The 64360-nt window shown below is 36.4% G+C and overlaps 5 protein-coding genes and 1 non-coding gene across 9 annotated transcripts; 2 read left to right on the top strand and 4 right to left on the bottom strand.

Moving 5' to 3' along the window:
- Window positions 1-4667: 4667 nt before the first annotated feature.
- On the bottom strand, window positions 4668-5523 carry LOC110932338. The gene is made up of 2 exons (XM_022175680.2): window positions 5118-5523; window positions 4668-4920 (listed from the first exon to the last, which is right to left on the bottom strand). The coding sequence occupies exons 1-2, from the start codon at window positions 5494-5496 to the stop codon at window positions 4793-4795; spliced, it is 507 nt and encodes a 168-aa protein (XP_022031372.1). The 5' UTR covers window positions 5497-5523; the 3' UTR covers window positions 4668-4792.
- Window positions 5524-34902: 29379 nt separating this feature from the next.
- On the bottom strand, window positions 34903-44499 carry LOC110930279. Its single transcript, XM_035987632.1, has 5 exons — window positions 44396-44499; window positions 37456-37762; window positions 37217-37259; window positions 35129-35277; window positions 34903-35028 (listed from the first exon to the last, which is right to left on the bottom strand). The coding sequence occupies exons 2-4, from the start codon at window positions 37699-37701 to the stop codon at window positions 35144-35146; spliced, it is 423 nt and encodes a 140-aa protein (XP_035843525.1). The 5' UTR covers window positions 37702-37762; window positions 44396-44499; the 3' UTR covers window positions 34903-35028; window positions 35129-35143.
- A 4721-nt stretch (window positions 44500-49220) lies between these two features.
- Window positions 49221-50998, top strand: LOC110930280 (protein HAIKU1-like). The gene has a single exon (XM_022173566.2). The coding sequence runs from the start codon at window positions 49601-49603 to the stop codon at window positions 50624-50626; it is 1026 nt and encodes a 341-aa protein (XP_022029258.1). The 5' UTR covers window positions 49221-49600; the 3' UTR covers window positions 50627-50998.
- Window positions 50999-52411: 1413 nt separating this feature from the next.
- On the bottom strand, window positions 52412-55735 carry LOC110930282 (mitochondrial carnitine/acylcarnitine carrier-like protein). 3 transcript variants are annotated; one of them, XM_022173567.2, is made up of 4 exons: window positions 55417-55735; window positions 55132-55206; window positions 53842-54233; window positions 52412-53090 (listed from the first exon to the last, which is right to left on the bottom strand). In XM_022173567.2, the coding sequence occupies exons 3-4, from the start codon at window positions 54231-54233 to the stop codon at window positions 52571-52573; spliced, it is 912 nt and encodes a 303-aa protein (XP_022029259.1). In that variant the 5' UTR covers window positions 55132-55206; window positions 55417-55735; the 3' UTR covers window positions 52412-52570. The 3 variants fall into 3 exon arrangements, with proteins under 3 accessions (XP_022029259.1, XP_022029260.1, XP_022029262.1); XM_022173568.2 differs by having other exon boundaries at window positions 55132-55211; window positions 55417-55664; XM_022173570.2 differs by lacking the exon at window positions 55132-55206 and having other exon boundaries at window positions 55417-55664.
- Window positions 55736-57174: 1439 nt separating this feature from the next.
- On the bottom strand, window positions 57175-57327 carry LOC118490789. Its single transcript, XR_004890016.1, has one exon. It is a non-coding gene; the product is annotated as a U4 spliceosomal RNA (small nuclear RNA).
- A 307-nt stretch (window positions 57328-57634) lies between these two features.
- Window positions 57635-62816, top strand: LOC110930284 (acyltransferase-like protein At1g54570, chloroplastic). 2 transcript variants are annotated; one of them, XM_022173572.2, is made up of 13 exons: window positions 57635-58155; window positions 58260-58311; window positions 59066-59121; window positions 59321-59479; window positions 59576-59680; window positions 60033-60142; window positions 60247-60368; window positions 60481-60589; window positions 60737-60867; window positions 60951-61320; window positions 61664-61777; window positions 61928-61986; window positions 62378-62816. In XM_022173572.2, exons 1-13 carry the CDS (start codon window positions 57756-57758, stop codon window positions 62676-62678), a joined length of 2088 nt encoding a protein of 695 aa, XP_022029264.1. In that variant the 5' UTR covers window positions 57635-57755; the 3' UTR covers window positions 62679-62816. The 2 variants fall into 2 exon arrangements, with proteins under 2 accessions (XP_022029264.1, XP_022029263.1); XM_022173571.2 differs by having other exon boundaries at window positions 57640-58155; window positions 61901-61986.
- The last annotated feature ends 1544 nt before the right edge of the window (window positions 62817-64360 follow it).

The raw sequence follows: 64360 nt of genomic DNA, 5'->3' as shown, positions 1-64360 counted from the left end.
GACATTTTCGTCACGACAAGGGATGCAGACAAGACGACGATGCGGCTAGCACCGCATCTCGCGTATTCCTTGATCACAAGTAGGAGACGCGGTAACTTCAGATGTTACCGCACGTAGCGATGCGGCTTGCACCGCATCCTATGCACTCAAGCAAGTGGTACTGACACCACAGTGCAAGTGGCACCAATGGCAGTTACCTGTCAGAGCTACGTAAGCAATGGACTGACGTGGCGTAACCTCCATAACCGACGAGCCTGACACACCTGAAAAGGTGCAGCACGTCGTCAGTCCATCCATCATCATCCTCCTTCACTCCTCGGCTATAAATACCAACCCCAAACCAGGTTTGAGGTATCTTCTCACAACTCTCTCACTACTACTACTATCTTACTTTGCTTCCCAAGCAAACTACTGATTCTCACGCCGGAGAGTGGTAACAAGGAGCACCCCCCACCCCATCCTCCTTGTTACGAGTCACGGCTTGTTTCCTTGTGCAGGAGATCAACCACCGGTGATCCAGCCAGCGATCCTCGAGAGGAAGGGATTAACCCTTCTTGACGAGACCAGTGTGTTAACCCTGCCCGGTTAACCATTGTTTCATCACGCGGCTTCCCAATCTTTCTGTTTCTGAACATTCAACTGTTTTTGCTCTTCAAGCTTCTATTCAGCATCAGATACCCTCCACTGCAAACCTTTCTTCTCCGCATTAAATCTCTCCCTCTCCTCAGCAAACAACTTCTTAGACTCTTCAAACTCGAGTGTCTCCTCCCCCATCGATCGCCATTCACGAAGAATTTCCTGAGAAGTGGCAAAGAAATTAACCCCGGCACGAACATGGTCGTCCAACAAGGCAAATCGGTTGCGGTTTTTCTGGAACATTATCTCAGCCGGGGGAAGAGACATAGCAAAAAACTCATGGTAGTTGTTCACATCATCCATCCTGGAACCCTGAGTAAGGTTCCAGCGAGGGGCGTGTGGTAAGTCGTCGCAAGCTGGATTACCCCAAGAATCAGCAGGGTTATGCTCAAATTGCGGGCTGCGCGCCACACCTGAAGTAGCCCCACCTCCACCAGAAGGACGCTTAATGTAAATGGTTTGGTGTGGAGTAGTTTCACTTGATTCCACCTCCACTTCCACACCCTTACCTTTATCAGCTCCACCATCACCACCAACAACTCCAGCATCACCACCACCTTCACCCACATCTTCAGTAATCCTTTCCCCACCCCTTTTGCCTGCCTCAACATCATCACGAGGAGGGGTCAGACCAACCGTCCTCGATGGTGGGGAAGTGGGCGGCATGATCTGAGAAATATCCACCACACGAGGTTTCCGGCCAATCTTGACTGCTGTCATGAAACAAAAATTAAAAACAACTCGAAGAAAACAAAAGAAATATACAACCAAAGGCCAATTACTAGTAGGAGGGGCAGACGCAGCAAAAATCTCCTCCAAAAGATTTCCACGACCTCCACTAAAAACACCAAGATCAACATCAGATTCAGAAGGTGCTGGGGGGCCTCCTTATGAAGTTTCGCCTTTTTAGCAGCAAAATGAGTAGCAGACTGTTCATCAAGCCTGTGCTTGTGATCCTCGAGGGCTTTTTTCCTCATATGCTCAGTCAGAGTAGCACTGTCATCAGGATCCGATTCTCGACTTCTCTCACCAACCCCTAGGCCAGACAACGTGTCAGAAACTACCACATAATCTAGACAAGGAAGAATAGAGGGTCGCTTACGAGAAGAACCAGCAACTTTGCCCTCAGCCCTTCCCTCTTTCTTCCCAGACTTATTAGTTCTCGCCTTCTTCCTCGACTCCAACTGAGCAGAAGAATCAACAGGCACCTCTACATCATCATCATCACCGACAACCTCATGCACGGGTTCAGCAACATCACCCTGCGTGGTACCTGCACGCGCGCAACGAGAGGTTAGATCTTCAAGGTTTTGATCAGAACTTCCACTCAAAAGGACAATGACTCCCTCTCGACCCAGGTCGACAGGGTCATTCCAAACATCTTCACCTAGAACCTCGCTGGCATATCTACTCAAGCTCTCATCAGTTGGATGCAAGAAACGACCCCGGATTTGGTCCAACCACGTCGGGTTCCCTTCCGCCTGAATAGCTTCAACCATGGCACCCGCCGCCTTAGGGTCCAAGACATTTAGCAAACTGTAACCAACTGCAAAAGGACAAGAAGATAAGAAAGCATAACAAACATAAGGGAAAATAACTCAGCGGTAACTAATGAAAGAAACATGCATTTGCCCTGATAGCTGTACATAGGCTGACCCAATGGATTCTTGGGCACCCACAACAAACTCATCCTAGCACCAACCAAAGCCATCTCCTCCAGCTGGGAAATGGCAGTCGCCTTTTGGGTTATCTTCTTGTACCAATCCTGGGCAGCATAATCCTCCATAACGTCTACCCTTGGAACCCCCTGGCTCACCTGCCGATAAGGCATATCTATCGGAATTACACCACGGCGGATGTAGAAAAATTTATGCTTCCAGTCGTGAAGACTCTTCAAAGGAACAGAGCACACAGGAGCAACACCTGATCGTGCTTGAAACGAATAGAAACCGCTAGCATACGTAACACTATAAAACACATTAAACATCTCAAACGTAGGCTCCATACGGTAAGCCCTACAAACATACTCAAAATGAGTAATGCGTGGAAGCCCAATAGCATTAAGTTGCGAAATATGAAGCCCATAGCCCCTCAGCACAGCAGCAGTAAACTTTGTAACAGGTAATCTGAAACTACCTTCCCGAAAAAGCGCAGCATACAAAGTGATATGGCCCGGAGGGGCGTCCAAGGCAGTAGAACCGGCAGGAGGATACTGGGCTCCCCACTCGGGACGGAAACCCATACCCTTAACCAGGTTCATGAACTCTTCCTCCTTCCACCCAATGACCGCCTGGTCAGGACTAGGAGGAGCCTCCCCTTATATTTTCTCTTCCGTTGGGTGGGATTCGTACCAGACATGGTGTAAATACAGAGAAGACGGAAAGAAGAACTCAAAGGAAACTATTGAAAAAATGAAGAATGAAGGGAGAAGATAAAAGGAAAACACACTTGAAATTTGAAAAAGTGAAGAGGAATGAGGAACCGCCTCCTATTTATACCCATCGCATTTAATGCGATGGGTAGTGGACCGTCAGAGCACAGAAAAAGAAACCAATAAAGGAGTGACACGTCAGAAGAGAGAGAAGACGTCGGCTCTTTTTTCGGGAAACATGGGCAACAGAACCGGCTGACGTGACAAAAAGTAACTGCAAAAGCAACTGTTCACCTCCGATAAGACAGGGATGTCAGATAGTCACACCAAACACTTCCCCATGCCCACCAAGCTTCCATCAGAAGGAAACAACAAAGGAGCCAAAACCCATGCGCCATGCGTCCATTTAGCTCACTTTTTTCAAAGAGCCAAAACCCATGCGCCATGCGTCCATTTGGCTCACTTTTTACAGAAGGCCAAAACCCATGCGCCATGCGTCCATTTGGCTCACTTTTTACAAAGGGTCAAAACCCATGCGCCATGCGTCTATTTGGCTCACTTTTTACAAAGGGCCAAAACCCATGCGCCATGCGTCCATTTGGCTCACTTTTTTCAAAGAGGCAAAACCCATGCGCCATGCGTCCATTTGGATCACTTTTTACAAAGGGCCAAAACCCATGCGCCATGCGTCCATTTGGCTCACTTTTTTCAAAGGGCCAAAACCCATGCGCCATGCGTCCATTTGGCTAACTTTTTACAAAGGGTCAAAACCTATGCGCGGCACATCCGTTTGGTTCAAATCTTTCTTCCAAATCACCAAACTCCACGCGCCAAAAAAAAAAAACCACTTCCCTCATAAGTCCAGAATCCCTCCTAGACGATTAACTCAACTAGAAGGCACACTGGACTGGGGGGACTTGAAGAGGTATAGTCCCAATTCCCTGCCTACATGGCAGGGACCACACCACTTTCTGAGCACACTTGGCAGCTACGTCAGCAAAACAATCCAGAAGCTTCTAGAAACTTCTGGAAGATTTGCAGGTGGCACTAAAGATGCTCTACCAGACAAAAAGGACAAAACGTGTCACCAACCGCAGGACGCCACGTAGGCCTGCAGCAAATCAGGGAGCAGAACTGACGTCGTCAGTACAAGGTTTCCAGCATGGGCAAATACAAGCGCGCCACGTGTACCACTACCCCTGCCACAGCAGAGCAGACCAAGAGGATATTCCTCCTGGTCGGACAGCTGGCGCGCACCCACAGCTGGCACAGCTGCTCCTCCCTCCTTTACCCTTCGGCTATAAATAAGACCCTTCATCATTCAGGTTCAGGATCTTTACTCTCCATACTCACTCTATACACACACTGTTTATTTCTCTCAGAACAGTACTTATTCTCACGCCGGAGCCTGGTTAAGAGGGAAATCCCCTTTCTCCCCCTCTTAACGAGACTGACAGTGTTTACTGTTTTGCAGATCTCAAGCCATTGATACGAGCAAGAAAAGAGGTTGAACCCCATAGACGAAATAACCCCATCGATAAACCTTGTGTTAATCGGCGTTTCATCAGAGATAAAAACACAACAGAATCAATATCATAGAAAAACAATAAACAAGAAGTTAATACATAAATGAAACAAACAGAAGTAACATGTCGCAAGATTTCACAAGTATAATGAAGCATATATCCTATAATCTTATAGTATAAAAGTTTGTATATGTGCATAATACAATATTTCTCATAACCCAAAGATAATTAATATTCATAATATGAATCAACAACACATTCAGATGGAAGTAGGAGCTTCTGCCATAGAAATCGGACCATCTGCAGCAGCAGAAACGGCTCCAGAACTAGTCATCACACGGCGTGGCATCTTGCTATTCACTTCACATAGGTTTGCAAGAAATACACCTACAAAGATTGGTTACAGACAGAAAATCATTCATAATTTTGCCTTGAGTAGTAAATTGTATAAAAATGTAGCAAATTTTATCCAATCTTTCTTTTGTTTCACTTCACCTATATCATTCATTTTTGGCTAATTAATTCTCACTCAATACCATGCATATATAAACTCAATTTGTGAGCATGTTATATCATCATATTACCTTCTCCTATAGCTAGGTTGTGATAGAGATCCACAATGTTGGGGCAGTTCTTGTAGCACAAATCGGAGCAAAGTCTGGCAAGGAAATATGGCTCGAGGAGGGAGTCAGAAGAGATTCCAACTGTCTTCCTGTGAAGCCCGCACGCGTTCAAGCACTCATCATTCTCGATCCATTCGTTCATGTCTTTAACAAAAATCTCTGAGGAATTGCACTGGTATTCCATGTTCCCGTTGTCTTGTACATTGTTCTCTAGGACACATCGTTTTCCTGAAGACGCGATCGAGAAAGAGCACAAGCCAATCGGCAAATTCTCGCAAATGATCTCAGCTTGAGCTCCATGGAGAAGGAATGAAAATAAAAGGAAGAGAATGAATGCCATTTGTTTTCTTGTTTTTCCCTTCTAACAAAATAGTAGCTAGGTGTATGTTTGAAGGAGTTGATGTGTGGATGGCTATATATACACAGCAAAAAAATAAAAAGACAATTTAGCTTTCTTTCTTGACATAATTTTGCGGTCAAAGAAAAGAAATCAATGTGCTTTGATTTGTATTCCATGTTTGTTTTGTTACATGTAAATGTAAATGCATGAATTTTTTTATATTATTTCTTACAATTATAAAGTATTTAATTGTGTGTGCATTGATTAGTATCCCATGTTTGCTTTGTTACATGTAAATGATTTTTTTTTCTTACAATTATTAAGTATTTGATAGGTTTGACTGATTTGACTTTAAGATTTTCATAATCAACTAGTAAAAGAGACCCGCGCTTCGCGGCGGGACTATTTGCTAAACCGTTTAAACCAACTGAGAGGTTGTTTGTTTACCTCTTAATGAGGCTCTTAATGGTTCAGACCTCTTACTGGTTCAACACTTAATGGTTCAAATTGTTTGTTTTGTGAGCAAATGTCTGAATGGTTCAGACATTTGCCTCTGAATGGTTAAGCATTATGCTGAGTCTGAATGGTTAAGACCTCTAATCTGAATTGGTCAGACATTTGCCTCTGAATGGTTAAGTATTATATTGGCTCTTAATGGTTCAAACTTCTTACTGATTCAACACTTAATGGTTCAGACCATTTACTCTTTCAGCACTTAACCATTCAGAAGTTACCAAATAGCCCCTGAGTATACAAACAAATTTACATGTAGGGATGGCAATGGGTCGGGTTCGGGTCGGGTATTAGTAATCCCATACCCATACCCGGTTATAAAATCTCGTCCCATACCCGACCCAATACCCATCGGGTATCTGTCGGGTAATTACCCGTCGGGTATCGGGTATCCCCGCAGGTATCGGGTATACCCATTAGTTTATTAAAAATATACCTTGTGATTTCTAAGTACATTTTTTTACTATTATAATTATTATATAATTTTATTTATACAACAATTATAAATTAACAATCTACATTACATACATACAAGTTTTATCATAAATTAATAATAACTTTATAATACTTATATACACTTACATGTATATACTTCACAACATACAAAACATTGTATATATATACTATTATCAAATGCATATAGTAAAAGATTTTTTTTTCACATTTTGAACATACTAAAATAAATTACCAATAGACAAGGGTTAATGGAAAATAAAAAATAGATTAAGAAAATCGGGTATATGATCGGGTATATAATTCGGGTAAACGGGTATGTGGTTTCGGGTAATCGGGTCGGGTATCACCTAATCTCATACCCGACCCATACCCGCGAAAATTTTTAAAACTAATCCCATACCCGGCCCAATACCCATCGGGTATCGGGTATACCCGTCCCATTTATGTCGGGTTTCGGGTATACCCGTCGGGCTCGGGTATTTTTGCCATCCCTATTTACATGAACATAACCAATTATCAATAAGCAATCTTAAAAGCACCGGAGCAGTTAACATACATGATTTAACTTACTGTTCAAGCTTCTTAAAATCTTTGAAACATTTATAAAGTGTTTCATTCTCAACATTTAATAAAATGGTTTTATCCTTTTTTTTCTCTTAAGTATATATTTGGATAGACTTATTCCTAAATTATAAGTATATATTTGGATAAACTTTTTTTCTAAATTAGAATTTTCGAAATGATATAAAGCTGTGGTAAGAAATTAAATAAAGTAATAAATCAAAAATAAAAAAGTAATAATAATGTAAATAATACATAACAATTGTATCATATAATGTGTAAACATAAAAATTTAAAAGCTAAAACTCATAAATGAACAAAAAGTGCCTAGCTATTCAGATTTTGAATAAGATAAAAAAGGCTATTAAAGGCTAGTAGTCTCCATCGTAAATAGTAAAAAGAATAAATAAATAGGGAATATGCCACAGAATAGTAATGAAGTTTTAGTAGTGTTCCAATTAGGTCACTGATAAAATTTATTGTTCCAATTAGATCATTCTACTTTATTTTGGTGTTCTAATGCTAGAGATTTTACCTGAATAGCAGGTCATAGTCCTACTTGGCACTTATTTAACTTTTTTTTTAAAAAAAAAACATGATGACATGGAATAAAAAAAAAGAAATATAATAAATCAAAACAAAATCAAAACCCAAAAGGATCAAATATTACAAATCGTTGAAATTATATCCTTAGTTGTTTATCTTCATTTATAACTTTTTTAGATATTTTAAAAAAAAAATCACATTTTTTTATTTTTTTTCGCATTTTTTTAACTTTTCTACAATTTAAAAAAAAAATTAAACCTATTTCGCATTTTTTTCTAATCCATTTGCCATTTAGGTGCCATGTCAACAAATTTTTTTAAATAAAAAACCTAAATAAATGCCATGTAGGATGGATGACCTTCTATTTAGGTAAAATATCTATGATTGAAACATCAAATGAAACTTGAATGACCTAATTGGAACAAAAAAAAAATATGAGTGACCTAATTAGAACACTCTCGAAACTTGGTTACTATTGTACAAAGTTAACCCAAATAAATACATAATTAAATATTATACACCCCATCTTCTTCCCTGTTTTCCACACCACAGAGCCTCTTCTTGTCGAAATGATAGAAAAAAATCAGGGCTGCTAAATTTCTTTCTTTCTTCACTTTATAAACCATTAGAGTTTGGAGGGTCAAAATACAAGAAAGCTCTATGTTCCAGTGAAAATGAAACTTGGTCGGCGCCGGAGGCTGAGGGGTAGCCCGGACAACCCCTGAAACCCGACTAAATCCGCCCCTGCTGCAAGTTGAAGAAAGTGTGTATCAGAAGTTGTGTGGTATACTCATATGCAATACCGTCGTCGCCGCTTCTAACCCAAATAACACCACCATCGCTGTATCATGTTACATAGGAACCCTAGCCGCCACTAAGGCCTGAGGGTCGGAACACAACCATCACTGCTTTCATGAAACCCTAGGTTTGCTGTTTAACATTGACCATTCGAGTTCAACGGAGACATGGCGGTTCTTTCGAAAGGTACACCCTCACCACTCGTTTGACCAAATTGCCACCACCATTAGATCCTCGTCTTTCGAAATGTGGGTATAAGTGGTGCACGCTTCAGAACTCATACCGTTGCCATGGCTACTTCTGCTCCTTGTCTGATTGGAGACGTTGTTCCCTCTCCGTTGTTGCTGTTCTGATGACTGGTTGTCTGATTGGAGGCGATGTTCCGATCACGATTGAAGTTTGATTACATGCATGGTTGATTGAAGGTTGGATGAACCCTCGGTGACTTCTCTGCCAATGACTGGGCGTTTTGAAAATGAGGGGGAAGAATCTAGGAGGCAGGATTGGGAAAAGATAAAAAAAAAACTAAAATCTTGGTGGTCAATCTAAAAACCCATAAAAGCTCACTGGCGCAAACATGTGATATTATTTGATATATATAATAGGTTAATGCCCGCGCGATGCGCGGCTTCATCCAAAACCATATTATTTAGTTTGAAATATAATATTTTGTACAAACGCATAAAAAACTATTAAAATTAATATATAATCTCATATTATATAACACGTCTGTAAAGTTTAGTAATGTGTAGCCTTGTACTATTGCATAAAAAATTATGTTGATCAATATACACCGGTAGAGTAAAAAAGAAATTATCAAAATCTGAACCAAATGTTATAAAATGTGAATGTAATATATGGATGAAAAAAACAACATTAGATAAAAAAAATAATATCATCCAAACACTTGCTAGTTGCTTGAAAATCTTGACAATTTGACAATTTGAAATCATTCGGCTTCTTCTTTGTACCTAATATGACCAAAATTAACCAAACACATAATGAATCTAGTGATATAAAAGAATTGAATTTATAATTGTAAAACATCTATGAAATGAAGGTAAATGAATAAAAAAATTAAATGTTGCAAAAACTTACATATCATTTTCCAGAAAATGGCAGCTGAAACCTACATTTCAATTAAGATGGCTACACAACTTATTTCATCCTGAAAGTTAAAAGAAATAATAAAACGGAAAACTTTAATATTCAAGAGCAAGTAATCAATTCAAAATAACAATAAATCAAACCTAAAAGTTGCAGCATAATATAACCAACGCGACCGAGCACGACCCAAGTGATCACTTGTACACATCAACCATCAACTTGAATGATCAAATCATATACCCGAGCCGACTCAAATGACCAGTTGTCCTCATCAACCATCAATCCGAAAGTTCCAGAGTGATATATAACCAACCAGACCAAGATAACCAGTTGTATCCATTAAGCATCAAACAATCAATCTTGCCCCGTTTAGTACAAACAATTTTTAACAGAATAATCCAAACATAAAAACATATAAAAAAGATGACAAAAATAATATACCTTCTTTAGTCTTTTGGAAAGACTTCATAATTTAGCAAATTATGTGAATTAGTCAAGGTATAAAATAAAACATCTAATGTGATCAAAACTGAACCGATCAATTTTCAAAATCAAAATAAACCTAATTGAATCTTAATGTAACAACACATACAGGGTCATTCAACACATTTCAAATGATACAGGTTCATGTAATAATCTGTTTTTTTATGAGGCAAAAATTAAAATGCAAATGGACTTGTTTTAACCATTTAATTCACTCAGAAGTATTCGTATCTCCATCCAACTCTCTCTTTCTTCTCTATTCAATATCACAAAGATACAACTCTCTCTTTCTTCTATATTCATGGTGAAGTTGCAAAACATTTATATTGTCAGACTGTCAGGATCAGATTATGAAAAAAGATGACAACACCATGGCTGCAAGAGAGGTTGCATGAACAACTGCCATCCTACAACCTTGCCATACCATAATGCTATCTTCATTCAATTTTTACTCAGATCTACAAAATCATCATAACCTTATGTTCAAAGGACAAGTCCAATGCACTTTGAATTCATTTTAATTCACCTTTACAATCAACACTAAATGATTTGCTTTAGTATTTCAAATGATTTCAAAATGTCAAACCTCAGTTATTCGGGCAGACGTCTACTTCATCATAGTTTTAGTCTCAGGTGAGAAGCATCTCATCAACATCATTGACTAAATATCCCTTAGGTGTCATTGATCTAATTATCATCAACCAAACATCGATTACACCCAACGCCTCCTAGAACAGCCGCGAACGACAGCCACAAACGATTAGGTCATGTTGCAACAACACGGCAGCTCTAGCCATCATAGCCTCAGATGACAAAAACATTTGTCCTGGTCAAAACTAAATAGATCAATTTTCAAAACAGTATTTCAGATGAGTAAATCATAATTGAATATTAATGTACCAACACATACAGGGTCAGTCAACACAATTGAGATGATACAGGTTCAGGTAACAAAAAGAAACCCTCTGTTGTAGAAGCAACCAGTGAAAGAGTTTTCATGGAATTTTTAAGAGGGGTCGGTGACAGTGTCGAGGAGTGTAAAGAAATGCTATCACTTAGCATTTCCTGACACTCCTCGACAACATCACCGACCCCTCCATGTTTCAAGCAAAACACTCTCACTGGTTGCTTCTTCAACAAAGGGTTTCTCCTTATTACCTTGAACATATATCATCTAAACTGTCTTTGACACATCCTTTGTGTCTTCCTCTCTTCATTAACAACTAAAAACATGACACGTAGGCAAATAGAGGTCATCCTGTAATCTCCCTTAATAGATAGTATAGATTCTGAAAACACCACATATAATCAAAATACACGAATTAGATGTGTAATTTCTAAAATTAAGCAAATTACTACAAAAATGTAATAAAATTATATAAAACGAATCAAGGCAAAAAGGCACTAAATAGACACATTCATCCCTAATTCAACATATCAGTCATTCAAAAGATTCAAAACCAACTATAGATGATTGAAGTCAAAAAATGATTTATAAGTGAATAAATTGAATGAATATATATGCAAATTTCGTTTAATAATTTTTTTCAAGTTGAAATATCAGTTGAGAAATATAAAAATATGTTACCTAAGTTAAGAAATTAGTATTTTTAGAAAATGGATTGACATTTCTAAAAAAAAAAAATCTCAAAAAGATTAGGCACCAACTTTTTCGTATACCTAAAAGGAATGCATGAAAAACAACACAAAATGAAATACCACCATAAAAAATTACCAAATCTTATACATCAAATTTAATATTAAAAAGGTAAACTCAAACTGTAAAACGGTTGAAAGTTCAGGTTTTTGACCAACCAAAGAAAATTAAAAAATTCCATATAATTTAGCATACGATTGTTTAGTTTTTTTGGTAATATATTTGTAGTTAATTTAGGATTTTTTTTACTAAACTTAATTGATTAAATACAAAATATTATATGTCAGCAACGATTTTAAGAAATTTACATATATAACTTTGAAAATTTGTTTTTAGTTTAAAAATTTATATAAAACAACCTTAATAATGTTCATTAAAATAAAAAAAACAATTTGATATAAATAAATAATTAAACTGTATGTCAAAAAATATTTCAATTATTTCAGTGTACAAACTTTATTTTATTTCCTTTATAAATTTTTTTTTCACTAACCAAACCTTTTTATGTATAAAATAGTAGCATATTTAAAATAAAATTTCCAATTGTAGATATTCAATGAAGCTTAGGAAAACTCTAAATTGATTAAAATGAAAGGTTTTATTAAAAAATTAATTATAGTCAGTTATACAATTTAAAAAAGGAAACAAAATCATATTAAATTTTTGTTTTACGTAAATATTTAAAAAACTGACGGTTTATTATAATAATATTTAATAAAATAATAGAGTTGGCACTAATCAAACAATGTACTTAAATGATGTTTAATATGATAAATACTTTACTTGTTTCCTAAATTAAGATACATAGAATTTTGAAGCACTAATTATTTCACAAAAACATAGAATATTAACCACAAACATGTAGCAAAACAAATAACATTAACGTCTACCAATCTATAATCAAATATGTTCAACAACTAAGTTCTTCGGCCACACATAAACGGCCCAAAAAAAGTGTCAGCAACATCTACCATCACATATGTTTAACGTAACAACCACAACAAAAACCTACCATTAAATGTATACTAACGACCACACCTTGAAAATAGTACCAAAACATACCATGAACCTTCACCAAGTCAATTATAAAGCAACATACCTTTACTTTTAACAAATACCATCTGAAACGAAGAACCGTATACCAACCGTTTGTCTCTAACAAACTCGCTCATACCGGTCACATTGAATCGCGGACAGCCTTGCGAAAACTCCTTACCAATAGCTACATCCCATGTTCGACCAGCGCTGTCCTTGATGATCAAATCCATCTTTCGATCTAAACCATGAGTTTGAGCCCACTTCTTCTTCAAACGCTACATATGAGAATATAATAAATGTTAATAATACATACCATTAAAACTGTTTTTCCTACAACTAATGATTTAAACTGGATTCACTTAACATACATTAATGGTATGAAGAAGTAAATAATACAAACTTACGTAATGATTGTCAACAACAAAAGTAACAGGTACTTCATCATCAACACTCTGTTCAAATACAAGTCCAGCAACCGCATCAGGTACCTCATCATCAGACACTTCAATTACGCCATCAGTTGGTTCTTTTTTGATAACAGAAAGTTCAGGCGGGTAAGTTAGAAGGGCAGGCTTACAACAAAAAACACTCAATTCAAACGTCTTACGATCAATCATTTCAAATACCAACAGATGGTCATCAGTTATCGACATCTCCTCCTTGATCCGACTCCAACCTCTGGTAATGTAAATGTTATGGTCTAAAATTTCCATCCGAACAACCCATTTACAATTTCCAGCAGAACGAATAAAAACCGGATCTGAATGACAGATATTCAGCATAGAGTGATGAACAAACAACCTGTTCACATACTACACAAAGAATAAAACAATATCAGGATCAATGGTATAGCCGAAATTGAAAAAAATGAATGAACGCAAAGATAAAATAATTTAAAAACGTAATAGTTCAATTACCATGCAGTCGTCTCGGTCTTTAAAATCATTTTTAGGTTTGTAGTAGAAGTAGTTAGATGGTGCTAGAGAAATGTCTTGATAAAAGTGGAATAGGAGGAATAAAGATAAAGCTTCTTCATACTGACAAACAACCCACGAATCGTCCGGTAATTTCAAAGATGAGACAACATCAAACCAGCCATTGTAAAAAAAATAGTCGCCTGCAAGCTTGAACACTTTGACTTCAAAGGTCCTCCCATCAAGGGTCCTAATGATTGCATTTTTCTCTGGATAACCAAACTTCGTAATCCAGTCACCATAGTCAGCAGGAAGTTTCTGCAATGGAAAATATAAGTATCGTTAAATGCAATTATAATAACAGTAATCACAAAGTGTTATATTAAAACATCTTAAATTTTTTTTCTTTAAATGATTATAATTTCAACACTCACCAACGATTTTCTGTCGCACTTCCACACATGCGCAGCGAATCCGTACACCATCTCGCCTCCAAAGTTGTTGTCTTTCACAACCCCAAATTGTATATCAAAACAGGTACATGTAACAAATATAGGTAACAAACGATGTCACACCCCAACCGATGGCGGAAACATCGGGATGAGACGACGTGTGTATAGATTGCAAGAGACGTCATAACACTATGTGACAATATTTAATTTAATTCAAATTTCATTGCAATACTAAATGTCATTCAAGGTTCAAAAGAAATAACAACATTGCTTCATAACATAACATAACAATAAAAGATAGATTAATCTAGGTGTGTATCTAGTCCACCCTAAATCCTGTTTCGTCTTGAATATCATCTCAATAATTAACCTGCAACATGTATTAAAATAGAGTTCAATGCAAAAGCAGAGGCGAGTATACAAGTTTGACTACATAGCATAATAGAATAAAAAAAAAAACTCATATCCAACATGTTACATAGTGAATAAATTTACTAGCAATGCAATTTTTGGCGTACAATATGATCAAACCCATGAATACAACGCATAAAAATAGCCTAATCCCAATCGTTCAGCGGGGTGGTAATGTTTAACTTAACAATACCCAATTAGAATAGCGGGCGGGGCGTTAATCCTATAGCGCTATAATTGTTAAGGTGGGCTAGCAAAGTTAATGAGCATATAACGTTCCAAATCGTTCATAGAGCATACAAGCATAGCATATATTCATAATAGTTTCATGTCACGTTCATAGATAGAGTATGTTTTGTTTAAGCATAAAAAGTTGTTTTGATTAGGTATACATGTTGCATCCCAAAGTGTAAAGGGGAAAAAGGGATCGAGTATACTCACAAAATTGCATATGTTTTTCGATTATCCAAAGTGACGAAGCTGTCGAGATTAGAAAGTTGAATGTGTTCGATTTGGAGTTCAAGAGGTGTTTCAATATGGTTTTAGGGATTTGGAGTTTAAATAACATGAAAATAACCATATGAAAATAATCATCTAACACATATGACACTTGTTCTTGACACTATGAAACTCTAAAAGAGTTTAAATGTTTTCATGGAACAAGGTTCTATTAGAATCGTGACAAGTTGTCAATACCTAAGACGATACAATCTACTAGCTTGACGAATGTCCATTAGTTCATCACCAAGAGTTCGATTTGTTCGAATATTACATAAGTATTACATAGAGCATAGTATATCATATAAGTCAAGCATGAGGTAGAAGACTAATGTCTTCATTTAGGCACCTCAAAGTGTCATAGAAATCATACATGAGGTAGGAAGAACAAGCTCCCATTTAGGCACCTCCAATGTTCACCACTACACTTGATGTAAAAAAAGACATTCAAGGAGGGTCTTGAACTTACATAAGAAATGAAATGAATAACTATTCTATGAGAAAACATCAAGAAGTGAGTGAATGTTCATGAAAGATAGCCCAAGCTAGTCTAACCATCACACTTTTACCAAGCTTCAAGCTTGAACCCTTCTTGTGGGTAGAACCCTAACTAAAACAGAATGTTTATGAGGTTTAATCCTCTGATTTTAAGTGTCTCAACCTTGTTTTTAAGCCCAACTAACCATTCATTTGATTATGAGCATTAGGACATAGGTTTGAGATGAGAAAACTCAAGTTTGGTTAAGTTTAACAAAGATTTCATGAAAACAAAAACAATCAGTGGACTTTGGAGCCTTTTTGCCGGAGTTCCAGGGACTTATTTACTGTGAAACACCCTTGGAATCGAAGCTAAGGAAAATCCAAGCACATAGGAAAAAGAATGAGCTAAAACGGACAAGAAATGAAGAAGTTATGCTTGTTTGAAGAACTTGAGTCGAATCTGTCCAAAACTCCGAATTTGGAGCTGATTGAGGGTGTTTGAGAGTGATTTAGATGAGTTTGTAAAGTGTTTAGAGCTTGGATTATGATGGGTTTTTATAGGGAAGAGTTTGGTTAGTTGTTAGGTGGATAATAAATGTCAAAACCAAGTTTAAAACCAAAAAAATCACAAAATCGCGCTCAATAGCGAGCTGTGAATGGTTTCAGCGCTGATCAGGCTATCTGATCGAGATGTTAAATTAATTCTGGGCTGGGTTAAGTTCAATAAGGAAGCATAGCTCAGCTGGTTGTTGTGCGCGCCTGATATGTGTGAGACCCGGGTTCGATCCTCGTCTCCATCATATATTTTTGAAATAAAACTTTAATATATTACACATTCAGCCCCTGTTATTACATTTTCAGTTAATTACTCAACAGCCCCTGGACTTTAATTAAAACTCAAGTTATGTTAATTTTTAAAGGAACTACCCTTTTTAGTTTAAACTAACTAGGTTAGTTTGTATTTAGTAACTTTAAAAATTAACGAGACTAACTAGATATTATATAAGAAAATAAACTTTTGAATAGTAAATTAAGTAATTTAATTAGATAGGTAAATAACCATATTTATAAACGAATAAAAGTCTTTAAACGATTATTCATTTCACGAAGCTTTCGGGTCTCATTATTTTAAGAGTTTTAACAAGTTTAACGAGTACTGAGTTTCATTGTGTAATAACCAGTCAAGAGTCTTTGATAATATATCGATTGCAACGAAAGACGGCATACGAAAGTACAAAGTTTCCATAAATAGGATTTCAAGCAAGGGTTTTCAAATATAGAAAGTATGAAAACGCAGGGCGTTACAGTCTCCCCTCGTTTAGGAAATTTCGTCCCGAAATTTATTCAAGAGGCAGACTTGAAAGAGTTTGGCAAAAAGAATTTTGAGACTTGGAAATTTTGAAACGTTTTGAAAAGTACGAAATTTTTGGGAGAGTAGTCAAAATTGGTTTGTAAAATGATTTGTTTGGCTAAAATGGTTTAGAGGCATAAGTATGAGTGAAACATGTATAGGTAAAACGATGGTGAATAGCTAAATTTGGAGTTGTTTTACAAATGTATTGTATTTACGAAGGAGGTCTTTATATAAGGGTTTGAAATCAATAAAAGTGAGGTAGGTTGCATATGAAGTTTTAAAGGTAGTATAAGACCACATATTCATAAAAATTGCTTCTCGAGTGGAACGAGGAAGTTTAGTAAAATAGAGTATTAATGACCTACTAAATACGTTTACACAAGGATAAAGAATAGAAAGACGGTTCTAAAGGTAATAAGATAAGTTAGGATTCGAGTGTTTAAAAAAAGCTTGATTGTGAATGAGGTTCGTATGAAAGAAAGGATAATGGAGAATAATAGGAGTATGGGGCGAACGATTGACTCTTAATGAATGCAAGTATATGAATAATATAAGTATTAGATAGGCGGAAGTAGTGTGTTAAAGAATGAAGTCTCGTCGTGGATAATCGGATATAATGCGGTTGTGAGTTGTTTAAAGCTTGTATTAGGTCCAAAAGGTCTGTAAAACACTGAATTTCTCATGGCACGTTTTACGAAAGTTTGGTAACATGGTGAAAACACTTATATATAGGAAGTACCAGCGGCGTATCCACCATGTTTTGACCATGTTATGTCCGTTTCGTCTTCGGTGTCATGTTACGTTCCGTGTATTACCATACGCAGTAGCACACTCTATGGTTCTCATACGCCTATTACTATAATCCCGTGTGCACCCGTGATTATTTTGATCGTCGCATGATTCGCATAGCTTGTACTAGTTGTGTATGAATCGGGGTATACATAATTTAAAAATTAAGAATGTGTACGTGTAAGAATGTAGTATGTAAGCAAGTCCATGCTTAAGTATGTATAGGACCCACGTAAGCGAATTCCTCGGATTCCGCTCGTGTATGGGAACGAATGTATGAATCATGAATATGAATGAAGTATAAGCATGAGTATAAGTGTAAGTATGAATACACATGTCAATGTATGTATAGACATAAACGTATGAGTAGTATGGTATACGTATAAGCATGAAACGTATGAGTATTAGTATGAATACGATTATCGTAAGTATAAGCATAAAACGTATTGTTATGAATATGAGTATGAGTGTGAGTACGAATACTAATGATTGCGTATATGGTATTAGTTGAAACATAACAAATTAAGCATGTAAAAGTGCTCAAATAGTTAAGCATGTAAATACGAATGATATAAATGAAATGGTCGCGATGAAACGACTAAAACATGTGTGATAATATGCATGTATAGTTGTTTAAACGAAATGTTGAGTTTATCGAATCAAAATTATGATTGAGCTTGGTTTGAAGGGTAGAATATAGTTTGCATGTGTAAGAGGATATAAAGTACTCATTGGTCATGCATATCGAATTTTGTAATGAATGGAAATGCTACTTTTGTTTTAAAAGAGTTTACGAAATCCGAAAATGGTCGGTCCACATGAAGTCTTCTTGCCCACGTGTTTTGGAAAATCGGTGTAGGAAAAGGTTTTCGAAAAAAAATAAGTTCGTTTCATCAAAACAAGAAATTTTGAATTTAGGAGGTTTTTGTGAATACGTTGATCCTTGGAAAAAGGATTTATCAAAGGTCTTAGTGTTCATTTTAAAGGGTTTTGACAAATGGTTCGTTGATGTTGGAAATAGTATTTGGTAAAACGATCTTATAATATCTATAAGATCCTATAAGTAATTGAGAAAGGTTGGTTTGGTTTCAATTAAGAATGGAAGCCTCTAGTATGACGATATAATGTGAGCATGTTTTAGTGATTAAGTCGAATATGAAGCTCATGGGCAAGAGTTTCATTGGATCGATTAAATTGATATGTAGCATTTCGTAAGGTTTTGAAGATTATAGAATAAGAAGTACGTTTGATAAACCAATGTATTTTGAAATCGGAATGAGTAGGTATTTTGAATAATGATAAACAATTTGGGTATAAAATATGATCGAGTTTGCATAATAAGATATCTTGAAGAGACGTTTTGGTAACAATCACCTAGGTAAGGGAATCACCCCTAAGTCGTTGGTGAGGTCGTTTTAAGAAAAGGGGAGTGGAGTTAGTCGTCAAGGTAAGGAAATCACTCCTATCTCGATGATATGTCTCCACTTGTCGTTACAAGGGATATGAATTTAAATTATATGAAATCATGCATATGTATAAATGTATGAAAATGATTCAATATGTTGTGTGTGTGTGAGGAGTAGAAAGTAAATTCGGATTCGAAAGATTGCATCGTATAAAATAAATAGTAGGACACATGTTTGATTAAAATTTAGGAGGGTTCCAAAACGGAACTTTGACTAACCAAAGTGGTCGAAAAGTCTTTCGAATTTGAGGAGCATGCTTTGGCCTAATAGGTAAAATACTCTCGCCGACAAGTCGGTTAACGGTATTTACCCTTCCGGTTACTACATGTCACAAATCGATCGAAATCTCGAGACTTGGCGGGATTTATGAAAAACAAAAAAAAAAAATCGAGGAATGGAACTAGTCGACAAGATGCGGGTTTCACCCCTAACTTGACAATTTCATGCCCTAAGTGTGGTTGGTACTCGTCGGGTCAAAATGTGATTTCGACACATTGACGAGGGTCCACTAGAATTTGAAATCGAAATTCTTCATCAAGGTGAGGACTTCACTCCTAACTTGATGACGAATCTCGTGTAAGAAAAAAAAAATAGGTAGATTGAGAGTCGTTCACCAAATTGTGGGTTTCACGCCTTTTTGGTGAAGTTGTCTCGTTTTGTATAATACGAGTGTTGTCGGATTTAGATTACCCGAGTAAAATGTAAGAGGAAAAGTGTATGTTAAAGATTAGACGAACAAGTATAAACATGTCAAGAATAGCAAATAAGGAATGGAATAATGAAACAATTATTAACACATAAAAATATGTTAAGAATGACACATAAAGGGTAGAATGAGGAAACAAGTATTAGCACGTAATAAGACAAGTGTAGCACGTCAAGTGTTAACAAATAAGTGACATGTATGCTTAAAAGATCAAAAGAGAATGAATAAAGACAAATAAAGTAGCATGCAATGTAGTTTCAAGCAAAACACAAAAATAAAGCTCTAAAACTATAGACTAGGTTAAAGCATTCCTACTTTTCCTAATTCCCTATAGTTATGGCTCTGATACCAATCTGTCACACCCCAACCGATGGCGGAAACATCGGGATGAGACGACGTGTGTATAGATTGCAAGAGACGTCATAACACTATGTGACAATATTTAATTTAATTCAAATTTCATTGCAATACTAAATGTCATTCAAGGTTCAAAAGAAATAACAACATTGCTTCATAACATAACAATAAAAGATAGATTAATCTAGGTGTGTATCTAGTCCACCCTAAATCCTGTTTCGTCTTGAATATCATCTCAATAATTAACCTGCAACATGTATTAAAATAGAGTTCAATGCAAAAGCAGAGGCGAGTATACAAGTTTGACTACATAGCATAATAGAATAAAAAAAAAACTCATATCCAACATGTTACATAGTGAATAAATTTACTAGCAATGCAATTTTTGGCGTACAATATGATCAAACCCATGAATACAACGCATAAAAATAGCCTAATCCCAATCGTTCAGCGGGGTGGTAATGTTTAACTTAACAATACCCAATTAGAATAGCGGGCGGGGCGTTAATCCTATAGCGCTATAATTGTTAAGGTGGGCTAGCAAAGTTAATGAGCATATAACGTTCCAAATCGTTCATAGAGCATACAAGCATAGCATATATTCATAATAGTTTCATGTCACGTTCATAGATAGAGTATGTTTTGTTTAAGCATAAAAAGTTGTTTTGATTAGGTATACATGTTGCATCCCAAAGTGTAAAGGGGAAAAAGGGATCGAGTATACTCACAAAATTGCATATGTTTTTCGATTATCCAAAGTGACGAAGCTGTCGAGATTAGAAAGTTGAATGTGTTCGATTTGGAGTTCAAGAGGTGTTTCAATATGGTTTTAGGGATTTGGAGTTTAAATAACATGAAAATAACCATATGAAAATAATCATCTAACACATATGACACTTGTTCTTGACACTATGAAACTCTAAAAGAGTTTAAATGTTTTCATGGAACAAGGTTCCATTAGAATCGTGACAAGTTGTCAAGACCTAAGATGATACAATCTACTAGCTTGACGAATGTCCATTAGTTCATCACCAAGAGTTCGATTTGTTCGAATATTACATAAGTATTACATAGAGCATAGTATATCATATAAGTCAAGCATGAGGTAGAAGACTAATGTCTTCATTTAGGCACCTCAAAGTGTCATAGAAATCATACATGAGGTAGGAAGAACAAGCTCCCATTTAGGCACCTCCAATGTTCACCACTACACTTGACGTAAAAAAGACATTCAAGGAGGGTCTTGAACTTACATAAGAAATGAAATGAATAACTATTCTATGAGAAAACATCAAGAAGTGAGTGAATGTTCATGAAAGATAGCCCAAGCTAGTCTAACCATCACACTTTTACCAAGCTTCAAGCTTGAACCCTTCTTGTGGGTAGAACCCTAACTAAAACAGAATGTTTATGAGGTTTAATCCTCTGATTTTAAGTGTCTCAACCTTGTTTTTAAGCCCAACTAACCATTCATTTGATTATGAGCATTAGGACATAGGTTTGAGATGAGAAAACTCAAGTTTGGTTAAGTTTAACAAAGATTTCATGAAAACAAAAACAATCAGTGGACTTTGGAGCCTTTTTGCCGGAGTTCCAGGGACTTATTTACTGTGAAACACCCTTGGAATCGAAGCTAAGGAAAATCCAAGCACATAGGAAAAAGAATGAGCTAAAACGGACAAGAAATGAAGAAGTTATGCTTGTTTGAAGAACTTGAGTCGAATCTGTCCAAAACTCCGAATTTGGAGCTGATTGAGGGTGTTTGAGAGTGATTTAGATGAGTTTGTAAAGTGTTTAGAGCTTGGATTATGATGGGTTTTTATAGGGAAGAGTTTGGTTAGTTGTTAGGTGGATAATAAATGTCAAAACCAAGTTTAAAACCAAAAAAATCACAAAATCGCGCTCAATAGCGAGCTGTGAATGGTTTCAGCGCTGATCAGGCTATCTGATCGAGATGTTAAATTAATTCTGGGCTGGGTTAAGTTCAATAAGGAAGCATAGCTCAGCTGGTTGTTGTGCGCGCCTGATATGTGTGAGACCCGGGTTCGATCCTCGTCTCCATCATATATTTTTGAAATAAAACTTTAATATATTACACATTCAGCCCCTGTTATTACACTTTCAGTTAATTACTCAACAGCCCCTGGACTTTAATTAAAACTCAAGTTATGTTAATTTTTAAAGGAACTACCCTTTTTAGTTTAAACTAACTAGGTTAGTTTGTATTTAGTAACTTTAAAAATTAACGAGACTAACTAGATATTATATAAGAAAATAAACTTTTGAATAGTAAATTAAGTAATTTAATTAGATAGGTAAATAACCATATTTATAAACGAATAAAAGTCTTTAAACGATTATTCATTTCACGAAGCTTTCGGGTCTCATTATTTTAAGAGTTTTAACAAGTTTAACGAGTACTGAGTTTCATTGTGTAATAACCAGTCAAGAGTCTTTGATAATATATCGATTGCAACGAAAGACGGCATACGAAAGTACAAAGTTTCCATAAATAGGATTTCAAGCAAGGGTTTTCAAATATAGAAAGTATGAAAACGCAGGGCGTTACAAACGACAGTCAACTTTTACATCAAAGAAAATATCAAACGATATCAAAAAAGTATTCACTTATTAAATATTTAGTTAAACAAATAAACAAATATAAATATTAAAAAAACGGATAATTTTAACATAACATTTGCACAAATATAAACCATCAAAAAGAAGCACAAAACTTTAAAATATAGTTTCAAACTAAAATGTAAACAAACTAAACAAAATAGCACCATTACAAGTAACCGCACCAACTTCAATTATTACAGACACCATATAATAAACTCAACAAAAAAATTAAACCCCCAATCAGCTATGAACAACAGTAACATCAACAAATCAGAATACAAATAAGAAATAAATTAAAACCCTAAAAAACGAAAAATAAAAAACAAACAAACCGTCGGACATCAATGAACACTATTATCTAATGAAGATTGCTTAAACCTCTTCACTAAAACGACGATTTGATCCGGGACAATATGATTTTGATCAAATTTAAAATTATTAAAACATATAATAGATCATGAAATACTCTAATCAGAGAGAACCGTAGATGATTTGATTTCAGTTATTACATATTTAAATCAAGAAACAAACAAACATGGATACTAAATAAAATAATAACGGCTAATTATAACATAAGATTTGCCAAAAAATATAAACCCTCAAAAAACTTGACCGGACTAATTAGATATAAAGATTGACACCTAAATGTCAACAACCTAAAGAAAACAATACCGTTGTAACTAACCGCATTAACATATACCACTCCTAATTTAGCACTAGCAAAACTGAACATTACATACACTCCATCAGCAAATAATTGATACTAATAACAGTAACAGGTGGATAATGTACTGAGTAACATATATCTATCGAACCTAACAATCGAAATCGACTAGAACCTATAAAGGAAAATGTACGAAGATATTAAACACCTAATCGGCTATAAACAAAAGTAAAATCAACAAAATACAATACATGAAGAAAGAATTTAAAACCCAAAAAAAAACACCCAACATCAAAATAGATTATTACAGACCTTGAAAAATAAACGGTACAAACAAATTTAAGAACCTAATCGGCGATGAACATCAGTAAAAACAACAACTGACAATAAATAACATACCATGAAATAGAAACTGTAGAAATGAATTAAAACACTGATGGGCTATGAACATCAGTAAAAACAACAACTGACAATAAATCGACTATTACATACCGTAAAAAAATGAACAAAGAAATTAAAAACTTAATCAGCTATGAAAAAAAGTAAGTTGAACAAATCACAATACATGAACAGGGTCCAACATCAAAATCTACTATAAGAGACGCATTGAATCTAACAAACAAACAATCTATAAAAAACAATTGAATCTGAAAATCGGGTAAAAGAAAACGAAAACGTATGTAAAAGATAGAGTTTTATGAATCAAGCATAAATACCCTGAATGAAGACTATTATCTAATGAAGATCGCTTGTATCTCTTCAATAAATCGCCGATTTGATCCGGCAGAATTGATTTCCTGCAAAATTAACATTATTAAAACTTATAATAGATCATCAAACCGCCTAATTAGAGATTACCGTATATGATTTGGTTTCAGTTATTGCATATTTAAATCAATAAAGAAACAAACATCGATACTAAATAAAATAATATCAATAACATCACATACACTCAACATCAACTAATTGATACAAAAAAATAATAACATGTGAACAATATACTTAGTAACATATATCTATCGAACCTAATAATCAAAATACACTATTACAGACCCTATAAAAGAAAATGTACCACGAAATTAAACACCTAATCTGATATAAACAAAAGTAAAATCAACAAATCACAATATATGAACAAATAATTTAAAACCCTAAAACACAAATAAAAACACCCGACATCAAAATCAACTATTAGATACGATGAAAAAGAAACTGTATAACTGAATTAAAACCCTAAATCGGCTATGAACATCAGTAAAAACATCAACTTCAAATAAATTAGACACCATGAGAAAAAAACTCTACAAATGAATTTAAAGCCTAATAGGATATGAACATCAGTAAAATCAACAACTCACAATAAACGGTCAACGAATATAAAAACCCTAAAACACAAAAAAAAATAAAAAAAAAATAAAAAAACTGCAACATAAACCGCCTACGATACTCTAACATACAAACAATGTAACAAAACCATTGAATTTGATATAAACAAAACTAAAATCAACAAATCACAATATATGAACAAATAATTTAAAACCCTAAAACACAAAAAAAAACACCCGACATCAAAATCAACTATTAGATACGATGAAAAAGAAACTGTATAACTGAATTAAAACCCTAAATCGGCTATGAACATCAGTAAAAACATCAACTTCAAATAAATTAGACACCATGAGAAAAAAACTCTACAAATGAATTTAAAGCCTAATAGGATATGAACATCAGTAAAATCAACAACTCACAATAAACGGTCAACGAATTTAAAAACCCTAAAACACAAAAAAAAAAATTAAAAAAATAAAAAAATGCAACATAAACCGCCTACGATACTCTAACATACAAACAATGTAACAAAACCATTGAATCTGAACATCGGATTAAATAAAACGAAATCGTATAAAACAGATGGGATTAACGGAATCAAGCATGAATACAGTCGATGAAGATTATTATGTAATAAAGATTGCTTATACCTCTTCGGTAAATCAACGATTTGCTTAGGGCCGATTTGATTTCCTGCAAAATTAACCTTATTAAAACCTATAATCCATCATAAAATACTGAAATTAGATAATACCGTATATGATTTGTCTTCAAATGCGTTGAATCATGATCAAAATTATTGGATCGATGTTAGTCGCCTTCGTGTTCGCCGAGTTCGTCACAGAGGAAAAGAGATGAAAATAGAATTAGGGTTTTGAAAGGAGAGAGAACCGTGTTTGCGTGAATGATATTATGTTCAATCCTCAACTATTAGGTGTGCCACATGGATGATGACATGGCTGCTTAGTTGGCTTGCACCAAGGGTGACATGTGTCCCCCATTGGTTTGCTTTATTAGATATATAGATTGATCCGGTTTGTTACAAATGGATCTGTTATTTTACTTATTAGAAATATGATCTAGTAAATGATTCTGATAGCATTTTTGTATTTTTATGAAACAGTTTTCAAATAAACGTATGTTTCTAGGTTATTTTGTTGAATGGGTGTTTATGTTTTCGACCAAATTGTTTAACGAATATGATATAAGAATATAAATATTAGTTGGAAGAATTATAAATTTAAACAATGTTCTTGTTATACATGTGTCAACAAGTAGATTTCACATATATCACTCGAATAAAATTTCTTTGGCCGGCATTGTCCTTGCATAGTTAGGGATTGCAATGGGTTAGATATCACTAATCTTATACCCATACTTGTTTGTAAAATCATGTTTTATACCCGGTTCAAAACGCGTCTAGTATTCATCGGACAATTACCTATCGGGTATCAAGTGTACCCATTAATGTTTTAAAACATATGTGTTTTGATTTTCAAGTAATTTTTTTTATAATTCTATGTTAGTATGTTTTTAAACTCTAAAATAATAAAAATATAGTAAACTACATACATATAATTAATACCATATAATATTTTACACAACCAATATACATAATGTTAGAAACTGGAAATTCGATTGATTCAAACAAAAACAAGAACATGATAGTTGGCCAATTCGAGAAGGCTAATCTCCGCTTCTAAGGTATAAAACCCTAATTTCAGATAAACAAAACAACGACCTAAAACTTGACAAATCTAGAAATATAAATACTAAAAATATGCCAGCAGTTTCTGCCCACGTCTCCACCTCCTTAATTCTCGAATAATCCCCTGTTTTCTTGGTCCTTTTTCCCGCCAATCAATTTTCCTCCGCCTCTTTTCCCCCCATCCAATCGCAACTGCTCTGACCCGATTTGACCTGACCCGGTTTGGCCCAACATCGGTTTCGTATCAATACTTCCTGCCGGGGAAAACAACTTGTCCTCAAGTTGGGTGACAATCAACTGAGCTGCTGGTCCAGAAGTGTGCTCCTCAAAGGGTTCGATAGCGAAGTGGTTAAATGTTGCGGATGGCTGCAGATTCGGTGGCAGTCCCATAAGCTGGTACTCCTTCCCATTCAAGTGAATTGTAGAAACATTTCCTTCCAGTTTGCTTGAACCATGTTAAGCGTTGCAAGCCATTGAATACCGAGTACCGCATCAGCTCCTCCCAAATCAAATGGCTGGAAGTCTTGTTTGATTTGTAGGTTCGCAATCTGCAGCACCAAATTCTTGCAAATCCGGTTGCATTTTAGGACATCACCATTCCCGATTTGGACTCCGAAAGGAGAGATGAAGTGGGTGACGAGGTTCAGGTTACTGACCAACTTATCTGAGATGAAATTGTGAGTGGACCCACTATCAATCAAAACTAAGATTTCAGCCTTGTCTATATTGCCCCGAAGTTTCATGGTTGTTAGAGATGTCTGACCAAATAACGCGTGGAGGCTGATCTTAGCTAGTTCGTCGGTGCACTCCTGCTCGTTTTCAGTTGTTCCTTCCTCATTCGTGATCTCAAGGAGTTTGAACGTCCCCGTTTTACAACGATGTCCAGGGCCATATTTATCCCCACATCGAAAACATTCACCCTTGAGGTAACGGCTCTGTTTTTCTGCATCGGTGAGGCGGTTTTCAGTGGGTTTTTGGACAGGAACAACTTGGTTAACATTGCTTGAATAGGCTAGTCGTGGATCTGTTGTTGCTACGCCCGTAGACTTGATAGTTTTTCCTGATAAGGTGTGGCTGAGTTTGGACTCAAACTCGAGGGCAATGCTCATGGCCTTGTAAACCGTCCTTGGTTTATGAATTCTGACATCTGCCTTCAGTTCTTCTTTTAACCCATTCAAAAACACCCCTAGTAGACAGTGCTCGGGCCAGTTAGACACCCGAGAAGACTGTTTCGCGAATTCCTGTCTGTATTCTTGCACAGTACCGGTCTGCCTTACATTGCATAAGTGTTCATCCGGATTCTGAAACTCAGCAGGCCCAAAATTTTTATGAAGGGCATGGACCAGTTCATCCCAGAATTCAATCGCCTGATCTGTAGAAAGCCATGAGTAAAAATCAAGAGCATCACCTTCAAAAATGCATTGTAGCCACATCAACCTTCTCATCCTCAGGAATGTTGTAATACCAGAAATACTTCTCGGCCTTAAGGACCCACCCACGCGGATCTCCATCACTGAAAGTCGGAAAATCCATCTTGTTATGAGGTCTGAAGTGTCGATTATTGCTTCCAGAAGAATCTTCATTGTCAAATCGGTTAAACCCCCCGCCAGTTTTTTCCTTCTTTTTGCCGCGTGCCTTGAGAGCAGCAACATCATTCTGTAGGGACTCCATAGAGGACGCGATGGCTGCTAATTGGACAGCCACAGGGTCAGGGTTTGAAGGGTTAGGATCTGGATTCCCTCGTGTAGCAGGCATCTTCGATTTTGGATAATTGAAAGGGTGAAAGGGTTGAGTATCAGATTTCAGAAATTTCCGATGGAGTGAATGTTTCCCGACAATGGAACCAAATGTTAGAAACTGGAAATTCGATTGATTCAAACAAAAACAAGAACATGATAGTTGGCCAATTCGAGAAGGCTAATCTCCGCTTCTAAGGTATAAAACCCTAATTTCAGATAAACAAAACAACGACCTAAAACTTGACAAATCTAGAAATATAAATACTAAAAATATGCCAGCAGTTTCTACCCACGTCTCCACCTCCTTAATTCTCGACTAATCCCCTGTTTTCTTGGTCCTTTTTCCCGTCAATCAATTTTCCTCCGCCTCTTTCCCCCCATCCAATCGCAACTGCTCTGACCCGATTTGACCTGACCCGGTTTGGCCCAACATCGGTTTCGTATCACATAACTAATGAACTATCATGATAATATAGATTGAATTGATAATTCCGTATCGTAACATACAAATATAAATAAAATCATTAAAATATATATCCCAAAGAAAACTAAGTCGTGAAGCTATTATAATGAAGCATTCCTAAAAAGTGCTTAATGAAAATTTGTGGAAATATGTTTCGGGTAAACGAGTATATAGTTTCAATTAATTGGGTCGGGTATCACCTAATCTCATACTCGTCTAATCTCATACTCGTCTAATACACGTGAAATATTTTTTTCTAATCCTATACCCGATCTCATACCCGTCAGGTATCAGACATACCCATTCTAGATGTTTCAAGTTTTAAATACACCCGTCAGACTCGAGTATTTTAACCATTATTCCTCTGTTTGAACTTAAAAGAGTAGACTACATAAAAGTTAAGCAAGTATTCAACACAAGTGTTTTTGGTTGATATTTTTTTGGCGAATAAAACAAAATAAAAACTAAAAACAATGTCAGAGTACAAACAACAAAGTTCCAAAGTGATTGTTTATTCTTAACAAATATTTTCTGTATTTCCATTTCCATAAAGGAAATAGGGTAATTAGGTGGTAATATGTATATGCATGTTAGGGTGAACGGTGTCCAGTCGGTAAACACCTTCGGCAACGATTGGTGACCACTACCATCTTTGTTTACCGATCATAATTATCAATTTGGGGGGTGTTTTCGGTGAAGGTTCACCGATTCGGTGAAGGGATGGAAAGGGGGAGAGAGAAGGTGTGTGATGGAGTCCATTTCTTATCAACCAATCACACATTTTTCCTTTTTTTAAATAGTTTACCTAAACCCCATTAGTTAAACTATCGCCAACATTTTTTTAGCATTAGATAAACAATTGACATGGCGCTATATGATTGAGTGAATTGAGAGTTTACCTATTCCATTAGGGTGGGGGGTATGGTTAATCACTCTAGGGTGATTGAGTGGTTCTCTACCCAATAATATTATGTCATGTCAACTCCCTATTTTACACTCAATCACTAGGTATGGTTAATCACTCTAGGGTGTTTGAGTTATATATTTTTAACGGTCAAATTTCATTAATCTTTGTACTCAATCACATCGGTGACTGTACCCCGATTTCCCTCACCGAACACCCACTCACCGATGGTCTTCATCATGATGGTGTGGTCACCGATCGGTGACACCCAGTCACCAAATGACTCCCCGCACATCATACCGCCCACCCATAGATAATCACTCTCTTCACCCTTAGAACATAATTTGTATTATACTAATTGATTATTTTTAAAACTAGATAGCTATAATTAAATAATATTCCCCATTTTACCTCTGTTTATCTTTTACATTCAATCTTATAAATTTTTTAAGTCAACTGATCATTGATGATACGAATAAAAGAAAATTGTATTGATATTTTACATGCACTTGGAAAAATTACTAAAATAGCATTAGCTGACCATGGTTTCAAGAATACACACGTAAATTTGTGCCTTTATCAAAGTAATTACTCATTTCTATCAATTGAAAGCCGCTATATCAACTCAGTCCACTAAGATGACTAGGATTTAGCATACGCTTTCGAATGCCGGTTTAGCCCACGCTTTTAGGAACGCCTAAAATTTAATGTTTATTTTGGAAAACTTTTGGTCAACTAAATACTGATTGCCGTTGTTTATTTTCTGAGTTATTACAAGATAAAACACATTAAAAATTGCATATTGAAAATAATAACTATTCATTATTAGAGCATTCACATCCAACCCTCCATTTTTACCCTATATTACACTAAAAATCACTATTTTTTTATCTCCTTTTCAATTAAATAATACTTTTTAATATTTTTATCATTACATTTTCTCTTTCTTCCATTCACAACTACTTTCAAAATATATTAAAAAATTATAAAGGGTGAACAGTGTTCTCTCAAATTTAGAGATGAACAGTAACATTTTCTCTCTTCTCTACTCACAATCACCTACAACCACTTTTTATAAAATAAAAACCCCCTCACATAATTTGAGGGGTTGGATGTCAATGCTCTTACAATTATGAATCGTAGACTTTGTGGAAAGGTTAAAAATGTGAATTTTATATTTTTTTAAACGGTAAAGATTCTATGATTATAAAAAAGGGCTAGCGGAGCTGAAAAAAACCCAAGGTACAAATACAGAAAATAAAATGAGAAGGAAACAATCAATTAAATTATGACATCTCTAACATTAAAATTCTTCCATCTCTCCCAAACGAGGCCTGCTATCTTTGATCTTTCCTTGATCCACATAAACGAATTCTTCTTTATTTCTTCCACCGTGTTTCGTACAGATATATTGCAATCATAAAATTCAAGCGAATTCTTCGATTCCATATTTGCCACATCGTTGTCATTATAATAGCCTTAATTACATTCTTCCACGCTGTCGATCCTTTGAATGCTTTCACTTGCCGAAGAATGTCTTCACAGTTGTTAATTTCTTGCTGATCTATTAGTTTTAACCATACCATAATGTTCCACCATGTTGCACGAGCTAGTACGCATATAAATAATAAATGTTCTATCGATTCCTCCTCAACACCACACCTCGAACACATTCCGTTCTCTAAAGCAATCCCTATACGAGACAACTCTAGTTTAGCCAAGATACAATTCTTTGTAGCTCTCCAAACAAATAAATTGACTTTTGGCGGCACCCATTTATTCCAGAATGTCCATTCCACATCGCCTTCTATCGCTTCTCTTCTGTGTATTTCACTCCTAAGAATTGAGACTGAAAGTAATTCGTTTTCTTTCAGTTTCCATCTCTATGAAGCTTCCTTCTCAATTATGTTGTAATTGTTTAGGACTCCCAAGAGCTCCAGATATTGGGCCCATTCTTGAGCATTCTTTGGCCCACGAACCCACTCCCAAGCCCAGCCATGCCTTTCTCCAATTTTTGTAGCACATTCATATACCTGTATGTTTTTATGTTTTGCCAAACCAAAAACAACAGGGAACTTGTCCCTTAGACTTGTTTCCCCAGCCCATATGTCAACCCAGAATTTTGTTTTTTTTTCCATTGCCCGATTTTACAATCAGATTTTTACTTAACGACAAATTCAACTTCGTGAACTCCTTGTCTACCCCAATGATATCTTTCCACGTACCACATAACTTATTTTTTTGACGGAATAAACATAACTGGCCTTTTCTTCGAATGGATTGCTTCAACCACTTTAACCCAGAGAGCTCCCGGGTTTTCTTTAAACTTCCACCACCACTTCGCTAATAAAGCGAGGTTTGCGCTCCTAATATTCCCTATCCCTAATCCCCTATACCCTTTTACTTTTACCATTTTACCCCATGCAACTCATCTCATTTTGCACTTCCCGTTCTTTTTACCCCAAACGAAGTCCCTCCTAATTTCTTCAAGATCATTTATCACTTTTTTGGGGGGGGGCTAGGAATAGAGATAAGTAGTAGTTTGGTAATGCCCCGAGAACCGCTTTCGCTAATACAGTTCTACCCGCCATCGATAAACATATAGCCTTCCAGGATGAAAGCTTAGAATTAAATTTTTCATATTTGCCCCAACCGGAATCCCCAAGAAAACAAAAGGTAGTTTCCCAGCCTTACAATTTATTACCCCTGCCATTTGTTCAATTTTCTCCCCATGGACACCAACCCTGAATGAATTACATTTACTTAAGTTAACCTTCAACCCCGAACATAAATAAAAACATCTTAATATCCGGTTTAAGTTTTTAATATTCCTATCAGACCATTCACCTAGAAATATTGCATCATCCGCATAACAAAGATGTGAAATCATTGGCCTCCCATTTTTTTATCGAAACCCCTAAAATACCCCAATCTTTATAGCCCTTTTCATTGTGACATTCAAAGCTTCTGATGCCAAAATAAAAAGAAAAGGTGATAGCGGATCCCCTGGCGTAACCCCCCAACATAATTTAAATTCATCCGTAGGCGATCCGTTTACCAAGACGGATGCTCTGCTTATAAAAAATTAAAATAATTTTAAAGTGTTGTGAAACATTGGAGTCTGTATTGCTTATTAAATATCCTGAGTCGTTTTATATGGGTAAATACACATCTTATTATGACAAAAGAAATTTAGAAATAAATAAATAAGTAGATAAGCAATGATTCATATTGTTTTTGAAAGACCAAAACTATCAGACTGACTGATTGTAAAAGGGTCAAGTGAGTCGTAAACAACCTCACTCACAGGTTAAACCTGTAAATATCTTAAGTTCTCACTTTAAAAAAATTAAGAGGTGGACCTGTTTGTTAATTAAATGCTCAACTCGACTATACATATTAACATCCCGACCTAAACATGATATGTTTATTAAACAGGCTAGACACGTCAACAAAGTTACATCCCAACCTAAACATGACATGTTTATTAAACAGGCTAGACACGTCAACAAAGTTACCAACCACAAATCTACTTATTTTCTTGTCCAGTTTAAGACGTTTCTAGTTCGGTTTGAAACTGGTGATTTAAGGCGGAAAGGATCAGTTCGGTTTAAAGACTGTGTTCTATCCGGTTCGGTTCAGTTTTGTCCTATTTCACAAACCACCGGTTCAATTCGATTCGTTTTCAAACATGTCCTGTGATAAGAACATAATACAACAACAACCATACCCAGTAAATCCCACAAATAGCAAAGCTACTTATAGGGTCTGGGTAGGGTGGAATGTAGACAGACCTTGCATCTATCCATAGTAGAGAGGTTGCTTCCAGAGAAACTCTCGGCTCGAAAACGAACAGCATACCAACACACCAAGTCAAAGAATATAGAAATAAGAAGTCACCCATACCAAGAAAGTGATCAGCGTGACACAATATAATGTAAATCATATATAATAGCATACAACATCATTTGGGCATAAACACAAGAAGGCAATAACCGGAAAAGTCCCTTAAAGAATAAGAAAATCCTACGTTCCTAAAATACACCTAGGGGCTAAGACCTTATTGCAATATCCTCTAGAAGTCTTTAAGGGACTTCTGTGATAAGAACAGAATAAAAGAAGCAATACAGAAGATGTCTAAACTCCAGTTTCTCATTACCCTTAGAGTTAACAAACTAACTAATAGTTGATTCGTTTACTACAAGATAACCCTTCTTTTAGTCTATTCTCTTATACATGGAGTTGACAAGAAGGTGCAGCTATCATTTGTACAACTGTGTTGTAAAAGCGATGGAAATGCGGTGTCTCGAGTCACTAGCGTAGGTGTTGACTCGAGCCAATTATGAGTATAGGAAAAGACATGTTGATCCATGGTTTCGACTGAATAATGTTAGTACAGGAATATTTATTGACTTAGAAAAAAAAAAGTTGTGATGAATGTTGTAATCATACCAACACTAATACAAGGTATTGACAACATATGGAGTTAACTCGACTACTGGAGTAGTTGATTGTAGGACGAGATATTCTACTAAGCGTCGGTCAAAAGCAGCCAGCATATAATGAAATAGAAATCCCAACCAAGCTATAAATTTTGGTCAAAATAACGGACAATCTAAGATTTTTTGACTGTTATCCCGATCGAGGGGCTGGGGCAATGCATGTCGGCTGTTGAGTATAGGGCTATCCTCAAATACCGGCTGATGATCCCTATGTATTCAGAAGACGAAACCTGCCCAATTTGCCGTAAAGCCTGCATGGATAAATACGGGGAGCATGCTATTCATTGTAAGGAGCTCCCTGGTTTCAAATATCGGCACGACTGGGTGAGAGATGTCTTGGGGGACATCTTGAGGAGAGCGGGGATTTCTGCCAAGAAGGAGGCCCCTGTGAATTTCCTTACAGATCCGATGGAAGGGAGATCTACATTAAGACCAGCGGATCTGCTCGTTTTTGGCTGGGCGGGAGGGAAACATGCTTGTGTGGATCTCACAGGAGTCTCCCCCTTAGCTGGTTTAAGGGAAAGCGGGTTTGTAGCAGGACAGGCTATAAGGAAAGCGGAATCTAAAAAGGTGGATAAACACGCTAAAGCATGTGCTGATAACCAACATGCATTTGTCCCCTTCGCCTTCGACACCTTTGGCTCCCTAGCTCCAGAAGCTATCCGTTTGTTGACTAGGGTCCAAAAGGTTGTCCACAGCAGTTGCTCATCAACAGGGGGGCAGGGGTTTGTCTTTAATAGGCTAGGGTTTGCTATTCAGAAGGGGGTAGCGGCGCAGCTTGTTGCTCGCTTACCTGCGATATTGATGTAACTCGGCCAGTTGTTTATATTCAACTAATTAATTAATGAAAAAAAAAAAAATTAAGCACAAAAAAAAAAAAAAAAAAATCTAAGATAAAACTAAATCATTAAAAAGGATTTATTTTGCTTCAGGTTAAGAGATCATTTCTTCACTCAGTTTCCACATTCCCATCGTTGCACATACAAGTAAAGTCAACCACCAGTCCCTCGCCATCCTATCATCAGACTCTTTGTGAGATCACATCAAATTACTAGCAAAATTTTAAAAAGTGAGGGTATATTTTCAACAGATGAAAGTTTTCAATCGCATCTAACCATATGAGTAATTTTTCATGTGGCTTGAACTTCTGGTTCGGGTTGTGGTGGAGATGTGACTTGTTCGGTTTTGTTTGAGTTAGGAATGTACTTCCAACAACGTTTGTGAACCCCGCTAATTTTCTTTGGAGCATCAGCAGCCGGTACACCTACACCATCATAAACATTAGAGTGGTTAGACACTTAACACGAGTATTCCCAATAATACTTGTAAGGTCAAAATCAAACTAATCTTATGTGTCAATTTTGATACAAGTTGTTCGATTTCACATAACAGAAACGTAGCAAGTACTTTGTAACAAATTTTACTGAGTGGAAGCTTTTGTGTAATGAAAATGAACCCAAAATTCATAACATTTTGATCACGAAAAGACCTAGGTTGACCTAAAAGTCAGAATTTATAAATTTTATAGTATGCTTTCTCACCGAGCTTTCTTTGACCATTTATTTTCAATTACAACTCAGACAAGAAGCTTTCGCACCACATTCCTATACTCTCATACTCTGATACTCATATTAGATAAATTACTTTTAACCAACTTTAAAACGAATTACTTAACATAACCCACCAACAACAATTCAGGTTTTTAAGATTTTTTCTGTCAAATTTTTCTTCTCCAAACTACTTGACTAGAATTCTACAAAGTTGATCTAATTGATATGAGGAAGAGAGTTTAAACATCTGATAACCCTTTTGTTTGGGTCAGATAACGTGAAAGTACAGTAAGGGGCTGTTTGGCAACTTCTGAATGGTTAAGTGCTGAACCAGTAAGAGGTCTGAATCATTAAGTGCTGAACCAGTAAGAGGTCTGAACCATTAAGAGCCAGTATAATGCTTAACCGTTCAGAGGCAAATGTCTGACCAATTCAGATTAGAGGTCTTAACCATTCAGACTCTGTATAATTCTTAACCATTCAGAGGCAAATTTCTGAACCGTTCAGACATTTGCTCGCGAAACAAACAGTCTAACCCATTAAGTGTTGAACCAGTAAGAGGTGAGGTCTGAACCCTTAAGAGCCTCATTAAGAGGTAAACAAACAGCCCTTAAGTCAGTAACGGTTAAATTTATTTTGCATTAGAATCTACTTTTAAACTAATAGTTATGCTAAAAAGTTAGAAAGAAGGGGAGAAAAACATATCTTGATGGATGAGACTCATACCAACAATCTTAAGTAAGTATAAAATAAAACTTGACCTTAAGTATCTATTTCAGTACATATCTAATGTATAAATCGTTTACATAATTTCTTTCATCGACTTAAACAGCAATTTAAAAGCCCTGAAAAAGAACAAATTCACCACATACAAACTTGCATAGCCTACAAATTCTAACCTAATCTTAAAGTTGATAAAACTGCAAGCATTAACCAGCCTCATTTGCTAATAAGATCATACTACCGTGGATTTATAAAGAGGGTGGCGTTAGGCGTTCGTTTGTTTATAGATGATATTTTAGCTTGTTAACTTTTGAGCACTAAAAATAAGATATTCTCACCATATGAGTCTAATTTGTTCAAATACTCGAACTCATTGCTAAATCAATGGTCAGATTTATTCAAATAGAATCGCATAAGGTACCGCATCATACAACATCGGGTATGTTTGGCATGGAGCTTCTAGCTTTAAGTTTTTTAGAAAAAACTCAAACTCAATAAAAATCCTTGTTTGGTTGAAGGAGCTTGAAGCTTTTGGTTGCACGCTCCTACTAGTAGCGTTTAGGAGCTACAAGCTTTTAGGGAAAAAATGACTATTTTAACCTCTAAAGATAATGAAATTTTTAATACACAAACTTTTTAAATTTTTAGTTATGTCTATTTTGGTCATTTTATACATTTTATTAAAAGCTCCAACTACTCTGCCAAACACCAAATATATCTAAAAAGCTACAGCTACTAGCTACCAGCTACAACTACCAGCCACCAGCTATCAGCTTCTAGAGTAGCCACCGGTTACTTTTGCCAAACATACCCATCATGTGATGCGCCCATTTGAAAACCAAGCATATTACCTTTTCCTTAATTATTGGTCCACTCATATTTCAATTTTACCTAATGCAAACTAAAATAAAGAGAAATCAGACGACTCACCATCTTTGTGAACAATCCCCCAAGCCTTCCCATGCTTGCCATCCTGTAAAAACAATCACCAACGTCAATGAATCAGGAAATGCAAAAACAGATAATAAATGTCTGATTTGAAATGTCATTTCTGCAGGATTAAAATAGCATGGTAACCCTATAAAACCCTAAAACCAAAAAACACACACACAATAAATAAATAAATAAAAGATGGTGATGATGATTTGAAAGAAGAGAGAGAGAGAGACTTTGTAGAGATTAATCTTGGTGATCTGATAAGCAACACCCGACCAGTGAGTTTTAGCCATTTGATAACCAATCCCCCAATTCGGAAGAAACTCAGCCACCTCGAACAGGTTCTTCTTCTTCTTCTTTCTCTTACATTTCGACACTGTTGCTGCTGTGCTAGGGTTTGAAGATGTGCTAAAGCTTCGTTTGATTAAGTTGAAAGATAATTGCTTCCATGAATTACCTACTGATCTGCTCGCCATCATTGCCGCTAGTTCGGCGATTTCAAGCCCCCCCTTCAGTTTGTACAATTGTCGGTTGAGTATACAGGCCCGGCTCAAGCATAAGTGAAATGAGGTTTTTGCTTTAGGCCTCACATTTTGAAAGCCCCAATTTTAGAAAGCTAGTATTATTCATTTTCATAAGTAAATAAATATATACATGATGATATAATATATATTTCTAAAGAGAGATGAGAAGAAAATTCTAAAATAGAAGGAACAAGATTAATTTTCAGTTCTGTGTTTTTTTTTTTTTTTTTTTGGGTAAGAAAAGTTAGAGATGATGGGGAAGATAAACATTGAGAATGTGAATATTAAAAATTTAGTTTTTTATCCTTAGACTACATGGTATGGTGATGGACCATCCTTGGAGGATGATCCGCCACGTAGGCGCCACATCATAGTCCTCCCAAGGATGGATCATCCTCCAAAACTAGGGGGCATGGGAGGATGGTCCTAGTCATCATCCTCCACCACTTTTATATTTTTTTTATTTTAAATCTCCATCTTTTTTTAAACATTTAACAAATAAAGTAATAAAATATTTTAATTAATATTATAAAACATTACATAAACATAAAAAAAAATTAAACTTAAAAAAAATAAACTAAAAAAAACATAAACTTAAAAACCTAAAGTTAAAAAAAAAAACGTAAAAATATCCTAACATACTAAAATAAGCTACTAGTCGTCGTCTTCAATGTGGTGGGCGGGTTCGTTTTCAGCGTTGTTCCAAATATGCTCCACCAAGTCCGCTTGTAGGTTGTGATGTGTGTACTCGTTACGTAGAGCGAAGGCGTTCAAATCTTGTTCTTCCTCACTAACTGGAACAGAATTTCCAGTAGACGCGTTTTCGTCGTAATCGCATATCGCTCTCCCTTCGTCTTCAATGATCATGTTATGAAGGATGATACAAGCGTACATAATGTGTCGTAACCTCCTTGGTGTTTGCGAACGTGCTGGAATAGAAATGATGTGCCATTTTTTTTGTAGAACACCAAAAGCCCGTTCAATATCTTTTCTTGCGCCCTCCTGAAACTTTGCAATTTTTTTCCTTTTGTCGTCGGTCGGGTGCGGGACAGTTTTAACAATTGTCGAGTACGTTGGGTATATCCCATCGGCTAGGTAGTAACCTCGCCTGTACTCCACCCCTGAAACCGTAAAGCTTGTGTCTGGACCTGTACCCGCCACTACATCATCAAAAATCTGGGACTAGTATATGATGTTGAGGTCGTTGAGTGACCCGGGTAGACTAAAAAAAGCATGCCATATCCAGAGATCCTGTGACGCAATAGCCTCTAGAATGATAGTCGGATGTCCCTGATCTTGTGACAACTGGAAAATAACTGGTAATTCCGTACAATCTAATCACTATTTATATTTCTAAATCTCATGCATTTAGCGTAATTTAATTACGTAACTGTGTCGTATACTGGATATCAGTGTAAGGACAAGAAAACAAATCTAAAACATATGCTGGTTTTCGTCATATTTCGAAACCAGTCAAACAATGTCCTAAAAGTGTTGGTAAAAAGTGATGCATGCACTATTCATGGTTACACTATTCATGCCAGCAAAACCGTGAAAACAGAACGAAACACTGAAAAACGACACACGGATAACATAACTGAGTCCATTATAATAAGAAAACAATAATACGAAAGCATATCTTGCAAAGATACAAGACCTTCCAGTATGACGCCCTAATTGCAAAAATGACCGTTTCGGCCAAAAATATGACATTTTAACTCGTCCGAAACCATAATTTAGCATTTCCGGGACTTCGGAATTATGTCACTTGATGAAAAACACGCTAAAACATTTTAAGGATATCAATAGGATGACCAAAATCATAAGCTTCCGATGTTATATCGCTATGCACTAAACTAGTCCGTTAGCGAACCGACGAGCTAGTAAGCGCTATTTGCGACATCAAAACAACCAAACGAAGAAGCTAGTGAACTAGTTAAGCTTAAGTTGGAACTTGAAATCACTTCATACATCATTTGGTTGCGGGATGACAACTTGCGGCAAACTTTCGTCGGTACGAAATGAAAGTGCCATTAACTAGCCGACGCCTAAACGGAAAGTATTTAAGATATCAAAATACAACTTACACTAGTCTAGCGAGCTAGTTAACCGTATTTTGGCGTCGTAAACGCCTTGAATAAATGCTATAGTGTCGATGGAAAATTAAAACCATAGCTCCCGGTATTACATTACAACTTTTGTATATCACCCGATATCGAACCGGCGAGCGAACTAGTGGTATTTTTACCATTCAAAACTTATATCCACTAAACTAGTAAACTAATTAGAGTTTGTTTACAACTCTAAACTATCATAAACACCCTAAATACCCCAATTAATTTAATTACTAAAATATCTTCAAGTTATATTTATCATCACATGTTTTATTTAAAAAAAAAAAACAATCTAATCACCATACTTGTACACCCATCGGCCATACCCCCATTTCAATCATCTACATTAATTTAGAAATGGTGCAAAGATTTCAAGTATGGATGCATGAAAGTTGTTGTTGACTAAACCCTTTATACCATTCTTTACTACCATTCTTTACAACACTTCTCATTAAAAAAAAAAAAACAAACAAACCATCTTGTTTGCTCCTCCACTCACGGCTCATAGACATCCAAGAATACCACCCTTTTTCACTTCCTAAATAGCATATTTTAGCCTAGTTTAAACCATTTCAAGATCATCTAAGCTAGTAACAAGCATGGATCATCATTAGGAGCTTTCTTGGAGGCTTAATCTTCTTCTAATTTTCTTATTTTGGCTTGTGCAAAGTTGTAAGACTTCTAAACACCATATTTATGCTTCTTATTACTAGTTAATCTCAAAAGTACAAGTTGATGATCTTGAATTTAAGGTTAAACACAAACAAAAACCTTAATCTCAAAGCTAATAAACACTAAATCTAACTATATTATGTATTATTATGTGTTGATTAGTGTAGTTAGTTTGTGTGATCTTGTTATTTATGTTGATCTTGTTAATATTAGTGATTTAAAGTCTATGTTTATGATGATCTTGTGAGTAGATTCTTGTAGTATTCAAGACTTGTGTTCATCTTACCATGATGAACATAAAAATGTGACTTAAACATGGATATGTTTAAATCTTGAAAGATCGTCATCCTCACTTTCATGAACTAAATATATATTTTTTTTGATTACATAAAGAAACAAGTGTTTAAATGGATTTAACACTAAATTTTGAAAGTTTATTAAGCTTTGTTCCTACAAGTGAAGTTTAATAACTTGATTATTATGAAATATCACCATAAAAAGTCTAGTAATCATGGGGTTAAAGTGGGAAAACTTGATTTGACCTTATGACAAAAATGATGTATTTAAAAGTCTAGTAAAAATGTAAAGATTATTTGTTATAAACAAGTGGTTAAAAATACACTTATAAAGTTCATGGAAATGAGGGTTAAAATGTATGATATCATGCATGTAAAATTGGGGTAATGAAACTTGATTTGGAAATTGATTATGATTATGGTTTAAACATGGTTTAAACGCGTTTTTATAACGTGGGAAACGTCATAGTTTTAGGGGAAACTATGGCGAATTTTCTAAAAAAATCTAATCGCGATTAAAGAGGGGATTAAAGGGTGATTAACAAGGTTAAACGCGATTAGTGGTCTTAAACGTCATTATGGAAACTTTGATGGGAATATTTAAGGTTTAAATATTCAAGAAGTTATTATGAACTTAAACTTATATTTTTACAAAAATAAATGGGTAAAAATATAACAATGTGTAAATATAATTTTTGGTAAGAAAAATTATATATTTTTGAAAACTTGCTAAGTGCATGTGATGTGTGCTATATATGTGTATGTATTAGATTCCTATAGGGTGATCAAAATAAATATACATACATGTTCCTACATGGTCCAAGAAATGCTAGTAAAATCGGACAATTAAATAGAATGGTCGAAACGGAAATACATAACACTTGATGATGACAAATTGGGCGTATCGACATCGTGAACAAGTTACTACAAAGTCGAGTCTAAAATAACATAGATGACATGGGCTCGGCCCAATGAGATGGGCTCGGCCCAATGACATGGGCTCGGCCCAATGACATGAGCAAAGGCTCAGTGACATGCGTGCACTGCACGAGAACGTGTGAAGAAAGAAGCCGATCACACATAGGTCAGTACACAAAGAATACATGAATACGCTTATGAATTCAATATGTATAGAATATGTGTATATACATAACAATCGAGCGAGTAAACTATCAACGCTCTAAAATACAAAGTTGTTCCAAAGATAACAAATGAGAACATAATAAAGAATTCAAGATGAACAACTTGTACGAGGTCCGAAAGACCTAGTGTCTAACGAGATTAGTACACATGTAGGTTATTGACACGTACGGACGCTCACTTCGATATCATAATACACGGAACGCAAACTTGTGAGTTCATGTCCCTCCTTTCACCGTTTTCAATGTTTTGTTTTCAAAAACATCGAGGGGAAATACATGCTAAAACTATTGGTATGTTAGTTACGGAGTAGTAGATAACATGATCAATGTGCATAAGTAGGGAGATAACATTAGTAACCATTAATCACTTAGTGACCAAGGTGCAAAAGGTGTAGATCTATTGGGCTTGAGGCACGCCCCACTCCTGGTTGGTATACCCTGGAGTGCTTTTGTGATCCCAAATGATGACAAAGTGTTCTCGGTTTGGTTATTTACTTATGGTACATTATGTCAGGGGCTCGCTACCCACTGATAGATCCTTAACAGACTCCATGAATGAATCAGAACATACCATGATTACAAGATAACATTTACGAGATTTCATATGATAACAAATACTGCATGAACTCGCTCAACTTTTTGTTGACTTTTTAAAACTACATGTATTTCAGGAAAAAGGTCTTGAGCCGGTGATTCACTATGGGATTCGGGAAAACAAATGACAACGATTGCCACTTTTGAAGGGTTTGTATTCTATATCCCAACTTCGTATGGGTATATTGGAAACAAAGCCTTACTAAGTTTTATGTTAAAACTATCTTTTGTGATGTGTAAAACAAACTGATAACTATGTTACGTCTAAGGTTGTGAACATGTATGGTACTTGAAACTACTTTTGGGAAAATATGTAAATATTCGTTGGAAGTTATATATCTATGGCATCGTTGTTGGTTCATGTTGTTAAAACATTTGGATGCAATGATTACCTTTCTTACGTCATACACAATACGCTTCTGCTACTAGCAGGGTGTGACAGATCTCCCCTAGTATACTGACCTTGCCATGCAACCGAGCAGCTCTGCCACTGCCAGTGCATGCAATCAATGCTCCCGAGCATTCCTGGGAAACCATGTCTCTGTTCGTGTGCCTGATATAATTTTTGTACGTCGTTTGCGTTCGGTTTCCGCAGATATCGCTTGCTATACAATTTGACAACCCATTGGCAAAACTTGTACAAACATCGACGTGCGGTTCTGTCAGACATCCTAATGTACTCGTCTAATGCATCTGGTGCGTAACCGTACGCAAGTTGGCGAATGGCCGACGTACATTTTTGTAAATTGCTGAACCCCCTTTGCCCTCTAGCATCGTTTCGCAATGTAAAAAACGGATCAGACTGGGCCATGTCGCCTGCAATACGTAAGAACAGTTGACGACTCATGCGGAAACGACGTCGAAAAATCTCGGCTGGGTACACGGGTTCGTCGGCAAAATAATCGGCTACTAGTTTATCGTGGCCGGCTATAAATTTAGAACAAAAAATAAATGAAGCTAATTAAAACATACATTTTAAAATCTACATAAAACATAAGGAAAAAAAATTAAAATACCTTCTTGGTCTCGATTATATTTTGCTCGTCTGGTTAGCGGTTGGGACGACCCTTCAGCGGCCGACATGAACACCTGAGCCGCGTTCATAATCATGTTGTGCATAATAACATCCTCTTCCGAAGATGATGAATACCACTCGGACGAAGACGATGAAGACATAGAAGAAATTGAAGAAATGGAAGAAACGGGTGAAGCCATGATAATTTTTTAGCGAGAGATGGGGTGGAAGCGGGTAAAAAATGATACAAAATATGATGACTTTTTATAAAAAGGGAAAAGTGGTTTATAAAATGTGAGAGAGATGGGGTGGTAGTGGGTGAAAAGTTGTGAAAATTGGGGTTAAAGAAGTGAGTATTTATAAAAATGGAAGTGAAATGGGTGTATTTTAAAAAAATAGCCGTTGGGTTTTTTTTTTTTTATTAAAATTCAAACGGTCAAAAGTGGGGGGCCCACATTTATTGCATCGTCGCCAACGTCTACTTTTGGACGCTCAGGACGGGGACGGTAGGGGGCGGCACGGTGTTTGGACCGTCGCCGACCCGCGACGGGCCGGGGCCGACCCCCATACCGTGTAGCCTTAAAAAAGAACCATGCTTGAGTGATCTATAATGTAGTATGAAACGGAAGTTAAATAATATATTATGTGTATGTATATATGATATAAATACCATATCATTTTTATATGTTATTCAAATAGAAGGGTTATCGGGTACACTTTAAATTTTGCTCAACCCCGAAGGTAACCGATAAAAAGGCCTCAATTTTATTGTTTGCTTTAGGCCTCTACAAACATTGAGCCGGCCCTGTGAGTATAAAACCGAATTAATCGTACAATAACCGAACCGAAACACCGATGAGACGGTTTTTTAAATTTTTGATAACCGAGTGTTGCGATTCGATTATGGTTATTTTTTTTCCGTAACCATAAATAATCGAACCGAACCAAATGTTTTAGACAGACGAATTCACAGGTTTTTAAGTGTTTAATGATGGCCAAATTCATATATATTTAAGTCAAGTGTTTTAGGGATAAATACGGTACTCGTTCGGTACCGAAAAACGAAAAAAATGGGTACCGGTAACGAATACATCGGTTCGGTACCGTTACCGGTACGGTACGATACTGGTACTTACCGATGTTTTACCCGTAAATACTGGTATCATACTGGTATCAAAAAACGAGGAAAGTGGGTATTGGTACCGAATACACCCGGTACGGTTCGGTACCGATGCAGACCAGTACCCGATACCAAATACTCATCCCTAAACTGTTTAAGTGTTTTAGTTATGATCCAAGCTCATTGGCCCATTTATAAATTTACTAATTACTATGATTTGGGACATCAAATAACTAGTTCCTTGTAAATTAAGAAACAAGGTATGAAATCAACAATTTAGTTCATATCGGAACGTGTCACAGTTATGTTTATTGGTAACAATGAGTATAAACTAACTTATTTAACCTTTTTTATAATAATTTTGTATGTTGATTTGTTTGATTATGTGTAAATTGTATGTTGACTTGTTTCAATTAACCGAATCGAGACCGAATTAACCATGAATAACCAACTAACCGCAACCGCATTGACCGAAACCAAACGGTTATGACTTTTGATGCGAATAACCAACTAACCGCAACTACATTCCGAAACCAAACGGTTATGACTTTTGATAACCGAAGTGTGCGGTTATGGTTTCGGTTTTAGGCAATAACCGAACCGAACCGCACCACGCTCATCCCTGGTACAAATAGTAACAAGATTTGACCGTGTGATGTCGCAAGAAGCAAGTCTTGTATCGTTTCGGTTTATTACATAGGAGAATCTGGTCGGTATTGGTTGGCATTTGGTTTAAAGTCATAGATAATTTTAAAGGAATGTGTATTTCATTGAAAACCATCAAAACAAATGTCGGTGCCAGTTCTAATATTAGCTATTGTGGTACCAATGTAGGTATTGATTCAGTTAGTCACAATACTATTTTGAATAAAACCTTTTTATAACTAAGTTTATCCAAGATTTGCGTGAAAAAAAAAATTAAATAAAGTTGCGTATTCGATTTTATATAAAAAAAAGAGTGAATTTCAAATTTTGTCCTTTATCTTTATATCACTTTTCAAGCGGTGTCCTTTGTCTTTTAAATTGACGAGTTTTTGTATTTTATGATTTCAAATCTTGCACGTTATATCCTTTAGGCCTAACCTAGTTAATATTTTTGGTTAAACATGATCATGTGCAAGGCACATGAGGGCATTTTAGTCTTTTTATTTTATTTAAAAAAACTATTTTTATTGATGTTTAAAGAAAAACCTCTCCGTCTCTAATCCCTTCTCTCTAACCGTACCCCCTGCCACTGCCATGACACCCAACCAACACCACCTAAAAAACATCCGGCGACCACCACCACCCTTAACCGCCTTAATCATTCATGTCACCTCTGGCTACCACCTTAATCGAGCTAGCCATCTTCCTCACCATTCACGTCACCTAAATCCATACAAAATCCCCAAATCCCAAATCCACCATTGATCCAACCACATGATACAAAATCCCCAAATTCAATATCCCACATCTAGCCATACAAAATCCCCAAACCCCAAACAGTATGAACAAATACATGATTTGAAGAAAAAAATAGAACTGAAAAGGTGAAATGAACAAACACATCAAACACATGGTTATCTTCATAAGCACATGGCCGCAGCGGCAGCGACGTGACGGCAGCGACGTGACGGCAGCGATGTGACGGCAGTGGTCGGGTTAGGGTTTGGCGGCTGCGGTGGATTGTTTCTGCTAATTTAGGAGCTATGGTAGAGGTGATGAAGGGTGGTGGCGGGTTGGTGATGGTGGTGGTGGTATAAGGTGGTGGTGGGTGAAGGTTGTGTGTATGAGAGAGAGAGAAGGAGACATTGGAGATGTGTATGAGAAAGAGAGTGGTGGTTGGTGGCTTTTGGTGGTGGTGGTTGGTGACTGTTGGTGACGGTGATACAATGGTAGAGAGAGAGAGAGGGGAAAAGAGATAAAAAGGAGATGGAGATGATAATGTTGGTGACTGTATATATATTAGTTTAATTTCTTAAATTTGTTTTATTATTAATACTTTTGTTTTGTTGTTAATTAAAATTAAAATATTTATATATATGGATAAAAAGACTAAATTACCCTTGTGTAATTTGGTTTAACAGAAAAAACTAATTGGGTTAGGCGTAAAGGACATAACGTGTAGGATTTTAAAACATAAAGTGCAAAACTCATCAACTTTAAACATAAAGGACATCACCTGAAAAAGTGTATAAAGATAAAGGACAATTTTTGAAATTTACTCTAAAAAAAATTATAAACAAGAGTTATTAGAGAATCTTTCTATACTAATAAATGAAAATATTTTTTTGAATACGTGTCAATTTCTAGTATTTTCTTACCTTATTTTCCTATTTATCTCTCATATTAAATAATAATAATAATAATTTTACACAAAAATTAGATAAGAATAAATATTTGTTTTTCTATAAATAATTTTAAACAAAAATTTGGATAAGGATAAACGTTAGTTTTTTATATAATCATAAAGTTATATCCCAAGTATTATGATTAGATGTATATAATTTGGAGATCGGTGATTGAAATTTTGGTGAGTTAGGAATCAAAGGTTCCTGTTTGATTTATACTTAATTAATAATTGTAGTATTGTTTTTTTTTTCACTAGAATAAATAATTATTCTATGTCCGGTGCATATGTTTCTATCAAATTATACGTGTTTTTAGATGCATCACTATAATGGTTTGAACTCACTATTATAGCCGCACAATTCTTTCAAATGTCAGATCTAGACAACTTAATTTCACCTTTATAATGTTAGGCGTACTATTATAATTGGTTTAAACCCATTATTTAGCGCACAATTGCATAACTAGATAAAGCTCGAGTTCTCTTAGAATAAAATGAGTCGATTTAGTTGAATTTCTTTGCCCATCCCCACCCAAAAAGAAAATCATTTTTTAAATACAATACAAAAGAAAACTAGTTTGTGATGATTATAAAAATGGGGTAAAGTTCTTGTACAAATAATCTTAACATACTAAACATACAAATTGAAGGAAAACTCAAAAAGACAAGGTGACATTTTTGTAATTATCAATAACTATCAAAGTTACTCTACAAATATACCTAAAAAAACCTAACCCCTCCCCCCACCCCCAAAAAAAACCTAAACCCCCCAACCCCACCCCCCACCCCCCAAAAACCTAAAAAAAACCTACCCCCCACCCCCCAAAAACCTAAAAAAACCTAACCCCCCCACCCCCCCAAAAACCTAAAAAAAAACCTAACCCCCCCCCCACCCCCAAAAACCTAAAAAAACCTAACCCCCCCTCCCCACTCAAGCTAAAATGCTAAAAACTAAACCCCCCAAAAAACCTAAAAAAATCTAAAAAAATAAAAAAACCACACAAATTATTTTATTTTATTTTTTTAACATTTTTTATTAAAAAATCGCTACTTTTAGTAGCAGCAAAAAAAAAAATTTTTTTTTTTGCTAACAAAATGTAGCGATTTTTTAATAAAAAATGTTAAAAAAAAATTTGTGTTTTTTTAGGTATTTTTGGTTGTAACTTTGATAGTTGGTGGTAATTACAAAAATGCCACCTTGTCTTTTTGGGTTTTCCTTCAATTTGTATGTTTAGTATGTTAAGATTATTTGTATTTGATCTTTTGCCTATAAAAATGTAAACAAGAAAAACGTATATCCATTCTTATTTTGCACGTAAAAGTTCTTCAACTCAATTCGGTTAAATACTATTATATTGGTGTCCATCTTCCTTGGTTTATACTTTATAACATAACAGTTTAAAATAACGAAAAAGTTATTCTTAAAGTTATAATTGTTAAATATTGTATCGTAAAAAGGTAAAAACAAATCATCCTGATAAGTTAGTCTAGTGGTTAATCACTTGTTTTCTCTTTTTGAGATCCTAAGGCTAGACGGTATAGGGTTAGTCCCCGGTTCGTCCTGGTCCGGCGCCGGGCCAAACACCACGCCGCCCCCTCCCGGCTTCGTCCTCCCCGTCCTCTGCCAGACGTTGGTGCCGGTCTACAAAAGGACAAAAATTATCCCTCCCCCTCTCTCACACACCTATACATACAATATATACATATACTTTTTAGGTCCATCCCCCCATTTCCATACCTCTATCCTCTTTGCCTCATCCTCATGCCCATCCTACGTGGCGCTTACGTGGCGGATCATCCTCTAAGAGAGGACCATCACCATACCGTGTAGCCTAAGTTCAACTTCCATTAAAATTACTTTGAAGGACATTGGTGGTGACAATGAAGTTTAGAATTAGCCTTCTCTAGAGGTAGTCAGTTCGAAACCGAGCCAAATCGACGAGGTTTACCCGGAGCTGTGGCTTGATAACTCTGATATACATCTAACTCTGACCGTTATAGAGAAAAAGATGAATTTACTCGATTGATAGCATTACACAATACTAGAATACTTATTAGGTGATTTTGTTTTACCAATAAAAAATGCCAAGAATCACATCTCATGTGGTGTCACATACGTAGAGAATTTGGCCAATGGCGATCGCCCCTATACAAAACCACCTAATCCAACTCTTTATTATTTTTCAAACATCTTTTTGTCCAATTCATCTTTCCGTTGACCACCATTAGGGTTTTTCTCTCTCCAAAAATTCTTTTATACTCCCAATTTTTCAACCCCATGATTGTTTTCACAGAAGAAACTTTCAAATCTTACGCAATTTTTCCAAGTCAAGTCTCATTCATCCTTAAATTCCCTTTGCAACTACCCCAAAACTGCTTCTAAAACCCTTACTTACCTCTCAGAGATCAAAATTTCCTTTGATCTACAGGTGTGTTGTTCATCTTCTAGCTTGCTAATTGCTCTAAAGGTTTGATTTTGCTCGTTTCTGTATTATTGAATTGAATTGAGATTGTTAGGGTTAGGGTTTTGAATTTGGGGATTTGGGGAAAGATTGGATTTTTAGGTCAAAAAATGGATAATTCTGATTATTCAAGGAATAGGGGAAATGATTACTTGGGTGTGAACAAAATTGGGAAGAATATTAGGAAAAATCCTTTACATCAGCCTAATTTTACCAATCCTGCTAGGCAGCCTCCTCAGCCCCAAGTGTATAATATTAATAAGAATGATTTTCAAAGTATTGTTCAACAGCTTACGGGTTCGCCATCTCGGCACTCGCAAGAACCGCTTCCTAGACCTCCCCAGAACGCGCATAGACCGCAACGAAGTAGGCCGTCATCGTTAACACCGTTAAATGTTACACGACCCCGTATGCCGGTTCACCATGCACCGGTTCAACAACATATCCCCCCTAACCGCCCGTTAAACGGGCCAGCCTCTGGTGCGGTTGTGTATAATGGTAGTAATCTTGCTAGACCGCCTCATCATGGTCAACAACGGCCGCCATCTGGTGACCATACAGGATGGTCAAACACAGCGGAGTCTCCTATCTCCGCGTATATGCGATACCTTCAACATTCGATCATTGATCCAGCTCAAGGACCTCCACAACCTAACCAACAAACTCATCCGCAGTATCAGCAAAATCCTCAAGCTCAAAGTCAAACTCAGATGCAAGGTCAACAGCAGCAGCAATCATCTGGATTGCTTCCATACCCGTTACAGCCGCCACTTCCATCACCTCGGATGTACGGTGGCCCACCTCTGCCTCCACTTCCCTCACCAAGAATGAACGGCCCGCCGCCACCGTTACCATCACCACGAATGAACGGTCCACCACCTCAGTTACCGTCACCAACTTCTCAGTTTCTTCTGCCATCACCGTCGGGTTACTTAAACTTGTTATCTCCTCTATCACCATACCCGTTACTTTCTCCTGGATATCAGCACCCCCCACCGTTAACACCAAATTTTTCGTTTTCACCCATGACTCAACCGGGAGCGTTTGGGCCTGGGCCTCAACCTCCACCTTCTCCTGGTATGGGCTTTCCATCACCAGGTTTTTTCTCAATTCCAAGCCCAAGATGGAGGGAATAGATGGATAACAGCGGAAAGAATGAAAGATGCTAACTTTGTATGAATTCATGTTTGCAGAGCATGGTAATTCGGCTGTACGATAGTCTCTCGGGTTTTTGTTTTTATGTTAATTCTGTTTATAGACTATGAAATGCTTGTTTAGAATATATAGTTGGTAATAGTGATCATCTGTTTATTTCTTGAACAAGTTTTGAATCAGGTGGTTCACCAGAAAATGTGGCTGAATCGATATTGAACTTGTTATGTAGGTTGTCTGCTTGGAGTTTTTGTCTCTGTATTAATCAACTTGTAGCTCATAGAATTTATTTTCGGTCTGTAGACGTGTTGTACGACATGCTTATATATGGTTATTGAATTTTTTTTTTTTGTTTCTGTGAAGTTTAATGATTGATATGTTTTTGGTCATATTTAACTCTACAAGTGTGTTATTGAGACTCGAGTGAATGATCTTTGTTTCTTTTTTGCACGCAAGATACTGGAGGCCCGATTTAGTTCGGGTAAAACAAGATATTTGATCAATTTTCTGCTACTCTTTTCATTCATGCTTCAAACTTAAATATGTAAAACAATGGTGGTTTCTCCTAGTCTTGGTTTTAAAAAGCGTGCCAGTGGCACGAGGTGCACTGGGACGCAGGCCTTAGGCTACACAAGGTGCACAAAGTAAAGCGCACTCGAGGCGCACATTTTTGGCAAAAAAACCCTTCTGAGGCGCGCGCCTCACGTGTATATATCCGATTTTTGTCCATACTGTTGTACATTAGGTTTTTTGGCTTGTACATGTAGATAAAATCATATATAAACCTTATTTATAGCTAAAATCATATATGCATTTTAGATAAGGGATGCTACAAACCTATGGGATGTATAAAAAAATATCTAATCATCTTGCGCCTTGGGTACGAAAAACCCGTCGTTTTTGCGCTTTGCGTCTCGGTTCTAGAACTCGTCGCTTTTGTGCGCCTCTTGGTTTTAAAACCAAGCTCCAAGTACAAGTGATCATGCACCAAGAAATGTAAACGTGGACATAATGCAGCTACCAAAGCACAACAACTAAAATTGGAGACCAAGTCTCATGCAGAAAAGTAAACGTGGTGTTGTACTTGTGGCTGTTGACCAATTGGGTTGACCCTTTACGGTGGGTTCGTATCAAGACAAACTCACGACCCGGTAACCATTATTTTCATTTTAATGGAAATGAGTCGCAAAGTTCATACGTCTATTATAGTATTTTTTTTTTCTTATAGCCAAAATACACGCGTAAAGGTATATATGGCATAAATATGAAAAAAAATGTATATTTGATATTTATGATTTTTAGTGGGCATGTCAAACTGGACGTGTCATGTGGGTTTGGGTGACGAGTAAAAACATATTAGGGTCAATACAAGTTCTCGGCTTAATGGGCCTCGATGGCGTAGTGGCGGTGCTAAGCACGTTGGTGGTGGTGGTGGTGACGGTGGATGTGGTGATTGGTGCCAATAGCAACAAGTCTGGTGGAGAGAAACAATGGTCATGGGTGAGACTAATCCATTTGGACCATTTTCAATATTTCAAGTTAACAAGTTCTATACTAGTTGCCCATTTTGACTAGTTAACTAATTTGAGTAGACCCAAATCGACCTGTTAATAAGAGATCCGTATACAATTTATTTTTTCCCTATCAATGATTTATTTGAATAATGGGGCATGATTGTCATCTATAATTTTTAACGCGTAAATATGATATTATTCAAGTTTTGTTGGGTATAAAAATTATCTAAAGAATTAAAATTTATGATATAGGAATTTGTTCACTCTCCAACCAAATGAGTTATCCAATATTATCAAGGTAACATGAATCACAAATTATTTCAAGATTTTACTTGTTAAAAAAAGGGCTACTCTTTTGCAACGATGAATTCAAAATATCAAGTCATTCCTATTCCTATTGTGTATGTTTAAAAATCAACCCAAGCTCGACCTCACGATTTCATAAGCGAAAAAGCAAGCAGCATTAGCCGGGACACTTCTTCCCATCGCAGGCCCGAAACCTTTGTATAATCCCCCCACCCCCTCAATCTTGAGAATCTTTTTGAAAGCATCAATTGAACCCGAATACTTAGGGTTCCTATAATCATCAACCTGGATCGCGCTCTTGATGACATCAGTGGGGTAAACCGAAGCCCAGAATGCACCTCCAGCTATGCCTCCGGCTATGATCAATGAACCACGGTCTACACCAGAAGTATCGGTCCCACCAGCAAAATACTGCTTCATGGCCTCGTAAACACCAAACATGGCTGCATTCCCGGGGACTTCACGGGCCATTGTGGGAATTAGTCCTTTGAACAGGCCTCTAACACCGCCTTCTGACCTCAGCACTTGCTTAGCCACATCCATTGGACCGCTGTACTTCACTGCAGCGGTTATTGTTGCTGCTGGACCGCCGGCTACTGCACCCGCTAGTGCACTTTGGGCCTGTAATCTGCATTCCGAAGTCCAAACGAGTGAACGGCTAAGCATGGATTTGCATTTTGAAAGTGATTATGTGTTTTAATTATAATTAGAATTGAATAATCAATTCTTAATAAAACTAAAATGTTTCAAATTTGTGAGTGATACACTGATACGTATTTAAACAGCGCTAACCACCAATCATCTTTCAATTGGTAGCATCCTTTATTAAGTTTATAAGTTAATTTCCAAAGGAGTAAAATGCCATTTTTGTCCCTGAGGTTTGACCACTTTAGCGACTTCCGTCCAAAGGTTTGTTTTTCTGCATCTGGGTCCAAAAGGTTGGAAATCCAATTCGTTAACTCTATCCATTTTCTCCATTAATGAGAGGCATATCTTTCTTTTAGACAATTTTTTTATTAAAATAAAAAAACAATAAAAAAAAGATCCACCTCTGTTCACAAAAAAAATGTCTAAAAATACCCCTGACTTAACGGAGAAAAATGGAGGAGTTAACAAGTCGGATGAAAATGGCAAGATTTCAAACCTTTTGGATCCATATGCAGGAAAACAAACCTTTGGACGAAAGTCGTAAAACTACAAACCTTTGGATGAAAGTCACAAAACTGGCCAAAACTCACGGACCAAAATGGAATTTCACTCTTTCCAAAACGTATAAAGACAACTGAAATCAACTCTGAAGTTGATAATTAGTATGTTCGACTTAGGAAAGAGTCAATATTTGACTTAAAAGAAACTAATTACGAAAAAAATGGACTGACCTGCACTTGACTAACTCAGTTGGGGTGGCCAAAACGGCAACAGCAACTCCAGCACCGGCTCCAGCAACCACCTGCTGGTTCACGGTTAAGGGTGCACCGGGCTCAGACCTCAAAAGTGCTTCCATTTGCCCTCTAACTGTAAACAGAACAGCGTTTAGGGCTGCCACAGTGGCAAGAGGGGCACCCATGCCTTTGTATAGACCCCGTGGACCTTCTGCTGCTATTGTTTGTTTAACGGCATCTATTGCACCGGAATATCTAGGGAGCTGACCCGGTGGAGGGACGGGTTGACTTTGAAGTTTGACCTTGATGGTATCAAAAGGGTGTCCAACTATCAACTGTGCTGCCCCTCCTATTGTTCCGGCGGTTAAGTCCTTTGCTACGTCTGCCATCTGCGAGTTCGTATGAACAAAAAGAAAACGAAAAACATGATATGATACTTATTATCGGGATTTAATTTCTTTAAAAAAAACTATCTTTATACGTACAAGTTACAACCATGAACATATGGTTTAGGTATTTAACTATTGATAAGATGTCTAAAATACCACCAAACGTTCTTACTTGAAGCTGTTGAAGTACTTGCAGTAAATTCTATGTATCGATGTTCTCATAACTAAAAGAAACTTTTGATGTTACTCTTTGGTTGGTTAAAACAAGAAATATTGGCTGCTTAAATGTTCAAACATGATAAGAAACATCTTACAACTCAATAATTATTTTAAAAATTCATCTTTCAACTATCAAACGATGCACTTGTAAATGCTAAGATTTATAAAATACTGTTCCGCCTTCCGCAAGAAAAAAAATGACGGATACTGAAAAAGATTAGAACTTCGTTCAACAACCATTATTTTGGAGTATCTAAACAAAACAAGTATGAATTAACTTGAAATATTGAAGTTACAAGTTGACTCACTACAAACCAAAAGTGTAGCTTTCATTGGGACCAAGGGCGTAGCTTAGTCGGGGGCTGGGGGGCGCCCGACGCCCCGAACTTTTCGCTCAGTAGTGCCCGGTATGTAGTTTTCGTATAGAATTTTTTAGGTATATATGTTATCGACCCCCCGATTTTATAATTTCTAAGGTATAATTTTAGGTCCGGTGACTTCCGACCCCCCGGTCGGAAATCTCAAGCTTCGCCACTGATTGGGACAGAGGTAACACAAACAACAATCACATATTGACACATCATTTCATTCGCATCGAAACGGAAATACAAATCGAACACACAAATTCATCCAAAACAGATCAAGTAACCAAAACAAAGTTTAGCAATTGAATTCATACCTTTGCAAAATACCAGATCAATCCAACACAGAAGAAGCAACTAATCACTTATTTTTGACCCACCAACAATCCAATCTGAACTATAAACAACAAGTCAGCAATGATGGGTTATAAAACAGATATACAATCAAGCATAAGTGGAAACAGTATACTTGTAACCACCTAACATCAAAGATATGGGCAAGAACAGAGTCAAAACATCACAGCTATTAAATAATATTACCAAACACCACTCACATATGCCATCAAAAGAGATTATACACAGGAAAATAGAAAAGATATTACCTAATTGATTATGGGTTGTCAGCATTCAATGCAGGTATCTCAAAATCAATAAGATTGAGCTGCGGTATAACGAAGAAATTAGGGTTTATAATAAATGTAACATGAGGGGGTTGTTGAACTGAATCAACAGGTTTAAGGTGACAAAATGATAGGGAGAATCTGAGAATTAATCGAGATTCTGTAACACTATCAACCACCCGATGCTATATTGGGACTGGGTTAGTGATGATCACGTCAACATGATATGGGGATCTTTGGAATCATTTTAAGCGTTTTTTTATAATATAATATAATATATTATAATATGAAATTTTTAAAAATTAGATATGATATTATTCTTATGGTGCGCTTCGGTTTTATTCGATTGATTTTTCATATAAACCATAAGTCAAACCATTTTCTACGGTTTCAAAATATTAAAACCGACCGACCGACCGAAAGTTAGGTAAAAAACAAAGTATGAAGTCAAACTAATGACATGTTTGGACGGTTTCATGGTTTGAAACCGAACTATAAACACCCCTACATACCAATGCGAAATGGATCCGGAATTGGGTTTGGGCTAAGTCGAACGGAAACCGATCCGGTCCGATCCATCAATATAAAATTGGTTTGAGAATATATCCTTTTAAACCGGTTAAAACCAAATCGAATTGATTAAAACCGGTTCAAACTGAACCATGTTATTCTAATAAAGACTGGTTTGGGTCGATCCACTTTTGACTTCCCTTGACCAGATGCAAACAAGTTTTAAAACCAAATTGCTTACTCAATATCGTTTGTTGACCTAGTATAAATACTCACTTTTTAGTCTCAGTTTGTTGTCGGGTTTTGTGGGTTCGTCATGCTTTTTTAGAACGGTAACACACACTCCCTTATTCTACGTCACCTAAAATTCACCTAGATTAGGATACCTAGAGTTTGAACCATCATCACTTGGTTAAAAGAAATATACAAATGTCATTGGGCTTAAATGTTTGGGCTGACCTGTGATTAACCCAACCTACTAGTTATGTCATGCTACAATTATAAGAAATAAGAATCATGACAAGAAATAAGAATCACGTTGGGTAATCGAAACAAGAATACAATTAAAATAAACATCAAAATGAGATTTACAATCGTTCCAATGTAATTTTTATTTTACACTTTTGGTGGATCTTTTTAGAGTGCATAGCTTTTAGATGCTTTGGACGATACATAAACGCTACTTTGATATTCTTCATATGTTTCTAAGGTCATGATATCCTCATGGTTATCTCTCTTTAAGCGAAGGGCGTAGCTTTGTGGGGGCGGGAGGGGGTGGTCGATCCCCCGAACTTTTCACTCAGTAATGGAGAGTATGTAGTTTCGTATAAATTTTTTTTGGTATATACGTTTTGGACCCCCGGTTTCATAGAAATTTTTGGTATATACGTCTTCGACCTCTCGGTCGGAAATCTCAAGCTTCGCCACTGCTCTAAGCTATAATGTTATGGGATAATTGGCAAATAGTTGAACCTTTAGAGAAAAATCTTGCTTAGATCTGGTAACTTTACGCACTCAATTGGATGACATCTTTTGAATATACTTTGTTGTGCGGTAGGATTAAATGTTCATTCGATATCATAACACCATCTACGATCTACTGGATAGTGGTCATTTTCTGGTTCGCATTTATGCCGATTTATTTCTTATACTGCCAAAAACTTTATAAAACATAAAAAGAGTAAGTTAAAATTATAATTATCAACAATTTTATGAACTAAAAAATTGTAGGACTTTACCCTATAAAGGGAGTCCTTCCAGAAATTCTCGATGGCTAAGGGAGACCCGAAGCCAAAGAGGGGGTTTGGAAATAGTTTTCAACCAGCAATTGACGCGCCTCGGTTATTACCTCATTAGCTGCGTCATTGCCCCAAGCGCAAAGATACCTAAATCATTTCCCAACCCCTATTTTCATACACCACGGTCCTTGCCTCCTTTAGTATACTCCTCCGATGTGGGATTTTGCAACCAACTAAATTAATTACAACCCTTCCATTTTTATGTTTCTATCCAAACTTCAAACAATTTCATTAAAAAATAACACAATACATTCTTGTGTAATCATTAGGAAATCAATATTCTGAATACAATTTAAGTTTTTTCTTGCTTTTTCCCCGCCTAAATAAGAGATTTTATACCTCTATCATTCATATTGTATGATACATGGAAACCACATTTCCTTATGTTCCCAACCTCACTTGAATACGCAACTCGCACCCATTTCTTTGCGGTTCTTGTTCGCGAGTTTCCAACAGCCAGTTTTGCACTTAGCATCACAACAAACTGAGCTACCTAAACTCTTAAAAATCATAATGGCCTTGCTTATGAACAACATTTCAAGTATTCCATCATCACCACTTTTGACTGTGAACGAGAACCTGAGGCTGCGTTCGCGTGTGCTTGTTAGGAGTTTAAGTCGCGGGGATCCTGTAACAGTACCTCCTCCAGAATTGGTTAGAACCAATGAAGTTTGTTTTGTTAACAAGGATGTTGGTGTAGCTTGTTGTGATGATGGTGGAAAAGATAAAGGACAAAATGGCCCTACAGGGTTGGAGCCCTTGTGGGATGATGGTTATGGGACTCAAAGCTTAGGGGACTACATTGATATAGCCATGAGTATGCTTAAAAGCGATGGAGGGCCGCCTAGGTGGTTTTGCCCCGTCGCGTGTGGCAAACCTTTAAACGATTCTCCTGTTCTTTTGTATATACCTGGTAACCGTTGTTCGGTTGCAAGTTGCAACATATCTGTTTAATGTTAGTGAACAATCTTTTGTTATATCATGAATCATGATTCAATGTGTTTTTTTTTCGTGCAGGGATGGATGGAACTGGAGCTGGTCTTGTTGTACATGAGAAAGCACTCGGAAAGTGAGTTTCGCTTCATCTACATCTACTTTATGACTATATACAAACACACATATGTGTCGAATATGCTTTTTAAAGATTCTGCTAAACGTACCCCACCCCCTCTCTTTATTCTTATTGCATCCCCCTCAACTTATCACAATGGTAATATTTCCCGTTTTCACACTAGAAGACAAAATAAGCCCTTGATTGTTTTCAAAGAGTGAGGTACATTTAGCCAACCCTTTTGTTTAAAGATGTAAATAGTGAATTGATACACAACTTTTGAGGAGAAGAAACTTGTAACATGTTAGGGAGGAATAGCGCTCGACGCGTGGAATGATATAACACTTCAATAACATTTCATGTTTATAAAACTAACGCAATGTAAATTATGCGTCATTGTCACAATAATCCAGTTTTGACTGTATTTTTAGAACGACAACACATACACTACCTAATTCTACACCACATAAATACCCACAATGGGGTTTGAACCTTCACCACTTGGTTGAGAGAAAAATTCACCAATGTCGTCAAGCCAAAGGCCTTTTTTTTCAAACCGCAAAAGGCCTTTTTTTTTTCAAACCGCAAAAGGCCTTTTGACTGTTTTCAGTTAAAGTATTGTTATGATTATTTGAAGTTAAAATAACCACATTTCAAAAATAAGGATAAACTTTCTCAAGAGAGTAGAATAAAGAGGTTAAAATTTAATTATTAGCTATTGTCCACATTAAACAAATTTATAATGATATTGTTTTATCAACTTGAATGACAGGGTCTTTCATGTTCAATGCTTGAATATCCCATCTTGGGATAGAACACCATTGGAAGGTAATTATCATTTTCTTTTGCATATCCTTTTTTGTGCACCAAACAACCTTTATATTTACTACCACCCCATCCGACCCGTCAGTTTTGCCAAGCTTGCTTTCGTACATGATGTAATTCCAGACACTTATATTACAAAACTATATCTTTTATATGCCTCATTAACAAACTATAGTTTCCTAAAGATCTAATTTGCATGAAGGTTTGATTCAAATAGTGGAAGACAATGTGATGATTGAGCACGCTTTGTCCGGAAATAAGCCAATTTATATGCTCGGAGAGTCTTTTGGAGGAGCCTTAGCGCTTGCAGTCGCTGCTCGTAATCCTACAATTGACTTAGTACTTATCCTAGCAAATCCAGGTCCCCTCTTTGATAACTTCTTGTATTTGACTATTTGAGGTTTTTTTTTTTAATTTAGTATGTGTTTTTTGTATTCGATTTGACTACGGATTTCAGCAACGTCCTATGAGAGGTCACCATTGCACCCTTTAGTAGCATTCATGAGGACTCTTCCTGATCAATGTTATGGGACATTTCCGTATATCACGAGCTTCCTTCTGGGTAGGTTACTATTTGAGTTAGGGCTGGCAATTGGGTACCTGTTAAGACACGATTAGACCTGTTTGACTGAAATATACACCCTTTGACTTTTTTAATTTTTAAAATAATTAAAATTACAATGTTAGGATCTATCATTTATTCATCTTTGTACATAAAACATAAAACTGTTTTATAAACATAAGGTAGAAAGTAGTTAAACGAGTCGTAATCATGTTTAAAACTTATGTTGTGCGCGCCGTCAGAAACCTGTTAAACCTGTTAAGACACGATTTGCAAGCCTTAATTTGAGTAATTAGTAAGTATCCAAACACTCCTGATCTTTCATTTACTCCAACATTTCTTTTGTTTTCAGGTGATTTTATAAAGATGGCAATGGTTAATAATAAAATGGATGGTACAAACCAGTCTCCGCCCCTCGTTCAACTCATGCGCCGTATAATACGACATCTGCCACTCTATTCTGTAAGAACATCCTTCAACTCTTACCATTCCCCACGATTTTTAGCTATTTATTTATTTTTAATACCTTTTTTTAATTTTTTTTCTATTTATGTCTTTCCTGATAGGCGCTGACCAAAATAATACCAAAGGATACTCTTAAATGGAGAATCGATCTACTTGAATCAACGGCTGCGTATGCTAATTCACGACTTCACGCTGTTACAGCTCAAGTACTTGTGCTTGCCAGGTGTTTGACTAATACCAATAATATCTTAATTATCATTAGATGAAAATTTTAAGTATGTTAAAGCCATATGATCTTTATGGAATCTAATATTTCAAGGATATTTATATTTTAGTGGCAAGGATAACCTCATACCGAGTAAAAATGAGGCCCAGAGGCTTTCAGGAGTACTAAAGCACTGCCAAATGCGCGTGTATGAGGAAAACGGTCACACAATCCTAATGGTGTTAACATTTTCTATATTATATATATATATTTTTTAGCGAATGCTAAACAGTTTACTGGTGGGCCCGTGAGTTTTCCAGTGATAGATTTTCACAGTTATAATAAAAAAATAACTAATAACATATCATTCCGATTTGTTGGTACAGGAGACTGGTGTTAACGTGTTGTCCGCTATCAAAACCACTCATATGTACCGACGTTCTTCTAAGCACGATATCCTTAATGACTTTTTACCTCCTAGTATCACAGACTTTAAAACCACCCCAATGGATAACTGGTAACATATATGCAATTTATTCTTTTGTTACACTAACAAGTAACAAACACTATAAAATCTAAGATATGATGCCGTTAATCTAGGTGGTACCGGCTATCTATGGGTGCCGCAATGTTTTCAACGATGGCGGATGGGAAAATAGTGAGGGGTCTTGCAGGGATTCCGGATGAAGGGCCTGTGTTACTAGTTGGTAACCATATGCTATGGGGATTTGAAGCTTTCCCTTTTGTCTTGCAGTTTTTGAGAGAGAAAAAAGTTGTGCTTCATGCTTTAACCCACCCGGAAACTTTTGCATATAATGTTGAAGATGAATATCTTATGATTCCATATACTGATATATTGAAGTTGTTTGGTGCGGTTCCGGTTTCTGCAAGAAATCTTTTTAGATTGTTGTCAAGAAAGTCTTACATTTTACTTTACCCTGGTGGTGCGCGTGAAGCTTTCCATCGTAAGGTTAGTCGTCAAAATCTCATTGGTTCAACGAAATATATGGTCATTTTTGCTTTTTCTAGCCCAAAACCGAGTCAGTTTATTTAGGGATGACGTGTCATCACCTGATTGATTGCTTTGTCGCACCATTTTTATTTATTAGCCCCTAAACCACGCAAATGTCCATATTTAAAGTACATGTGACATCTTTTAATGGGCTTGTACTTTCTTGTAATCATTTGTAACGGTCAAATCCAGTACGGTGATTTTTCCCTTTTATAAAAGTTTTCTAGCTAACTTTTTTTAAAACAAACATGCTTTTGTTACAAATTTTTTATTAGCTTTTTTTTTAATTTGTGGTTAACAGGGAGAAGCTTGCAAGTTGTTTTGGCCTGATAAACAAGAATTTGTAAGAATGGCAGTGAAGTTTGGTGCCACCATTGTACCATTTGGAGTTGTTGGGGAAGATGACATATCAGAAGTACTAACACACTCACTCTCTTTAAAGATTTACTTGATTATTGAAGTCAAAGATCTAGTTACAATTTTATCTTCAATATTATAACTTATTTCACTATACTTCCATTCTTTACTTTGTTGCTAGCTAATGATTGATTATGATGAAATGAAGATAAACCCTCTCCTAAATCGGATGGTCAATGAACTAAATAAAGGGAGAAAAAACGTTAGGTAATTATTTTACCCTTATCATTTTAACGAGTTTTTAAGCTGTTTAGTGTGTTTAAACTCACGAAAAAATATTACCAACTTTTTATTCACTTTACATTTCCAAAATCGTATAATGTGTTAATTAAAACACTACATTATTGCGACATTAATCTCCTTATGTATTAAGTAACCTAGGTTGTATGCATGATGACTTTCACCATTTAAATATTCAACTTGTTTGGCCCATTTTCCTGTCAGCTAGCTAACTATTTTGATTTAACTCGTCTTTAGATAACAGATACCAAAATTTCATCTTGTCATAAGTAAATAGCTCGAAATTTCTCTCTAGTAAAGTTATTGAGCATTAACATTTTTTTTTCTCTCGGTTGTATGTTATGTTCTTCAACGATAGGAAGGAGATGGGTGGAGAGATTTCTAAGCAAAAACTTCATTTTCCTATCTTTTTACCAAAGCTACCGGGTCGACTCTACTATATGTTTGGGAAGCCCATACGAACCAAAGGAAAAGAAAATATGGTACATGACAAAGCTTATTTGGAAGAGCTATATTTGCAAATAAAATGCAATGTTGAAAACAACATGGCTTATTTGCTAAATAAGCGAGAGGAGGATCCTTATAGAGGCTTTGTTGAGAGGCTCATGTGGGTAAGGGATCATGGATCTTTAGATCAAATTCCGTCATTCGAGCCATAAAAATTGAGGTCATCCATATCAATCGCATTTTGTTTATGCATGTAGGTTCAAATGCAACATTTTGTAATGTTTTTTTTATTACTTCCTTGTATTATATCAATATTTCTCATATCTATTATGGATGTAAGATTTGTCTAAGGTGTCACAATTATTCCTAGTTGGTGCATTTTGTATATGTTTTATCATATCTTAATTATGTTATCACTAAAATACTTTATTTCATTGTCGTTTTGATATCATGTATGTTTAAGTTGAAAGCATGCTAAAACAACACAATTGTGTTATAAAACTTCAGATGTATCGTTGCAACGTGTTTATTTTTATCTACGTTTCGATGTAAATATCGTTTGAAACTGAGTTTGCGTGATAATGTACAAGTAATCGAAACATAAACATACATATAATCAAAGTTGCTTCAATGTTTCGTTTTTTATATATATTTTTTCTATTGATATAGCAAATATGGATATAACATCGAAACTAAGGCTATGAGGTATACTTTCACGCCCCTTAACTACACGTAGGCGTCAAATCACGTATTTGACTCTCTTTCACTTCACCTCACAATAAGGAAATGGTTTAACCTTCATTAACGCCCCTTAAATTAATTAAAATACACACACACACATATATATATAGCATGTTGTGTGTGTGTGTAAATTTTGCAATGCTTGATTCCCTCCCTCTCTCTCCTAGTTAACTTCTTAACATGTGAGGTTTTTAATGCCTCTTAACACCCTTTAGGAGTGGTATAACAAGTATTAACAGATGCTAACTAGGATTAACACCTATGGATAGTATACCAAATAGCCTAAGACTGTGTACTCAGGTATTAAAGAGATACCAAATCACCTCTTTAACACCCCAAACATCATTATACTTGAAGGGGTATGGTCCCAAAAAGTCGCGCAAACCTCCGCCCAGGTTGCGCACGGAACCATACTCCTTATTTCAGAAAACTTATTAACAGTATCCACGCGCGGCTTACACGCATTGTAGTTTGTCCCGCGCGAGGCACGGCTCACAAGAGGCCCAGATATCAGCACTTAGCATAAAACAACGGAACAAATGAGCATGCTAGCCCCGCGCGGGTTAGTTTCTTGTCCAACAATAGCCACTCAGTAGGGAAGCGCACGGCTACCTACAGTGGTACATAAGGTACAAGTGGCAGTAAAAGGAGCCAATGAGCGTCTAGCAGGCTCTGGTCAATCGTGCGCCACGATCGCCTGACGAGAAGTACACAAGGACGCCTACGTGGCACCAATCAGAGGACGGGGACAACTGTCCCACGATCTCCACTTGTCTGCTGATGACAGAAGGACAACAAGGCCGACAACGATGACACGTGGCTCCAATCAAGGTGCGCCAGCACCGACGAGCGTCTAGAAGCCACTAAGCGGTCGACGCTAGTGAGACAAAGAGCATATCCGTTTTGTTGTCCGCTTCTGGCCCAAGGCCCATCAGCCCATAACCCCTTACACCTCTCCGGCTATAAATAGAGACCTCATCCCACAGGTTAAAGATCCTATTCCCTCGGCTCTCACTCTTTACACTTAATTACTCTCAAAGCAGTCGCTTATTCTCACGCCGGAGCCTGGTTAAGAGGGAAACCCCCACATTCCCCTCTTAACGAGTAACGGTGTTCTGTTTTGCAGGATTGATTACCAAGTCGGAGCTCAAAT

This window comes from Helianthus annuus, chromosome 3, assembly GCF_002127325.2.
Source record: "Helianthus annuus cultivar XRQ/B chromosome 3, HanXRQr2.0-SUNRISE, whole genome shotgun sequence".
Classification (NCBI taxonomy): domain Eukaryota; kingdom Viridiplantae; phylum Streptophyta; class Magnoliopsida; order Asterales; family Asteraceae; genus Helianthus; species Helianthus annuus.
This window is presented reverse-complemented; position numbering and strand designations above follow the sequence as displayed.

Coding starts and splice junctions, on each gene's coding strand:
- LOC110930282 (XM_022173567.2), bottom strand. CDS start 54,233: ATGGCAGACGTAGCAAAGGACTTAACCGCCGGAACAATAGGAGGGGCA. Junction 53,091..53,841: donor ACTGAGTTAGTCAAGTGCAG/GTCAGTCCATTT, acceptor TTCGGAATGCAG/ATTACAGGCCCAAAGTGCAC.
- LOC110930279 (XM_035987632.1), bottom strand. CDS start 37,701: ATGATGGCGAGCAGATCAGTAGGTAATTCATGGAAGCAATTATCTTTC. Junction 37,260..37,455: donor CCAAGATTAATCTCTACAAA/GTCTCTCTCTCT, acceptor TTGTTTTTACAG/GATGGCAAGCATGGGAAGGC. Junction 35,278..37,216: donor GGGGATTGTTCACAAAGATG/GTGAGTCGTCTG, acceptor ATGATGGTGTAG/GTGTACCGGCTGCTGATGCT.
- LOC110930284 (XM_022173571.2), top strand. CDS start 57,756: ATGGCCTTGCTTATGAACAACATTTCAAGTATTCCATCATCACCACTT. Junction 59,122..59,320: donor GGATAGAACACCATTGGAAG/GTAATTATCATT, acceptor ATTTGCATGAAG/GTTTGATTCAAATAGTGGAA. Junction 61,321..61,663: donor GTGAAGCTTTCCATCGTAAG/GTTAGTCGTCAA, acceptor TGTGGTTAACAG/GGAGAAGCTTGCAAGTTGTT.
- LOC110932338 (XM_022175680.2), bottom strand. CDS start 5,496: ATGGCATTCATTCTCTTCCTTTTATTTTCATTCCTTCTCCATGGAGCT. Junction 4,921..5,117: donor CAACCTAGCTATAGGAGAAG/GTAATATGATGA, acceptor CAATCTTTGTAG/GTGTATTTCTTGCAAACCTA.
- LOC110930280 (XM_022173566.2), top strand. CDS start 49,601: ATGGATAATTCTGATTATTCAAGGAATAGGGGAAATGATTACTTGGGT.